This window comes from Bos taurus, chromosome 1 (genome assembly GCF_002263795.3).
Source record: "Bos taurus isolate L1 Dominette 01449 registration number 42190680 breed Hereford chromosome 1, ARS-UCD2.0, whole genome shotgun sequence".
Classification (NCBI taxonomy): Eukaryota; Metazoa; Chordata; class Mammalia; order Artiodactyla; family Bovidae; genus Bos; species Bos taurus.
In genome coordinates this window covers 143,150,738-143,210,042 of record NC_037328.1, presented here as the reverse complement: position 1 = coordinate 143,210,042, position 59,305 = coordinate 143,150,738, and the positions used below count along the sequence as shown (strand labels likewise).

General features: G+C 48.8%; 1 protein-coding gene and 1 long non-coding RNA gene across 6 annotated transcripts; one reads left to right on the top strand and one right to left on the bottom strand.

Annotated features, from left to right (window-relative positions):
* Window positions 1–5,332: 5,332 nt before the first annotated feature.
* Window positions 5,333–49,768, bottom strand: PKNOX1 (PBX/knotted 1 homeobox 1). Of its 5 annotated transcripts, none has more exons than XM_024990140.2 (13): window positions 49,630–49,707; window positions 34,224–34,301; window positions 28,919–28,987; window positions 27,876–27,982; window positions 25,616–25,743; window positions 23,430–23,601; window positions 21,578–21,748; window positions 17,941–18,040; window positions 16,854–16,951; window positions 15,409–15,537; window positions 11,403–11,479; window positions 9,161–9,333; window positions 5,333–8,435 (listed from the first exon to the last, which is right to left on the bottom strand). In XM_024990140.2, exons 4-13 carry the CDS (start codon window positions 27,924–27,926, stop codon window positions 8,224–8,226), a joined length of 1,311 nt encoding a protein of 436 aa, XP_024845908.1. In that variant the 5' UTR covers window positions 27,927–27,982; window positions 28,919–28,987; window positions 34,224–34,301; window positions 49,630–49,707; the 3' UTR covers window positions 5,333–8,223. The 5 variants fall into 5 exon arrangements, with proteins under 5 accessions (XP_024845908.1, XP_024845910.1, XP_059741170.1 ...); XM_024990142.2 differs by having other exon boundaries at window positions 34,229–34,301; XM_059885187.1 differs by lacking the exon at window positions 49,630–49,707 and adding an exon at window positions 34,529–44,628.
* Window positions 49,697–51,500, top strand: LOC132345932 (uncharacterized). Its single transcript, XR_009495523.1, has 2 exons — window positions 49,697–49,787; window positions 50,613–51,500. It is a non-coding gene; the product is annotated as an uncharacterized lncRNA (long non-coding RNA).
* Window positions 51,501–59,305: the final 7,805 nt, after the last annotated feature.

The following is a 59,305-nucleotide window of genomic DNA, read 5'->3' as shown; positions in this document are numbered from 1 at the left end:
GCAAAGGCAGTGTTTGGCCGGGTGCGCTCTTAACAGGCTGGGGGTGAGTTACCTAGTCTGGAGGGAGAGGGGGCGGGAGGCAGAGCCACCTTGTGGCACATCCCTCGTGGCACGTCCCTCGTGGCCTAGTCAGGCTCAAGACGGCACCGCAGGGTCAAAGGTAAGCTTCACACCCTGGATGAGGCAGGTGTCTGCTGGAGGAGCGAGGTCCCTGGCAAGACAGGTCATGGGCACCTCAGCCCTTTCGGTGCTTTTCTGGGGCCCAACACCAACATGGGGGAAGGCTAGTGGCTGGATCCAGAACCAGCATTAAAATTAATGTGACTCACTCTTCTCCTGGGTCCATGGTGCCTGCGACGGTGGAGGAGAGGAGGCCCCGTGAGGGCACAGCACGGCGGAGCACAGGGGGAGGCCACTCAGGGGGTCCCCCCGGCAGCACCAGGCAATGGGGGTGTCCATCTGCTCACACTGCCCACGTGCAGCAGCCACCCTGCCTCAGGGCGCAGCTCCCAGCGTCTGCAGTGTCACCCGCCCATGTGTGCTGGGAGGCGGATGCTGTGCCTGGAACCACTGCAGGTGGCCTGGGCTTCCTTACACATGGTGGCTGGGACCCAAGGGCGCATGTCCTGAGAGGCAGATTTCCAGGACGACGAAGGCCACGTTTGTTCTGACCTCGGACCCCAGCGACACAAGCGTTGCCTCCTGTCCTGACGTCAAGACGGCACCAGACCTCACCCGGTTCCCAGAGAGGGCGACCTGCTTGGAGGACGAAGTTCTAGAAGAGCATCAGGACCTGGAAATACCATTGTGTCCACTGGGAAACTCACCCGCTGAGACCCCCCAGCTGCAAAGAGTAACATCCCAGTGCAAAGAGCCAGGATCTAACGGCTTTCAGTCACTCGACAGTAAGGGGGAGATCATCAGATAGCCCCTTCAACACTGAATAAAAATGATTTCTAGCACAGTTTTTCCCCTTCTTGATTCTCACATTTAATTCCTGGCCTCTGGTGCAAAGAGCTCGCTGTGCGTGCCGCCCACCACCCTCAATTTGGACAAGGCCCCACCTCATCTGAGACTGGCTGGTCCTCGGGACCTACTCACTCCTAATGCCCTCCCTCCTGGGCATCCTTCCTGGGTGTGTGCCTTTGGAAAGGCACAATCCTTGAAAAATAGCATTTTCTACATTCCTCATTTACCTAAATGGGATGGTGAAATGGGTCTGGTTCTACTTCCTTTTTCTCCACTCAAACTGATCTTAAAATCTTGTTTTCAGTACATGTTTTGAGGCTCACTTCCATTTTGGATGTAGAAGCCATGAGAACACTACTCACAGCCTATCAACAAGGAAAAGTGGAGGATCTACAAGATCTTTAACTATTCTTGAACTCAGAGAGCTGAGGCTGCGAGGCGACCAGGTGACTGAATTCTGAAGAGGGACAAGCCCCTCCAAGGCAGGTGGGGGTAGGGCACAGACTCAGGAGGGGGCAGATACAAAGGAGGTAGCCCGGCCTTTGAGGACCACCCCCTGCATCATCTCACAGGCGTGCAGGATGGGACTGGAGAGACCCCTCAACCCCCAGGGTGAGCCGCCATGAAACCCCACCCACCACCCCTACCCTTCCCTCCTTTGAAGCAAAAACCTTAATTTAATGGGGGAGGAAACTGGCCCCCCACCCCAGGCAACCTGGGTGAAGACTGCTGCTTCTGGGTAGAAGTGTGTAACCTTTCGGCCCCAGGCCCCCACCCCGATACACGACAGGGGCTGCGGCAGACGCATGAGAGACCAGACCGCTGGCTAGGCTGACCCTGGAGACCCAGGACACAGGACTTGCTCAAGATCAGAACATCTTCCTCCACCCAGGGTCGGGGGACGAGAGCAGAGACACTGCCCACCCCAGGGTGGGGACAGGTGCACTGGGCCAACTGAAAGCTGGAAGCGGGGCAGGAACACGGAGGGAGACCTTCTGGCAGGAGGAATCTGAAGGCCATGAAAGCCATGCTGAAACTAAACCCCACACCCAGCTTGCCAGCTCAGCAGACGGACTCAGCCCCACACTGCCGGCCAACTGGACGGTGCGTCCACTTCCGGGGCCCAGGACTCTTGGCTTTGGTCTCTGTTGTTCTATAGAAAGCATCCGGCATTTGGTCAGGAGTCAGGAGATACAGCGAAGAGAAAACCACCCATCCTCAGAACCAGACCTGAGAGTATCTGCCTGCCACCCATTCTCCATCAACTGCACGGCTGCTCCACTCGGCAGGGACCCCAGGGTGCTTCTGTGACTCTCGCTGCCACAGACAGCACCCACGTGCATCGCCGTAGGTCCCGTGTGACCCTGTAGGAGCCTTCTGGTGAAGCCTGTAGGACCACAGAGTCCAGCTTCATCTCCTTGGGGACCGCTAGGTTCCATGACAACCGCCCCAGCAATGCTCCCACCCGCAGCAACCAGCAGTAGGGCCACCCACTAACAGCAGGGCCAGATAAACTGCCATCTCACGGGTCTCCAAGCATGTGTCTCTGATGAGGCCGAGGCCCAGAACATCTTCATGCACTTGTTGGCCGCGTGGCTTTTCTTTTCAGGGAGCTATTAAGATCCTCTGCCGTTTTCTCCTGATTTCCAACAATTCTCCCTTAACCCTAAATATGAATTCCTTGCCAGCTTTAGCATTAAAAAAGAGAGGGAGAAGGCTTCCTCCCCGATGGTCGCCTGTTCATAGTCAAGGCTCTCCTCCTGATGTGGCTGCATCTCCCAGGGCCTCCACCGATGACTCACACGTGTCTCATAGGTCTTCTTCACCCTGAGTAGCTATGATCAGGAGAAGGCAATGGCACCCCACTCCAGTACTCTTGCCTGGAAAATCCCATGGGAGGAGCTTGTTAGGCTACAGTCCATGGGGTCGCTAAGAGTCGGACACGACTGAGTGGCTTCACTTTCACTTTTCACTTTCATGCACTGGAGAAGGAAATGGCAACCCACTCCAGTGTTCTTGCCTGGAGAATCCCAGGGATGGCAGAGCCTGGTGGGCTGCTGTCTGCGGGGTTGCACAGAGTTGGACACGACTGAAGTGACTTAGCAGCAGCAGCTATGATCAGCTCCCACGTTACCTTCTGCTGGCTTCACACCCCCACTCCAGGACCCCTGCATCTGGCTTGGCCCTGGCCCCGCTGCCGTGACGCTGCTCTGATCAAAGCCGCCCTGGTTCCCATCCAGTGTCCTCCACACTCAGCTCCTCCTCTAAACTTTCCCCTCTGGCTTCACTTCCTGCAACATTTCCTCCAGCTCTATGGCTGTCCTCCTGCCAACAGAACTCTCTGGCTGGAAAACTCAGGTCCACACTCACAGAGCATACACTACTGAGGGCTTCACCTCTCATCTCTGACACGGACTGATCGTGGTGTTAATACTGGAAGGAAACTGAGTTAACGTGAAGCAAAATATGTTTAAAATATACCCGATTTTTTTCTACCAACCATTTTCTAAAGATGTGTAAGCAACTAAAGCCACTAATTTCATTAAAATGTTCCTTTTCAGAAATACTGCAATCAAAGAATTCCTGCTTTATCCCTATATATTAAACCCATCATTGGCTTTTACAGATTGCATTTTTTAAAAAAATGTCTCTTTTCTCCTCCATTTATTTAATTTTTTGGCTTCACCTGGTGTGGCCTGTGCGATTTTGGTTCCCTGACCAGGGATGGAGTCTGGACCCCGGGCAGTGAAAGCACTGAATCCTAACCACCGGACCCCCAGGGGTTCCGCCCAGGGCCCAGTTCTGGGTTGTTTCAACAGAGACATAAAAAGTGGGAGCACTTGTATGAGACAATGCCTCAATACCATTTGTATGTAAATTTTTCACCAAATCATTTAGTTAAGAAACACTAACTAGTTATTTTTAGACCAATTAGAGATGAGACAGACCTGGGCCCTGCTTTGCTGAGGCCGGCCCTGGGCCTGGGGGTCAGTGTGATGCTCAGAGTGGTCACTGGAGGCTGGCCGTAGGTTGAGACGCCTGTCCCCTAAGCCGGCATTCACTGTCATTAAGCAACAGCTCTACTGTTTAACGAATTTGAGTTTAAAAATGGTACAGAGATCTTAGGTCTTAGTGAAAATAAGAGGGTCTGTCCGTAAAATGGCAAAAATAATTTGTGCAAAGAATTTCTTCTTAGAGGGTATAGAGCACAGCATGTGGGCTAAACATAAGGTACATTATTTAGGACATCTGCATAATGCAACAGAATGCAAAACACTGAATATTTGGCCCAAGTACAGTTATTTTCAGGATTTGCCAGGTCATTGCTTTTTAAAAATGTTGTTTATTTTTGGCCATGCTGGGTCTTTGTTGCTGCGCTCGGGCTTTCTCTAGTAACAGCTGTGGTGCACAGGTTTCTCATTATAGTGGGTCCTGTTGCAGCATGGGCCCTGGGCACACGGGCTTAGCTGCTCCTCGCTATGCGCAATCTTCCTGAACCAGGGATCCATCCCAGATCCCCTGCATTGGCAGCCGGATCCTTAACCACTGGACCACTGGGGCAACCCCCAGATTGTTATTTACTCATTTTTCTTTTTAGAGAATATTATTAGTCAAGTATTACTTTGAGCTACACTAAATCTTGTAAACCAACTTCTTCTTGATATGAAGGAAGCACTTAGGGGCTGAAGGCTGGGCCAAGGTCTCACTGGGTAAAATTTCACGCCCACCCTCTCGCCTCTGACCTGAAGGAGTTGGAGACAGAACAGGGTGACTGTCTTCTGCCAAACCCATGAGAAGTGTGTCTTAAAACAACACACTTCACCACGGTCATTCCTCACTCCAGCCAAGTCCACAATTTTACATGCACTTAAAAACAATACTTTAGTCTGCAGACTTAAGCCTCTACGTACAAACGTTAGCCTCTACGTATAAACAGTTTGGCAGCTAAAACTCTCTGACAGTGGTTTAATGGACTCTTCAGCGCAACTGGAAATTTTCTGGCAGGAAATTTCACATTATGAACTACAAAAGGTAATACCTTACTGATGAATTATTTTCTTCTCATTACTATCAGAATAATTAGATTTACGGTGAACTACAATAAAAAACAAACTGAAGCTTTCCATTTTTTTTTTTCCTGGAAAACCAGTGACTACCTCAAGAAACTTAGAAAACATTCTTGAAGATGCAAATGGGCCTGAGTGCTCCAGGGTGGTGCAATCCTGATTTTTTAGAATCTGTGGGGGTCACGACAAACCCCAAGTGTCACCAGCAAACATGTCAACATCTGAATGTTGAATGTCCTTAAAATGGAAAAGCATCTGTGGTGACATGAGTTTTAGAAAATAAAACGTCCATGAAGCATGTTTCTGTTTTTAATTTTTTTGCTTTGATAAATCAGTTGCTTCACAAAAATCCCTTTCAAAGACAACAATCCAAGAAAACATTGTTACAGCATTCACATTTAAAGATTGTCAGTTCACAGACCAGACAGAACTAAATTAGGGGAGGGTGGCGGGGTTTTTTTTCTGTCCCTAACTACCAGAGGCGGGCCGTTCTCACTTTCCCGGGATGTCTGAGCTTGTCTAAAAGAAAAGGTGCTCCCCCACTTTATCGCCCCAGTCAGAGTCAGGTCAGGTCGTGGGCAGGTTATGTGGAGAAGACTCTGGGACTCGGGCCACAGTGGCTCCAGCATCAGGGCCCTGTGGTCTTTGAGCGAGCTGGGGCTGTGGCCCACCGTACATTGCACGCTGGACAAACACTTACACTGTTTTATTTCTGGAATCAAAACACGAAAGCTGCATTACTGCAGCAGCTGGAGTGTGGCTGGACATGGCCCAGCCATCTGCTACCCACTCAAGAGCTGAACAGCAGGTAACTCGACACGTTCAACCTGGGTTGCAAGACACAGTCAAAACCATCCTTCAGGGAAAAGAATTTAACAAGAGCAAATTCCTTTAAGATGAGAGCTCAGCAGGGTTGTGCTCTCACAGATGCTCTTAAAATCCCAGGGGCTGGAAAATGGGTCTTTATTAGGTGCCAGCTAACTACCAATGCCCCAGACAGTGGCTTATGAACCAAAACAGTCTGCCTGTTGGGTTAAGATCCCATTAGTTACTCATGGGAAGAGCTTGAAATGCCCCCTCTCGAATGATCTTTATCCTAGTCCTCTGAATGTAGCGACCAGGATGCAGACTCCAGCTGCAGGGAGCAGGGACTGCGACCCCAGGCACCGACTGCCAGACCCCAACATGGCCCTGATGTGGCCCCATGTCCACGCTGCTGCAGCCTGTGCAGCCCGAGCCCTGTACCCCGGCTCCAGGGAACAGGATTTCTGCTTGGGGAAACTGACCAGGAGTGACCACCAACCTGAACCTGAGGTCAGAGGGACAGAGGGAGGCGAGGGAGGGAGAAGGTGGCTGGCCAGCTTCCACAGGCTCTAGTCTTAAATCCTAACTTTGTTGGACTTAAAACAATTTTTCAAACTGCTGTAGTTTAAAAGATGTGACTTAAAATATATAAAATTGTTTAAAAGGAACACAATAGCTGCTTAAAAATGTTATTCTCTCCCCCAAAAGAGAGTCAAGTTTTTCTTTTAAATCTCCTGAAATATTTTAAAAGAAATTCCTCTGTATTTCTTGCTTCCTTCTAAGTTATCCAGGAAGTACTCTCCTATGACTAACTTTAATTATTAATAATTTGGGAAGAAAAAGTCAGTTCCAGAAAAAAAATCTGCACTTGCTCAGAGCACTTCTGGATAGCCTTGGTCCACAGCCAACTACTGTCGCTGCTTTTCAGGAGCTGATGACCATTAGACTGTCCTTCAGGGCTTCCGGTGTCCCACTGATGGTGACGCAGAGACGTCTTCTGTGAAACCAGGTCCTGCTTCCTCTCTGAGAAAAAGCCTCACTTGAAAGTAAACTGGCAGATGCAAATCCAAACCCAGAGAAACAAACCCAGACTGCTCTGTGGTCCATCTGGTCACCAGGAGCCGAAGTCCCACCGTTATCCAGATGTGATGTGATCAAGTCAGAGGAAGAACCACCGACCGAGTGATGACGAGCCGCTGGCACCCCACCCCCAGGCCCTGCCGGTTCCTGTCCATCCTGCAGTGGACATGCACTAATCGTGTAACAAAGCCAAGGGTCTGCTCTTTGCCTGCTCTGAGCCAACAGGATGGACACTTTATAGTAGTTTATGACACACGTTCTATGCATAACATACGCTGACCGAAAGCTCCTAAGACAACGCCCAGCTAACACGGCACATCACCACTCAACCGTGGTCAGACTTAAATCAGACGGAAACAGTCAGCAAAAGCTTTTAACTGACCACCGGCTACCACTTAACTTAGCTAAGCCCTACTTAGCAAATACCTTGAGACGCACGTTTAGATAAAGTGTAAATTGCAATCTGAGCAACATATTGACTAAAATTTGAAGATATCAAAATTTCATTAAATAGATGTTTCTTTTATAGTAGAAAATGTGAATTAATACCCTGGGAGAGCAGAGAACCAGAATACTAGCTAACTGGGGGCAGGTTCATCAAATTTGGCCAATTCAGAACATTCCAAATTGAGACAGTCAATAAGTGTGTACTGTTTCTCCTCTAGAATTTACCCTTGACATAGTCATAATCCAATTCATACGGAATTTATAAAAATAGCTTTTTATCCAATAATTCCAGCAAGGTAAAAATAGGAGTTTCTTTTCATATATAGCAAATGACACAGGCTCACGGAACATGAGAACGGAACCACATCTGAGTCGCCAAACATCCACCACAGGTCACACGCGGTTTATTGTGCTGTCACCCGCCTCGCACGGGCGGTCTCCAGGTGCAGAGGCTTCTTCCTAATCCCGGGGCTGACAAGTGAACCAGCCCCCTGAGGCCTGCCTTACCCACAGAACAAAATTAAAACTGCGTAATCGCTCAGAAAATGGAAGCACTAGTCCTTAACCTAATCAGGGGCTCGTTGGGGGGCGGAGGTGTTTGTCATTCATCACATTTTTAGCGTTAAACCTTTAAAGAATTTCCTTAAAAACTCACGCACACACGCACACACACACACGTGCACACACACGCACACACACCTGGAAAGAAGTCGCTGCACCGGCAAAGACGCCCTGGAAGCTTACTATGAAATACAAAAGTGCACTCTTCTATGCCTACATATAAAACATATTAGAAATAAAACTGTGTAAAATGTTTGCTGTGCAAACTATAAAAAGGGGCGCCGGCGGCCGGGCCCTACTGCAGGGAGTCGCTGTTCTCCAGGACCAGCCCGCCCAGGTGGCCGGGCGCCAGCGCCGCCCCGCCGTCCCCCGTGCTGTCCACGGAGTCGTCCTCGCTCTGCTCGGCCATCATCACCTGCTGCACCGCCAGCGTGGCCCCGTCCGATGACAGGGACTGCAGGCTGTCCACGTTCATGCTCACGGGCGCGGTGATGGTCACGACGGCCCCTGTGGCACAAAGCGGCGTCACCGTGCCATCGGGGTTCAGCCCGCTGGGCTGCGCAGCCTGGCTTCCCCTGGCTGTGTTTCTGGGACCATCCACAGGGATTTAAGGAATGTCCCTACTAGGATCGTCCCAGACCCTGCAAAGCTAAGCTCTCTGTTTAGAGAGGGTCTGAGGGTCAGGATGGTAAAGGGGACAGACGCCTGGGGTGGAAAGCAAGCGTCACACAGAGGAGAAGGGACCCAGGACACAGGGGAGAGGCCTCAGAGGACAGGCAGGGGTGGGGGGACTGAGGTCAGAGGATGGCAGGCCAGTCTGCGAGGGAAAGTGGACACCCGAGACACATGCTCCTGTGCTCCAGCCCAACAGCGGGGAGTGGGAACCACCAGGTACCCGTGAGCGGGACGCGGACTAGAGATGCTAGGCCGTGAAGGCTCTGCGCCAGGAAATCGCACAGCTGGATGAAGCCTGGGGGGACACAGGGTGAAATACCAGGCAGTGGGCGCATGACACACACACACACCCTGCACTGAAGCAGGAGGGGCAGAGAGAGACAGGAGCGGCCTTGGGCGTCTGGCCACGCACTCCGCTCTCCTGGGCACACCTGTACTGCTGACGGGCACCTGGACCAGCACTGTCCCCACGGTCAGACGCAGCAAGACTGCTGCTTGCCCCTGGTTTACCACCTCACCCGCACCAGCAGGACAGGGTCGCCCAGCCCGGTGCCCACCTTCAGACACAGTCAGCTCACTGGCAGCTGGCTGTGCTGCTCCCGAGGCAATGGAGTCAGGCCAAAACCTCTGGACGGGTCTGTTCTGAGCAGTCTTTTTCTTTGTTTTTGGAGTTTCTGAGCAACTAGAATCCAACATCGGCTGTAGGATTCGTCTTCTTGCGTTGATGAACCTGCGTGAAGGAAATACTCGTCAAAATGGCCTTTCCAAGGCCCTGTGGCCTCAATGACAGGCCAGGTGCTTCACAAACCACATGAATGTGACCACGTATTCCCTGCTGTAAGAAGTGCTTAAGAGTAACGCCAGGCATCTCATCTAAACTTCCAGAGAGTAGGGCTGTTTTTAGAGTAATTCACTTGAATAAAGACAGACTGCCCCACAGCGTCTTTTCTCCACTCTGATTTATCCACCTCTGTGAACTGGGTATCACGATGACACAGAGGATGCTGTTCAAACTGTGGATGTGACATGCCCTTCTCTAAGGAAGTGGCAGGGTAGAGCAGCAGAACCAGGCACCCTGCAGCCTCCGACCCGAGGCCCGCAGGTGGTGCATCTCTGAGCGCCCACCCAGTTAGGCCCTGAGTGTGGACAGATGTCCGGCTCTGAGGCTGTCTAATTGTGAAATACTAAGATTCAAAAAATCTCCAATTGCCCAAGGACATATTCTAATAATAGATATGAACAGGCAGACACTACAGAGCTCCGTTCAGAGACTCTCGCTGGTCCCTGCGGCTGAGTGTGAGCCGGACTGAAGGGTCACAACAGCCCCTCAGCACACCACAGACCCCAGCATGACCTGGGAGAGGAGCCTGCTGCCATCTCTACGTCTGTCCGTCCTTCTCCGTCAAAGCTTCTACAAGGCACAGGCGTGAGCTAATGATGGGTGTGTCCAAATTCACTCCAAAATACAATTTTTGCAAATATAAAAGGAAAGTCATAAAAGGTAAAAAATAGCCACTAGAAGACTTTAGAAATTTTAGAATTTATAAAAGACATGTATCAAATTGTTATTAATTTTAAAATGAAAAGCTGAGGTCAAACCTTCTAGAAAAGACAATTCTGCTAATAGCACAGAGGAGCAAGTTAGGAACAGCAGGGGCCCACAGGTGAAGAGGCTGACAAGCCGCCAACCATCAGCACATCCAGAGACATCGCTCTGTCCTCTGTCCGTCACCCATCCGTCAGTCACTGAACCAAAACACAGTTTCTAAATGGGATGCCATGAAGTGGAGACTATGACAGAGAAAGACTCAAAACTCACAGCAACGAAACACTCAAAGACTTTCAACTCTTGTTAACGCTCTGTTTAAAAGATCCAACAGGAAATAATCCAACACCATGACTTATAGTTGCCACTTAAGTCAAAAATAATAGCTCAAAGGCAAGATAGGAGAAGTACTTAGTACAGTGCCAAAGCGTACCTCCCGCATGTATAACTGCGCAAAATGGAACATTTTTATTGTTTACACTGGAATCTACCTGATCTTCAAATTTAAATTTTAACAGTTAAAATGAAAATACAGCAATGTTAATAAGTGGTAGAAGCTGTGTCTTCTTTTACGCATGCCAATGCTATTAAGCTGAAATCATTTCCTACGTCTGACTGATGAGTAAAATAGTAAAAAAAAGAGGCCAATGACTAAAAGCGCAATGCAAGCGCACGTTCAGAGCCCACCGCCACTTAGTGACGTCAGCGCCTCTAATTTAAGGGGACGCGGTCAGGATCCAAGTGTCCACAGTGACGCGTGACGCCAGAGCCACAACAGGGTGCTTCCTGTAGAAAGTACACGTTTCCTTCTCAGGACCCCTTAGGCCTGCTGGGACAGGGCCACTGTGGCCAGCCAGCTCGGGGGCTGCCTCCCCACATCACTGCTGAACAAAGGATACAGGGTCTCAAAAGCGGGGGGTGGGGGCTACCAGTGATCAGGTGAACTCACCTCGGCTGTTCATGGCCCATGGAAACTCGTCCACAAAACATCATGGTTTAAGGGGGGTGGGGGGAGGCCCTGGAGAAACGCGTTTCTGATTGAGCGAATACATCATAGTGAAAAGTCCTTGGGCATCGGTCACAAAACTTAGGTGAAAGTGTGTGCGATTTATGCTTAAGTGTCCTGCCGCCAATCCCAGACTCTGATAACAGAGGAATGCTTGTGTAATTCACCCAGACTGTACTATTCACTGGTGTCAGGATTTCCAGGTGTGCTGTTGACAGCAGAGTCTCAGAAAGTGGGCGCGTCTTACCAGTTGTTAACTTGGAGTAGTGTCAAGTTTGTCTGAGCAGCAATCTGTTTTTTCTCATCTTCTGTCGGGTATGGATGCTGAAAATAAAAAGGAGTGTCACCGTGAACTTTAGTTTTTAAAAAGGAATTCAAGACCATCCTGGTGAAACAGAAGCACACAAATAATTGTTAGTAAAAACTGGTATGAACAGTGCTTTTAGCTAAAACTTAACTTTAGTCTTATATTTGTTTCCAGAAATGCCTAAAACAGAATGAAGCCTTTTTCCCAGCTGCCCAAGAACACAGGGGCTGCACAGCTGGTAGAAGCCCAGGCAGAGCTGTCGTCCAGACGGGAGTCTGGCTCAAAGGCCGCGGGGAAGGTAAGAGATGAAGGTAAGAGCACTGGAAGTGGAGGGACTCCGGGGGCTCTGCCAGGTGCTGTTCTAAGCCCCCGATACAACCTACGGTTCTTCTATCAGCTTCACAGCTGTCATTTCAGAACCATAAACTGTATCCATTTAAAGCAGATAAATGGCTGTGTTTTGACCCACAGCACAACAGATAATGTGATCACCTGTGTACATCCTACATAGGAATCCACTGATTCTGCACACTCACAGACGAGGAACCCAAGCAGGGCAGGGCACACCCTCCCCATCCTGGGCTGGTGGAACAGGAGGCGGCAGAAGAGGCCCGGACAGATTGCCCCAGGCCATCACGTCCAGGTGACACGTTCTGTCACGGGAACTGTGAGCATGAAGTGGACCGGGATAAACTGCAGTCACCTAACAGCGTCTGCTAGGCTAAAGAGCGCTGTCGGCAGAGAGCTCAGCTCGGGGCTGGGGAAGGGGTGTCTGCTATTTCCTCTTTCTTTCATGGATGACTGAGATACGTCACTTAGAAAAAACAGAATTAAACCAGAAGTAAATACAGACACACCTAGGAAATACTGCAGGTTCAGTTCCACACTACCTCATTAAATCGAGCATTGCAATACAGTGGGCCACAAATTGTTCTGCTTCCAAAAATGTATATAAGTTGTGTTTACACTATACTGTAGTCCAGTAAGTGTGTAATAAGCATTTTTGTCCAAAAAAAAGTACACACCTTAATTAGAAGAAACTTTATTGCTAAAAATCACTAACCATCATCTGATTCGTCAGCGAGTCATGATCTTTTCACAACTGCTTAGTCACTTCAGTCATGTCCGACTCTGTGCGACCCCATAGACATCAGCCCACCAGGCTCCCTTGTCCCTGGGATTCTCCAGGCAAGAACACTGGAGTGGGTTGCCATTTCCTTCTCCAATGCATGAAAGTGAAAAAGTGAAAGTGAAGTCGCTCAGTTGTGTCCGACTCTTAGCGACCCCATGGACTGCAGCCTACCAGGCTCCTCCATCCATGGGATTTTCCAGGCAAGAGTATTGGAGTGGGGTGCCATTGCCTTTTCACAACAGTCACATCAAAAATGATTGAGCACAGACCATCATAACAAATATAATAATGATGAAAGAGTTTGAAGTAAATATTGCGAGAATGACCAAAACATGATCCAGAGACACAGAGTGACCACATGCTGTCAGGAACAGCACCAACAGATCTGATTCACACTGAGCTGCCACAAACCTTCAACTCGCAAAAATCACGACATCTGAGAAGTGTGATATGCTTGTATCAAAATTCACAGAAGCACCAAAGGAAGGTAATTTCTATCTACAGGAATAACATGTCCAGAGGTGACTATTGCCCGCATGGGGGACCACAGAGACACCTACTCTAAAACCTACATGCACTCAAGTCCCTCATTTTCCACCAACCAGGACCTCAGAGAGTGGACAGCGCCAACAAAGAAGGAGGTGGGAGTGTGTTTCAGTTCTTAAGTGAGCATCCTGTGTTGGAAAAGTAACTGTGTATCCTGGGGACAACAGAACAGCAGCAGATTCATCTCAGCAGCGCTCCATGCCTCACACTGACTGATAGTAACTCACTTTCATTCCACAGGAGCACACACGGAGCCAACTGAGAGCTTCTGGGAACAGAAATATCATTCTTGTCCTCTAAAAAGCTCATAAAATAAAAAGGTGACAGGAAGCAAGTACACAAACCAGGAAAAAAAAAAGTAACAACTTCTGCCTAGAGTGTGAGGAAAAACCACAAAGGGAGGATAATATTTACAGGCAATGAGGGAAAGAAGACATAGAAAATGTTTACACGGGAAAAAAATTGGCGTTTTAAAATGAACCTATGAGCAAGGTCTATTTTAGAAATGATTAATACATTAAAGGAAACAATAGGAAAAAACCCAATTCCATTCTGTGTGTAATAGTCCAATCACTACATTACAGACGTACTCACCAGCTCTAATAACCACAGTGTATTAGAAACACGTTCGATCTGCTTTCTCACCAGGTACCTAAGCTTCTGGTGCTTTGGGCCCTCATTCACCGTGTTAACTAGCTGCACAACCTTCCATCAAATCTATGGGTCCTGATTCACACACCACCTCATTCCCCATTATTATAATGAACATCACTGTGACACTCAGCCATGAAATCTCCATTTCCTTCAGACTCTTTCTAAGACCAACTTCCCCATGAGGCTGTACTGCAGCAAACAGCAGTGTTCTCCTTCCACACGAGTGCGTGAGCTGCGCCCTCCCACCGGGGCCCAGGGCGCAGAGCCTGACCCAGGCAGAGGAAAGAGGCTTAGCAGGGACCAGGGCCAAGCCCCAGGGGGACACAAGGCGACAATCCGGCGCTGGCCTTGGGGCTCTCAGTCAAGGGAGGACAAAGAAGACACCGAGGAACAACCTTGGCCTTAGCCCAGGCGGCGGGCACCTCTGGGGGGTGAGGCGGACTGTAGAGACCTGAGGGCACCAAGGCGCACTGGGCAGAGGCAAGGAGGCGGGGGCAGTGAGGATGAGGCTGCAGGGGTGATGACTGTCGTGATGCCGAGGGGCAGGTCTGGGCCCACCGGCTCAGCTCAGGAGCAGCCCCGGGCAGGACCGTGGAAGGAAAACCTCGTGGACGGAAATGCCTGGTGGAGAGGGGCTTCCTGCCAGCCTTCCTGGCCTCCCGCCCCTCTGGATGCCAGAGGCAGCCTCCGCATCTGCCCACAAGCCCCCCTGCCCCATTCCTCCACCTGGACAGGCTGTAACTTAGTGGGTGAGCACTTTCCTACCCCCACCCCCTTCCACCTACCCCCACCCCCAAAGGTCAGCCTGTCCTTCCCGACCCAGCAGCTAGACCACTGTCATCCCTGAAAACTACTCGGGGTCACCCCCTCTCCTGAGTCAGGGGTGTGAGGACTGCAGCTTGGGTGGGTCATGAGCGAGTCTTCCTGTGAAATCAACAGACCAAGCTCTGCTTCACAGTCAATAGCCCATCTGCCAATCACTCTGCCCACAAGCTCAACTCCCCACCTCCCTTTCAAATCCAACATACATAAAGTGTTGAAAGTGTTAATTGCTCAGTCGTGTCTGACTCTTTGTGACCCCCATGGACTGTAACTCTGCCCATGGAATTCTCCAGTCAGGAATACTGGAGTGGGTTGCCATTTTCTTCTCCAGCGGATCTTCCTAATCCAGGGATCGAACCTGGGTCTCCCACATTGCAGGCATTCTTTACAGTCTGAGCCACCAGGGAAGCCCATAACATACATAAAACATAACTATTTTGCAAGGTTTTGCCTGAGAGCACCATTTCTCTGCCCGCTTCTCTAATCAGCCTCCCCTCCCCCAGGTACGTTCCCCAGGCAGTTCTCTCAGGTTCAGGCACTGTTAATGTCGGCTGAACTCAGGGATTCCCTCTCACTAGTGGTATCCCTGGTTGATTTCCGTTTCCTGAAGCCTTTCCTCCAATTCTGGGTAGTCCCACTTCTGTCTCATGGTCTATGCACTATGGGCAGTCAGTAAAACACCGATTCTTACAACCTGGCCTACCAGCCCATGTAAGTCAATGTTTCCTAGACAATAAGCAGAAAGAAAGCATCTCGAAGCTGTGCTAACGGGGCAGTCACGTCTGTTCTCACCCCAATGTGCTGAAAGAGCCAGGACCGCATCACGTTGGTGGCGTGCTTTGGCAGGACCCCCCTCTTGTTCTTAGATGAGCCGTCATCTTGATGCAAGATGCTGAGATCTTGGTTTAACTGTAACTGAAGCTTTTAAACAATTAAAAATAACGTTAGACAGCATAGTTAATCCCAGCACACCCCACCAGGGCCCCCGTCAACTCTATTTACTCTTCTGTGAGAAACCCCACGGGGCTTATTTCTCTGCTCCTAGCCCTGATGCCCTGGAAGTGGCAGACACCTGGGACATGGCAGGGAGGGGACAAGGGCGGGGGAGGGCCTGTGGGGCTGGCCAGGACTAGGGCAGAGGGGGTTCGCTCGTCAGCCATGCTGCATGTTAGAAGGGGCTCCACTGACCCAACCCACACTCTGCACGTCTGCTCGGTAAACCAGAGGAAAATTCATATTCTCCCTTAATTGACAGCACGAATGAACCTCTACAAAACAAATAAGCACGTGATTTAAGAGTGCGCTTCCTCTAATTCTTCGCTATGATGCTAGGAAATGCTCTGCAAGCCAGCTCTATGTTCAGAGCCGCTGTAAATGGAAAGCTTCAGGGAAAGCAGGCTCGTGGCGGGGCGGTGGAGGAAGGGCTCTAGGGGCCTAGCCCCACCCTCCCCACTGCTGGGCCTGGGCAGCCACTCGTGTCGTGGGCCCGTGGGCCCAGCAGGCCCCTTGCCCAGGCCTTCTCATACCTGCTTCTGAGTTAGGAAAACGTTGACATGCCTAGGGCTGGGCCTCAAAGTGGCCAATAAGGATGTAGAAGACATCCGTGCAGGCCAAAGAGAACTAATGTAAACAATGGTCTGAAATAAGTACTGATAACAGAAACACTGCTTCTGATGTAAACCCAGCAAAGTGGAGGGCGGGGGGGGGGGGGGTGGCGGGAAACAACTGCGTGTGTGTCTAGAATAGAAAGGAGACTGGCCTTATTTCACCACAAAGGCACAGAGAGGGCGGGAGGACTTCAAGGTGGGCACACCACAGCATTTTAGCACCGTCACTACTGCAAGCCCAGCCCCACACCCTTAGCTAGAAGCCTGCAGTCTGCCGTGAACCTCCAGGGGTCTGGGGAGGATGCGTCTACACAGCCTCCAATCTCCAGCAGTGGAGACAGCTGCACAGCCCACGTGGTGGGGAGGGGTCCTGGGCGACCTTTTCCTCCTTAGGCTTCTCTGAACTTTGCAACAATAAGGCAGATGAAAAGTGAAAAAGACAGGCAACATGGACATTCAGATTAACTGGGAAGTACCTGAGGAAGCAGGTCTGGGACAGTGACCTTCACGCAGAGGGCAGAGCTTGAGCCCAGCTCCACCTGTGCCCCCACAATGGGAACACGTGCCCCACCCACCCCCTGCACTGTGAACACGCACTCACCCGCACCCCGCCCAGCCCTTTCCACGCACCTGGGAGTTCTGGATCCGGATGGTGCCAGGCGACAATGCCTGTGTCACCACTTGGCCTTGGGGAGTGACAACTGTGACAGGCTGATAGACTGTACCCCCTGGAAAGGACAAGAGAAGTTAAATCACCCCAAGCCTCAACAGTGAACACCATGCCTCAACGTACTCATGGAAGAATAAAGTCGTAGCTTACGGGCCTTGAAAATCATTTCAGACGGTCACCAGCACCTTGCTAGTGGACCTGTCACTTCCAGGGTGGGGCGGAGGGCAGCCAGGGCTCCTCATGAGACAGTGTGGGGGGTGGCTGGGGGAGGTGGGGAGTCCGTGAGCCCCTTCCTTGGCTTGCCTCTATTTCCTGGCACGTCTTAAAGGACTCAAGCAAAGGTCTGAGATCACATTTCTTTTTACTCTAGTTGTTTCTTTCATCCAGTGTGCTTTCATCTTCCTGGGGAGGTTTCCTTTTGTGCGATTATGTGGGGGGTTCAGCATCAATTTCACTCCCTCCTTCAGCGCGCTTGCCCTTTTCATGATGGTTCTGATATGCAACGTCTACTAAAAACCATCACAGGAAGGAGGACAGAGTCTACAGTTCCTTGGTGTATCAAGAACAGGTAATCCCAACATTAAGACTGCATTTTCACTCCTTGTCATCAATTAATAATACGACTTACGGAATTCCAGCTGAGATATTTCCTAAAAGATAAATCCTAAAAGATGATGCCATGAAAGTGTTGCACTCAATATGCCAGCAAATTTGGAAAACTCAGCAACTTAAGATTTTCCAGGTGCTGCTAGGAGAACAACTGAAAACTGTGCTATTTAAAAATTTCAGGTGGTTTTGCTATGTATTTTCAACTTCTACATAAAACCTTTCCTTCCCATATTTTTTGACAGGGAAACACAGTTTGCATAATATATTTGTTACTGAGAATTAACAAGAACCAGACATTCAAAGAGATAGAGATGCTGGTGGTCCTGTACTGGGAACTGGCATTAATTAGAAACCTTGGTTATGTGCTACTTCATTCTAATATGAAGGACTTTTTTCTGCAAAAGCTCAAGGAAAGTGTCTCTTTCTCTATCATCGTACCTGCCACTGTTGCCATGGTGACATTCCCCTGCTGCAAAGCGGATGCTGGCACCACGATTCCTTGGGGGCTAAGAGTGCCTGTGATGGCACTTTGAATCTGCTGCAAGTCAGAAACACACAGTGAAGAGGTTATCAGAAATCAGAAAACCCATGGTTAACACTTCACAGCAAGTGGCATAAAGGCATCATTAATAAGGGAAAGATGCTCGAGCAAAGAGCATCATCAGATGACAAGTCTTCACAAGGCAAGTGCTACATCCGTATCTGGAAACCAAGAGATGCAAAACTGACTGTTAAATATGATGATCAATACTGAGACAGGACTTTCAATTTAGCTTCCAAAGATTATCTTTCACCTCATCAGCATACTAAATACATCCTATGGCCCTGGAGATATAATTAGGAAGACAAAAATTACCTGATCTCATGACACACCTTTTCCATTCAACTTAGCTCAGAGTTTTCCAAGAATCAAAGCCTCCTGGACAAGATGAACTATTCAGAAGACGATGCCACAGGCTGGGGCTGTGGCAGGGGGTGGAGGGTGGGGGCGCACCCTGGGGCAGCAGAGTCTGTACCTGCCCTTCCCACTGCGCAGAACACATCAGAGCCCCCAGGGTTCAGGTGTGTGGGGTGCTGGGTCTGCACCTGGCCGACTGCAAGAGCCATGCAAATATCTGTAACACCACACTGGAGGATCTACTCATCTGAAGTCAGATCCAAATGGGCTAATTTATCCATTTTCTGTGATGGCTTCCCTGGGAGTTGACAGAGGACAGGCTCTTTGCACCTGGCTTCCAGCACTGGTTTGGCACAGAGAAGGCACCCAGACATTTGAGGGGTTGAACAGCCTATGTGGATATCCTTCAGAGATAATTCCTCTGTGTGCCATCGCATCGATTTGAACATAAAAGCTCTGGTCAGTCTACATCAAGTTTGCTACATAAATATAAAGCCATCTAAGTCAGTCATCTAAGCTCCCACATCAGGAACATAGAAAAAGAGGAGCCAAATGAGACCAAAGCAAGCAGAAGGAAGGAAACAATAAAGATGAAAACAGAAACAATGAAATTGAAAATAGAAAAACAGACAAAGCAGAGATAAGAGCTGGTTCTTTGCAAAGATCAATACACTGACAAATCCCTAGTAAGACTGACAGAAAAAAAAAAGAGAGAGACAGAAAAAACAAATTACCAATATTGGGAATGAAACAGGGCCTAAAAAGACCCTAAAGACATCAAAAGATGAAAAAGGAATACTACTGTAAACAACTCAACACACATAAATTTGACATCTGCAAAGTGCAAAGTGCAGCATGAAACAGATAATCTGAATAGCCCTATAACTAATGAAACTGAATTAGTAATTTTAAAACTCCCCAAAAAGAAATCTCCAGGTCTAGGTAGTGTCACTGGAGAATTCTGTCAAGCATTTAAAGAAGAATTAACACCAGTTCTACATCTCTTCCAGAAAACAGAAGAGGAGGGAATACTCTCCAATTCATTTGATACCAAAGTTAGCCAGACTGTACCAAAAAAGATAACTAAAACTAAGATCATGGCTTCCTGTCCCATCACTTAATGGCAAATAGAAGGGGGAAAAATGGAAGCAGTGACAGACTTTTCCTGGGCTCCAAAATCACTGCAGATGGTGACCACAGCCACAAAATTAAAAGACACTTGCTCTGTCTAGTCAAAGCTATGGTTTTTCCAGTAGTCATATATGGATGTGAGAGTTGGACCATAAAGAAACCTGAACACTGAAGAATTGAAGCTTTTGAACTGTGGTGTTGGAGAGGACTCTTGAGAGTCCCTTGGACGGCAAGGAGATCAAACCAGTCAATCTTAAAGGAAATCAACGCTGAACACTCACTGGAAGGTCTGATACTAAAGCTGAAGCTTCAACACTTTGGCCACCTGATGGGAAGAGTCAACTAACTAGAAAGGACCCTGATGTTGGGAAATACTGAGGGTAGGAGGAGAAGGGGGCGACAGAGGCTGGGGTGGTTGGATGGCATCATCGATTCAATGGACATGAGTCTGAGCAAACCCCAGGAGATAGTGAAGAACAGGGAAGCCTGGAATACTGCAGTCCATGGGGTTGAAAAGAGTCAGACACGACTTAACAATTGAACAACAACAATTATAAAATTTATAAGGAAAGGCAAAGGAACTAGAATACCAAAAATAATTTTGAGAAAGAATAAACTAGGAGAAATCGACCTACCCAGTTTTGAGACACATATAGCAGCAGGAATCAAGACTAGACAGTCTAGATACACACAACAGAGAACACAGAAATGGGCCCTACTAATATACCCGACTAAGTTTTGACAATAATGCACAGGTAATTCCATGGAGTAAGTACAGCCTTTTCAACAAATGGCGCTGGAGTGAATGGACAAACATCAGCATAAAAACAGACCTCAAAATGGGTCACAGGTTTAAATGTAAAATATAAAATTTTTAGTAAAAAAAAAGTAAGAGAAAAAAATCTTTGGAATCTAGGGTTAGACAAAGAGTTTTTAGACTTGGCACTGAAAGTGTGACTCATAAAAGGAGATTCAATAAATAGGACTTTATCAAAATTTAAAAGGCTTGCTCTGCAAAAGACCCTATTAAAAGGATGCAAGATAAGCTACAGACTTGGAGAAAATATTGGCAAACAATATATCTAATGAAGGACTTGGATCTAGAACGTTCAAAGGTGAACAATTTTTAAAAAATCCAGTTGGAAAATAGGCAAAAGACGTGAGTAGACATTCTACCAAAGAGGATACACAGATGGAAATCAGCATATGAAAAGATGGCTGTTGTCTCCCTGATGGTTAATGCGAAAGACAACCACAATGAAATGTTAGCACACCCTTTCAGTGGCTAAATACAACAGTGCCTCAACGTGGATGAACTCTAGAGGACATTATGGTAAGTAAAATACACAGAAGGAAACACGCGTCATGACTGCCCCCACACAAGGCACCTAGATCATTCAAGTTCCTGGAGACATAAAGCAGGATGGAGGGGCCAGGGGCTGCAGGCGGGGAGGGCGAGGGGTCAGCTTCATGGGGACGGGGCTTCAGGCTGGGCAGGGACGGCGAGGAGTCAGTTTCACGGGGACGGGGCTTCAGGCTGGGAGGGGACGGGGCTTCAGGCTGGGAGGGGAGGGTGAGGGGTCAGTTTCACGGGGACGGGGCTTCAGGCTGGGAAGATGGCACGTTCTGGAGATGATGGTGAGGATGGCTGCAGAACCCTGTGAGGCTGCTTAACGCCCGAGCTGTGCACTCTAAAATGGTCAAGGTGGTCAATTCTGTGTTGTGTGCTTTACCACAATTTAATACATTCATTTACAAAAAGAGAAACAAAGAAATGACTGGTGCTCCACCTTGGGCTCTGGGGTAGGACGCAGTCAGGCCCACTTGGTTCACGGCGTGGAGCCCAGGCGGGAGGTCTCTCTGGCCTGAGGGGCCGTGTGTGTTCCCAGCACAGGCCATGTTTGGAGACCTGGGGGCTCCTCAGAGCAGGACAGCCAAGTACAGCCCCCACCCACCCCGATCTTGACAGGGCTAGTGGCCTTGGATACGCTTCACCCCTGCCAACACCGCAGTGCCCCAACAGGCGTGCAGCCCTGACGTAAATACCTGGGACTGGACGGGGGAGTATGGGCTGCCGGGTTCCCCACTCAGGAGAGTCTCGCTGTTCATCTTCGTTTTTAGACAAGCAATATAGCGACTGCAGAAATCTTTGCAGAGTTCATTAACCTTTTCCAGCTCAAGAAGATGAATACGCAGAACCTGGATGGCTTTTACCATCTAGAGGCAAGAAAATCGAAACTTTCAGACAAGAACCAGGGAGCACGAGGGTAAGCGGCCATCATCACCACACAAGTCTCCTGTACAGACACGGCCGCCTGGGCTGCCAGGACCAGGAAGAGGAAGACATCAGAGCTGCCCCGCGGCTTGGTGTCAGGCTCAGCGTGGTGGGGGAGACAGCAGGCGCAGGCTGGGAGCTGCCGGGCTCAACCTCGGTCCCCTTGGTGACTCACCCTCAGTCTGCTCCTGTTCCTTCATCTGTAAACGAGGAGGAACCTGTGCCCACCTCCCAGGCGCTTCTTAATTTTGAAGAAGTTCAACTTACCAACTCTGCTTGCAATGGATTCTGCTTTTGGTGTCAAGTCTAAGAACTCTCTGCCTGGCCCTAGATTAGCCCCAGATCCTAAAGATTCTCTCTTACAGTTTTCCTAAAAAAATCTTCAGTATTATACAAAGGCACTAAATTTGGGAGTAATTCGCCTCCCAGTAGTACATAACGTGGACACTAGTGATGAAGCAGTACCACAAACACCACTTCCTGTGAACCCACAACCTAAAACTCAGCTCCATCCCCGTGACCTTGGTGGCAGCGGTTCAGGCATCTCCGAGGAACGAGCCAGCCAGCCAGCTGATGCCAAGAGTGACCATGTGCCAGCCCTGCTGGACCTGTGTGGGGCATCCAGCAGGAGGGCCCCGGTCCCTGCCAGCCTGGCCCACACTGGCACTCCTGCTCCCTCCTCACTGATGGCAGCACATGGAGGGCCAGAGGCAGGGAGCGCACATGGCCTTCATCCCCAGAGGGCGGGTGCTGTTGGTTCCAAGATGAGGACTCAGACTCAAAGTCAGACACCTCATCTAGAAAATCTATCTAGCTGTAAGGGTGAATACATACTGAGAAGTTAAAAACAACACCTAAGACCAGTGCAGTTTATCCAGCGAAGTTTTCCAAAAGGCCTTCCGTGCTGATGAGGGCCTTCGGGCTGTGGTCTGAGAGCTGGCTGACTCCAGGGAGGATCTAGTGGAGGAACACGTCCCAGACACAGGCTGCCAGAGCTGCCAGCGCTGGAGGGCACCGCTCCCCTGGGGCACCGCAGAGATGTCACCCCAAGGAACTCTCCGCGGCCTTCAGAAAGCACAGAGAACCCAGAGCTTGGGAGCACTGCACCTGGGAGGAAGGCGCCCTCATGAGCCAGGCTGGCTCGGACAGAAAGGCCAAGGAGGCCATGAGGGGCGCCAGAGGCTCTGTTAAGCCGGCCCCTGCTCTGTGCTCATGCCCTGGCCCGCTCAGCCCCAGGTCTTCACACAGTCTCACCCACCACCAGTGCTGGCCTCCAGAGCAAAGCCAGGCTCCACAATGAGGGAAGAGCTGAGAGCTGAAGCTGGGCTCAGACACACTGCCTGGGAAGCAAGGCAGGGGGCATGACGATCCCAGAGGACCTTCCCAAACACTCGGGAGGGACTGAACTCCTGGCCCACTCAAGTCACAGGCTCAAGCCATCTGGCTGCATTACTACAGAAGGGGTCACCGGAGAATGCTCAAGACCTGGCTGATCTCAAGAAATAGAAAATTCCCCTCTTCAGCAAAACCAAAAACAATCCAAAGTTCTAATTAGAAATGTACATTTTATTGAACAGGTTAAATTTAGAAGAAATAAAAATGAAAACCGCAAATTTCACTTACTAAATTGTCAGTTTCTGGATCTTCACAGAAGAAGGGCTTTCCCTCCTTCTCCTGCTTCCTCACAAAGTTCTCAATGTCCACATCGAAACTGGCAGAAGTCGTGCCTTCTGAGCCCTGTGTAGACTGTTCACATTTTTCAAACAACAAAGCTAATAATGGAAACAGTGGATGCCTGGGGGAAAAATGTTAAAATATGTGTTCTACATTATCATGAAAACACTTTAGTATGTATATACGCACTGTTTTATATAAGAGCTCTGCTGAGATATAACTCACATGCCACACAATTCACCCACTTACAGTTTATAACTCAGTGGATTTTCATATATTCACAGAGTTGTGCAACCACCACCATAGGCAATTTTATAATATGTTCACCCCCCCAAGGAAACCCTGTAGCTGTTTGTAGTCACTCTCCCTTCTCCACCAAACCCCAGCCCCAGGTCAGCACTAATCCGCTGTCTTACAGATTTGCCAGTTCTAGACACTTTATACAAATGGAGTCATGTATTATGCGACCTTCAGTGTCTGACTTCTTTCACTTAGCATGATGTTCTCAAGGCTTGTCAGTGTTGCAATATTATCGGTCAGTACCTCGTTGTTTTTTCTGGCCACATAATATTCCACTGTATGGTTAACACCAGTTGCTAACTCCAGAGTTTACATTAGATCCATATTCCATTTTGAGTAGATTTTTGTGTCGGATGTGAGCTTAGGGCAAGGGTCTTCTCTCTGCTCGTCGCGTCCAGCTGCTCCAGCGCCATTTGTTGGAGAGTCTACCTCTCCTCCACTGAGAAAATCAAGTAGACAGATTCTTCCAACTTCATTCTTCTTTCTCAAAATTGTTTCAGCAGGTCTAGTTCTTTGACTTCCATATAAAATTTACAATCAACTTGTCTATATGTATAAATACATCTTGCTAAGATTTTCATTGGAACTGCTGCAGAGCTAAAGATCAATTTTAGGACATCTTTACTATGTTGAATCTTCCAACCCATGAACACGGCATGCCCTTTTATTAAGGATTTCTCTGATTGCTTGCATGGGCGTTTACAGTTTTCAGCACAAAGTTTCTGCATGTGTTTTGTCAGATTTACACCAAAAATTTTTTGGAGCTCTCGTAACGGTATTATCTTTTAAACTTCAGTTTTCAATTGTACACTATTGGTATAAAAATAGGACTGGTTTCTATGTGTTGCTGTTGCAACCTGTGACCTTATTAAACTCAATTGTTTCATTCTGGAAGTTCTTTGGTAAATTTGGGGATTTTTTTTGGGGGGTGGGATTTTCTATACATAGACAATCACGTCATTTGTGCATAAAGCCAATTTAATTTCTGCCTTTCTAACTGGATATGTCTTTTCTTTGTCTTGCCTCACTGAACTGGCTAAACTTCTGTCACAGAGATGAACAGGAGTCAGGGTGGACACCTCTGCCTTGTCCCCAGACTTGGGGAAAACATTCCATCTTCCACCATTAAGTACGATGTGAGCTATAGGTTTTTTTGTAGTTTCCCTACATCAGGTTAAGAAAGCTCCCCTCTGTGACTGCTGCACTGATGGGTTTTAGTTATAACTGGCTGTTGACTTCCATCAAATGCTTCTGGGCATCACTTGATATGATCATGTCATATGGCTCACTGGTTGATGTCTGAATGATGAACCAGTCTTGCTTCCTGGGATAAACTCCACCTGGTCACTAATATTCTTCTCTTTCCATGCTGCTTGATTTTGTTAATATTTTACTAATGATTTTTATGCCAAAGTTCATGAAGCATACTGACTGGTCTTCACTTTTCTTTTTCTGTATTGTCTTTGTCTGGCTTTGGTAGCAGAGTTGATTCTCCATTCATAAGGTGAGCTCAGAAGCACCCCGTCTTCTGTTTACTGGGAGAAACTGGGTAGATTTGCTGTTTTTCCTTCTTTGTGGCAGAAATCTCTAGTACAACCAGCTGGGCTTAAAGACTGCTTTTTGTAAGGTTGACTAAAATGTAGACTTATATTCCAAAACTTTTTTTTAAAAAGTATATTAGCAATAACATGGTAACCTGAGAAAACTTTCACCCCAGCATTATTACATTCCAGCCCACTGCTCTGCCCATCCAACAGCTCACTTTCGGTTTAACAGGCCTCCATCCTCATCACTCCTCTGAATGAACACCCACACACTTCACATCTCACCGCTACCTATAAATGGCCTGCTTGTCTGCATCCATCGGCGTCTGGGACCCCACTGGGGGAGGGCTCACTCCTTCCACATCTGGTTCAGAGCAGTTGGGGTCTTGCTCCGTTTTTAACTCTGTGACTACCTGCATCTGTGAGAGGAGGGAGAGTATTTTTGTTACTAAAAACAAAGGAACTTGCTGCTAAGTATTCTATTCTCAAAGCAGTGGAATGGCAAACTGCCAGGTGGTTATATAACTGGCAGCAGTAGGTAAGCAATATCACCAGCAAAGCTCCTTCGAATGTACTAATAATATGCTTTTAAATGGCTAAAAAAAAAATAAAAGGTCAGATTTCCAAACCATTTATAAATTGAGAGGACTGATGTGTGAAACACTTATTATTTTCAAAACCTCTGAAGGGAACCAGTGCACATGAGATCTGACCCGTCCACCTCTCCTTGCTGTAACATCCTCACAGTGGGTAATGCTGTGGGTGGAGAAGGATAAACAAACAGTCCACGCTCTCTTATCTTGTCACAAAAACAACTCAAGCCCAAGACACTCCATATGTGTCAGGGCTGGAATTCTCCCTTACCAGGCCTTAAACTCAGGAATACACAAGGTATAAAACTTTAAGGAAAGTCACTGCATCTAGAAAGCAAAGACTAGCTGTGTTTAAAGAAACAGTTTTAAACATAAGAGGAAGTCTTAAAGCTATTATCATTGAAATTGCTTTGGCTGGCTGTGCTATTTGGAACTTAGATGAAGAATATTTAAATCCCTAAACATAAAAGAAATCAATTTACAAATAAAACAAAATCACTCCATTAACTTCTCTTATCCCTGAGCAGATCGGTAACCTGGCTTCTTCAGGGCAGGGGTGTCTGGGATCTACCTGCCCCGCCCCCAGCTGCTACCCCTTGCCCCTCAAGGAGGTAGACTCTTGGTGGAGCCTGGGTGGGGGGCTCATCCTCAGTCGATAGAAGAACCTGAGTCCTGCCAGGAGGGCAGCCTGGCGCTCGGGGCCACAGCCCTGCAGCCTGGCTTGGGCTTTGTTCTCGTCTCTCCGACAGAACAGAGCCAGCAGGTCACTCCATGATGCCTCTGGATGAAACGGCATACTTGGGAATAGTTTCTCTCTTAAAAAATAAACCAAAACCGAAAGCAACTGACTAAAAAAGCCCAAACACAGTATTTCTGGAGAGAAGTCTGACAGGATTATTTTTTAAAAAGCTTAAGATTTATTTCAGGATTTTTAAAAATGATTGTGAAAAAAGAGCAATCTAACTGCTCGCCCTCAGAGGGCTGTCTAAGTAGACGTGGTCGGTCTATATTGTAGAAAATCAAATGCTTACTGGAAGGAACACTCACAACGGTTTTCCACATCCTGGGAGGTGCGGAGCTATTACAAGCACGGGCCCAGCCCTCCCTGGACTCACTGCCTCAGGGCGGGGGTCAGCTGCAGGGCAGCAGAGGTGAGAACACGTGAAGGTCCAGGGTCCCCAGGGCACAGAGCCCCAAGAAGCCGCCACAGGGACACCATTAGATGTGCCTCTGAGAAACAAGATCGCTTGGAAACAGCAGAGGACTTCTGGTGAAGACAGCAGCCTGAAACAGAATTCCCTATCTCTGAGAAGTAAAAACACTTAATTTAAAAAGTCAACAAAGTTGCTGCAATGGGAAACATCCCAAGAATGGCACAAAACTGTCCATCAAGGAAAGATCTAACTTGGAAAGGGAGGGGCACAGCCTCCAAATCTCACCACATGGGGAGTGACAGGTGGGTGGGGTGCCCCAGGCTTGGGTGCTCCCTAAACCCTCAAGCAGGGAGCCGGGTATCGTGACTGCCTCCTGCAGGGATAGGAAAAGTACAGACAGAACCCGTGTGTCATCAGATGAGTCCCCTCCACCGCCCACGTCCGGGGACAGAAACCAAGCAGGTGGTCCAGCTCCACTCGGACCAGCAAGCGGGCAACACAGGAGTCTGCGATCCTCACCACAACCAGCTTTTCTGTAAAACCGACATTTACTAACATTAAAAAGGTAAATTCCCAAGAAACTCTGATTTAGGGGACTCACAATTACTGAATCTTGGTGTTATTTAGGAAACAACTTGAACAATTCTACAGCTAATCCTTCAGGGCACCAAGATGAATAAATGCATCGAGCGTTTAACATTGAACCTGCCCGCAGGGAGACGTGTGTGAACACACAGGCACTGCTGGTGCTCCAGCGCCAGGTCGGTGGGCTGCTCAGGGTGTGGGGCTGGGTGCAGCACTCACTTGTTGCCCATCTGGATAGCTGTCTATGCTCAGTGTCTGTGTCGCCATCATGGTGAATGAATTCCTTATAAAACATCAGATCGTCTTGAGTCAAACGCAAATGGTGTCTGGGAAAACAAAAGCAGAGAAGCATCAGCCACTAAGTCAGAGCGTTGCTGTCCCCTTACTCCATAGCGCCCATATACCTTTTAAAATACGTTATTTCCACACGGAAAGTAAAAACCGCCCTTCACTATGGTCTAAGACAAACACTACGCAGCACTCCGCACCTGCCTGGTATCACACCTTAGCACCTGCCTGGCCGGCTGCGTCAGCTCATTGGCAGGCATTTGGGTCTCTTCCTCACTCACCGAGCAACAGCTAGTAAAGTCTACACGTGCAGGACACTGTCCTGGGCCCTGGGGCTTTCCCAGGACCACAAACAGGAGGGACACCAGGCAGCACACGGAGACTTGGGCAGGGTAACATGACAGAGGGCGAGCGTACAGCTGGCGGGTCCCCGGGCCGTGTGACACAGCCTGCCAGGAGGCCAGTCTTAGGCAGGAAAGACACAGGAGGGCTTGGAGGGGCGGCGCCAGGCACCGGCTCACATCCACATGCAGTGCAGAGGTGGACACTGTCATCCACCTGTCAGTGCACACTCAGGTAAAGGAGATGAGGGAACCAGGTGGGGACAGAGGATGACGGGGGCAGGGGCAGCTGCCCATGCCACCCACAGGTAGTAGGACAGTGGTGCTGTGTGCAGAGGGACAGCAGGGCGGGGGGGGGGTGTGTGGCAGTGCGCCGTGGGGCACAGAGCAGGTCACACTGGCTCACGGTCCAGGTGAACACGGTGGTCTTCCTGGGGGGCAGGAAGTCCTGGGAAGGTGAGCAGGAGGGCACAGGCTTCAGCTCAGGACAGGCCCTCTGATGGTGTGCAGGGCAGACTGAATGACTGTGGTGCCAAGGAGGGCGGGGGTGTATGCACAAGAGCCTCGGGAGCACAGGCTGTGCAGAGGGTCTGGCTGGGTGTGGGAAGGGTCAGGACAGTTGACGGTTCTCACCTGAGCAACCGGCCAAGCAGAGCCGCATGTCCCGAGGTGGAGCCGACCGTGGGGAGCAGGTTCTATGACCTGGGGGGAGAGAGCAAGAGACAAGACATTGCAAGCTTGAGACGCTTCTCAACATCCACAGGGGAACCTGAACAAGTGAGGCTGGGCCACAGGGACAAGCCCGGTAGCCATCATGGCGTGGCCAGCACATGCAGAGGTCGGACGTGTCCTCTAGGAGGGCCCAGGTCCTACCCCAGGCCTGCACACAAGGCCTTACTTAGACACAGGGTCTTCACAGATGTCATCGTGTTAGGGGTCTCGAGAGGGGTGTTCTGAAAATGGGGGAGTGGAGAGGCTCTAAGGGGCAGCCAGGTGAACCCCTGTGAATTGGAGGCAGAGACTGGGGTGACTGCGACAAGCCAAGGACTCCTGGAGCCAGCCGGTCCTCAGGGGATGGAGCCGGGAGGGGCCTGAGCCACTCACTGACTGGTGTCCCCCTGACACAGCTTCTGGGCAGGTCTGCCATGCTCCCTACAGCAGACCCGGACGAAACACAGCAGAGGCCCCAGAGAGTTCCAGGCACTACCAAGGCCACAGCCACGTCGGTCTCGGCGGGAAGCCAATTCTCCAAGGTCTCTTTCAATGACCCACCAGCGGGGTGGAACACACTGCAGCCAAGCCCACTGCTGCCTGATCCAGGTCGTGGGGGTCACGCTTCCACTCTTTCAACTTCGGGGGCTTTCAGAATGCCCGCAATGAATACCAGGGACAAGTCAAAATTTTATCAACAGAATATATAGATGTGTAGTCCTTCTCACTACCAAATCTGGTTAAACCTTCAATATGGGACCTAATTGGGTACAACTGTTCTAAAAGAGAATTTTGAAATTTGTGTCAAGAGTTTTGAAAATACGTGCACTGTCTACAATGGAAGAAACTGGAAGAAGTGGGGGGTGGGGGTGGGCGAAGCAACTCCATGTGACCAACATTTCATTGAGTAAAGATGGGGAAAGACACAGATGTATAGAACAGTCTTTTGGACTCTGTGGGAGAAGGCGAGGGTGGGATGATCTGAGAGAATAGCATTGAAACATGTATATTATCATATGTGAAACAGATCGCCAGTCCAGGTTCGATTCATGAGCCAGGGTGCTCAGGGTTAGTACACTGGGATGACCCAGAGTGATGGGATGCGGAGGGAAGTGGGAGGGGGGTTCAGGATGGAGAACACATGTACACCCATGGCTGATTCATGTCAATGTATGGCAAAAACCACCACAACATTGTAAAGTAATTAGCCTCCAATTAAAAAAAAAAAATAGGGGTAAAGAGTGCCAAGGTGACCGACACTGCCACAGGACACCCAGAAAGCCAGGAAGACCAGCCAGCAGGTGGCGCTGTCCGCGCGAAAGGGCAGTCCAGGTCCAGGCCAGCCCGCGGCACTGAGGCGGCAGCAGCAGAACGATCCTCCACCTGGGCAGTAACACTGACTGGCACCTGCGGGCGGGCAGCGGAATTCACGGGGTTCACGCCAGCAGAGCTGCTTGGGCATGGGAGGAAGGGCCTGCTCTGGTCAAGGCCTCTGCCAAGCTGCTCAGCTACAGGCCCTCCCAGATCACAGATAGGCCCTCCCCTATTGCACAGAAAAGTAAGTTACTATTATGTTCAAACTCAAACAACAGTGTCTTCACTTCTTTTTGGAAAATATCATACTCCATTTATAGTTACTTAAAAATATTGGCTATATTCCCTGTGCTGTGCAAGATATCCTTGAATCTTACTTTATTAAAAAAAAATATTCATCTATTGCTTATTTGGCTGTGCCAGGCCTCAGTTGCAGGATTCGGGATCTTTAGTAGTGGCACACGAACTCTTAGTTGCAGCACGTGGGATCTTGTTCCCAGGCCAGGGATTAAACCTGGGCTCCCTGCATCAGGAGAGCAGAGTCTTAGCGAAGACAGGGAAGTCCCTATCTTGCCCATTTTACACCTAGCAGTTTGTGTCTCTTAATCCCCTACCTCTGTTTGCCTTTCCCCTCTCCCTGCTGGTAACTACTAGTTTGATCTCTGTATCTGTGAATCTGCTTCTCTTTTGTTATATTCACTAGTTTATTTCTTAGATTCCACATATAAGGGAACCATGCAGTATTTGCCTCTTATTTCACTAAGCATAATACCCCCCATGTCCACCCATATTGTCTCAAAAGGCAAGTTTTCAATCTTTATGGCTGAGTAATATTCCATTGTATACATGTACCACTTCTTTACCTACTCATCTGCTGAAGGATGCTTAGACTGCTTCCACATCTTCGCTACTGTAAATAGTGCTGCTATGAACATCTGAATCAGTGTTTTCGTTTTCTTCAGATACATGCCCAGGAGTGGGATCGCTGGATCACACGGTAGCTCTATTTCAGTTTTCTAAGGAACCTCCATACTGTTCTCCACTGTGGCTGCACCAATCTATATTCCTACCAATAGTGCCCACAGGTCCCCTTTCTTCCGAGTGTCCTCACTACTTACTGTCATGTGAGGCTCCAACTCATTTGAAAAGGCCCTGATGCTGGGAAAGATTGAGGGCAGGAGGAGAAGGGGATGACAGAGGATGAGATGGTTGGATGGCATCACCGACTCAATGGACATGGGTTTGGGTGGACTCCGGGAGTTGGTGATGGACAGGGAGGCCTGGCGTGCTGCGGTTCATGGGGTCGCAAAGAATCAGACACGACTGAGCGACTGAACTGAACTGAACTGAGGCTCCAACATACAAGTTGGAGAACCACCAGCCCAACAGACATACAACACCCTGGTGTTCAAGGGCAATATGACATGGGCTTTGTTTATTTTATTCTACAAGTTCCATCCAGTTAAAAAAGGACACAGTAATGAAAACTGTCACTTTGATACCCTTTCAAGAGTCCAGCCAGACTAATACAAATGAAGAAAATGCAACTTTCCAAACTTCATGTACAGAAATCTTAAAACTAATTTAAAAAATACAACATTTAAAATAATACATCCTTTTTCAGCTGGCAATTATTAAATCTAAAAGAGCGGTGCGTTACTTTGCTAGCAAAGATGAAGTGAAACCTGCTGCTCTGAAGGAGTCCCAGGTCCCACTAACAGCAATTTGTCAGAAAGCAATTTGACCATATGTATTTGAAGGGCATGCTCAATCACTAACTCATGACCGACTCTTTGTGACCCAATGGACTGTAGCCCACTAGGCTCTTCTGTCCATGAAATTTCCCAGTAAGACTACTGGATGGGCTGCATGGGTTGCCATTTCCTTCTCCAGGGGATCTTCCAGAACCAGGGACTGAACCCATGTCTCCTGTACTGGCAGGCAGATTCTTTACCACTGAGCCACCAGGGAAGCCCCAACCACATGTATGCATACTAAATCACTTTAGTCATGTCCGACTGTTTGCAACACTATAGACTGTAGCCCGCTATGGTCACCTATCAAAAAAAGTTACAATCTTCTCAAAGTCAGCTAAGAAGACAGCATTAGTGTTGTGACCTTGAAGGCAGACAAAAATATGAAATGTGAGCCAAATCTGACAGGCATTTTAACATTTCTGAGCATTCTAGTCCAGGACAACTGACAAATCAGGGAAGAACCAGAGGTAGACAGCCTGGCCGAGTCCCACCAGGTGGACAAGACCTTCCTGCTCAGAGCAGATGGGAAGGTCTGAGCTGGCTCAGTCCACAGGGACTGGAAGAAGAGGTGCGGCATGTGGGTCAAAGGAGGCCCTGGCTTGGCAGCACCCCAGCTCCCCACATTCCAGCCCACATGATAACCCCCAGATGACAACCCTGACACGCCTGAGATGACCTCCCTATTGCCTCAGTGGTGTCTCTAAGCCCTCAGGGAGATTTAGATTTTGATATTATTGTGTTTAGCTTCACAGAATAATCTGTGTATTTGCCACTTAAGTTGTTGGCAGTATTTAAGAAAACTTGGCAACTTTATCTTAGACATCAGCTTTGGTTCCAATTTAAAAGGTGTACTGAGTTCCTGAGTTTACACATTTCTTTTTTAGGTAAAAGGTATGAGAAAGTTACTAAGATTGCAAACATTTCTTCCCTTATGCAAGTTTACTGACTGCCAGGGACGATTCTAGGTCCCAAGGGTACAGCAGTAAACAAAATCAAGTTCCCCATCCCATGGAAGCCACTTCCTGGCAGAAGGCTTGGGAAGTGTGGTAACTTGAGACTTGCCACATGTGTGATTTTGGGTGACTACATCTACTAGAGAAAGTTTGATTTAGTCAGATAGTTAAGATGCTTAAAATGAAAAAGGTCTCTACTAAAAACTAGGTTTTCAAGCTGCATAAGGAGATTAAAGTTGTATATGCGTGCATGGTACATGTGAAAACGGTACATGCAGTCTGACCATCTTGATTTGACCAAAGGCTGTCTTGTAGGTGAAAGATCAAAACTGACTAAACTGATAAGAGAATAATAAAAATTGTACATAAAAGCATAGAGAAAAAAACAGGCCTGTAGCCTCAATAAACACTGATTTTATTTTTTTATTTTTAAAAATAATTTTGTTTATTGGCTGTGACGTGTCTTCACTGCTGTGCAGGCTTTTCTCTAGTTGGAGCGAGTGGGGGCTACTCTCCAGCTGCGGTGTGCAGGCTTCGTGTTGCGGTGGCTCCTCCTGTTGCGGAGCACGGGCTCTGCAGTGCTTGGGCTTCAGCAGCTGCCATCCTAGAGCACAGGCCCAGCAGCTGCAGCACACGGCTTAGCTGTTCCAAGGTATGTGGGTATCTTCCCGGATCAGGCACTGAATCTGTGTCTCCTGCATTGGCAGGTGGATTCTTTACCACTGAGCCCCCAGGGAAGTCCATAAATGCTGATTTTAAAATACCGTCAAATAAACTCTTCTATGCTCTAAACTTCATTTCAAAGGGCATTAAAAACTCTTGGAAATGTATCCCATTGTTCATTGCAGCACTATTTACAATAGCTAGAACATGGAAGCAACCTAGATATCCATTGACAGAGGAATGGATAAAGAAGTTGTGGTACATATACACAATGGAATATTACTCAGCCATAAAAAGGAACACAAATGTCAGTTCTAATGAGGTGGATGAACCTAGAGCCTATTATACAGAGTGAAGTAAGTCAGAAAGAGAAAGATAAATACTGTATTCTAACACAGGCATACGGAATCTAGAAAAACGGTAGTGAAGAATTTATTTACAGGGCAGCAGTGGAGAAACAGACATAGAGAATAGACTTATGGACATGGGGAGAGGGGAGGAGAGGGCGAGATGTATGGAAAGCGTAACATGGAAACTTACATTACCATGTGCAAAATAGATAGCCAACGGGAATTTGCTGTATGGCTCAGGAAATTCAAACAGGGGCTCTGTATCAATCTAGAGGGGAGGGAGATGGGAGGGAGGTTAAAGAGGAAGGGATCATATGTATACCTATGGCTCATTCATGTTGAGGTTTGACAGGAAACAACAAAATTCTGTAAAAGCAATTATCCTTCAATTTAAAAATAAATACATTAAAAAAAAAACAACTCATGGCAAAAAAGCCAGATGGAAATGATGTGTTTTATCCACATTAATAAAAAATGGAAACAGAACCTACACACCAGCCACAGGGCAGTGGGAGAATCCACAGTGGTCCCGACCATCAATCATGGACACGAAGGTTAATCATGGCAATAGGCTCATGGTGCTGTCAGGAGGAAAGGCAGGGCACCGAGTCTGCTGGGCACATGGCTGGGCCTGATGCAGCCCACAAACACCTACTGAAAGTCTTCTCTGAGCCAAGCTCTGTTTTCAACCCTGGGGATGGGGCAGCAAACCAGACACGGTCCCTGCTGTCAAGAGACAACTTCACAACCATGTTGAAAAAGTGTCCAGGATTAATTTGGGAAGAAGAGACATCTGTGAGCACCGTGAGCATGTGGTTCTCTCCCACATCCTTTATTAACTGATGTTCTTCTCTGTGGAGGTCTTCTGTACTCCTGGTTAATTAATCCTGAAACATTTTACTGTTTTTCTTGCTACTATCAAAAGTATCTCGTTGTCACTATACTTTCTGGTGGACTGCTGGGTAAGAAATGCCCCCAGTCTGCAGGCTAACCTCATGCCTACCAACATTTCTAATGGTTTACGAAAAGTCTACTGGTTTTTCTCAGCACATGCAGATAAAATCCCAATAAACATTTCTGTTTTTTTCTTCTTTAGAGAAACTAAAAAAATGTCAAGCTATCCTGCAAGGCCATAGTAACAACAAAGAAGAGGTGATGGCCCAAGAGCAGGTAAACAGGCCGGCGGGGCAGCAGAAACGAGACATCAGACCTGCCAGGGCAGGAAGGAGAAGTACCAAAGATGCAAAGAGCTTTGGAATCTTGATGTGTTTACGAAAATCTCTCTGAACTCAATCACTGCCTGCAAAGTGCGAGTGACCCCGGGGTTCTGGTGCTGCTCCCCAAAGGCACTGTGGTGGTCAACCATGTGCTCCCACTCAGCCTCGGGCATGTGGACTCTAGGGGACCTGGGCTGGCAGAGCAGAAGCCCCTCAAGGTCAGAGCTCCGTGTCGCCCTCCTGTTTACGTAACCCACACAACACAGAGACTCACTGAGCACTGGCCCCAGGAGGGAGCGTCTCCATTGTACCGCCAGCACCACAATGGGGCCTCGTGAGGGTAGGAGGGAAGACAAGGCAGGCAGCCCCTTCCTAGGGTCTACTTGAGTCCAGACCCACACAAGCACTTTAGAACACATCCCCAAACTCTGACATGCCTTCCTCCTAAGAAGAGGGTCTTTGTCCCCGCCTCTTAAAGCTGACCCTAGTGACTCACTGGGAACCAGGCATGAGACAGCATCCAAAGCGAGGCTGTGTGAGTCCAGGCCTGCAGCAGCTCTCACCATTCTCACTGGGTCACTCAATCCTAGAGCCCTGAGCGTCCCCCCAACCCCTGCCAAGTAAGAAGTATGACTAACCAGAACCCCACCTCCCCCGCCATGAGGAAGCCCAGGCCACAGGGAATGTCCACACAGAGGTCCACAGCCCAGCTCATGCCCCTACTGACAGCCAGCACCAAGTTTCTGATTTGAGAAAATCCCTCCCCAAGACTCCAGCCCTCAGACACCAAGCCACTCCCGGGCCTCCTGGTCCTCCCAGCTGAGGACCCCAACCTGTAGGGCAGAGACAGGTCACTCCCACCACACCCTTTCCAAACTCCTGGCCACAGACCCAGGAGAAAAACGAACAGGTCATCCTGTGCCCGCACCAGTAGGGACCAGGACACTTGGCATTCTCTGCATCCCTGCCTGGCCTCCTCCTGCTCATGAGGCTGAGTGCCTCTGAAAGAGTCTGGCTGCCAGGCCCGGCCTTTCCCTCTACATGCTATTTCTAAGAGCACAATAGACTTTGTTTTGTGAAAATCAGTAAACAGAAACCTCAATGAAACAGAGTCAGGAGGCCAGCAGTGGTAGTCTCATGTCCTGACAGTAGGGACAGCCAGACAAGAAAGGGACAGACTCTTCTCCCCACTTCCCCAGAGTTCAGCCAATGAGGCAGTGTCCCAACCCAGCAATGCAAAGCCACTAGAGGAACCCTGGATTCCTCCAGTGGACTCTCTCAACTCCAGCTCGCCCAACCTCCCCTTCTCCTTTTAAAATGAGTTCTCCTCTCCTGGCCAGCCAGGGACTTGCCCGGGCTCCATGTGGTTGCAGACCTGAAATTGCAATTCTTTGTTGATCCAGAATAAACCCAGTTTTGCTGGCAAGATAACTGGCAGTCTATCTGTGTTAGAGCAAGTGTTTCTAAGATAACTATAGAACTCCCAAGGAAATCAAGAGAGTATTTGACAATCTGACAATTTTGATGCCTACAAATATCAATTTCATCAATTCAATCTATGAATTACTGTGTCATTCAAAATGGGAAATGCTAAGAGAATGGATGAAGAAGGTACACAGCACGACCTTCAGTTATGTGATGCTCAATGCTGCACAAATGTAACTCTGCACACACTAGTGAGTCTGAAGAAAGTGTGACCTGGTTCCAAGTGGCATCTCTCAGCAGCAGTCAAGGTGTGCAGTCATACACTTCCAGAATAACCCACCACACATTCCTGAAGAGGAAAGAGACTCTTCCTGCTCATCAACACCTATAGGAAATACATACTGGAGCCATGTTAACAGCACATGAAGGACTCTTGACACTACCTGTGAGCATCTAAGTTAAAACACTGGGCCACAAAGACCCTGGGGCTTCCCAGATGGCTCCTAGGTGGCGAGGAATTTGCTTGCCAATGCCAGAGATATGGGTTCGATCCCTGAGTTGGGAGGACCCCCTGGAGGAGGAAATGGCAACCCACTCCAGTATTCTTGCTTGGGAAATCCCATGAACAGAGGAGCCTTGTGGGCTCTAGTCCAGGGGATCACAAAGAGTCAGACACGACTGAGGGACTAAACAACAACATGCCCCACCGCCATCACAATGTCTGGTACACAGGAGGTGCACAATAAGTTTGTGTAGTGAATGGTTGCTCCATTTAACACAGGAATTATCTGTTTCATGAAAGTTTGCTGTAATTCACCCCAGTGCCTCTTTAAAAAAAACTTTTGTATTTAAATTTTATTTATGCACTGGCTGGCTCTTTGTTGCTATGCATGCACTTTGGTTGTGGTGAGCAGGGGCTACTTTCCAGTTATGGTGGGCAGGCTTCTTCTTGTGGAGCACAGGGTCTAGGGTGCAGACTTAGTAGCTATGGCGCATGGGCTCAGTGGTTTTGCCACATGTGGGACCTTCCCAGACCAGGGACGATCCTGAGTGCCCTGCATTGGCAGGCAGATTCTTAACCACTGGACCACCAAAGACTCCAAAAAGATAAATCTTGACTTCCTTCTCCATCTCATCTAAAGTTACTGGTCTGTGCAAGTTTTCTACCTCCAAGGTCAATTCTGGTCATTTATGCCTTCTTTATAAACGACTCACATCAGATACTTGGTCTTTTTATCATCTGCTCTGGAGAAGGAAATGGCACCCCACTCCAGTACTCTTGCTTGGAAAATCCCTACCAGGAACCTGGTAGGCTACAGTCCATGGGGTCGCAAAGAGTTGGACACAACTGAGCAACTTCACTTCAAATTTACCACCATCAAATTGTACATGCATGTTATTATTTGTAAAATTTTCATATCCATAGCCACATCCCTTTTAAAATACTGTGTTCTCATTTCCTCATAATCAGATTCGCAAAAAGCAAAAATAGATTTGCCTTAACTTTATTTTCCTGGTTTCTTGAGTTGAAAGCTGAATTTATTTCTTTTTCTTGTTCTCTAATAAATGGGTAAGTCTACACACTTTGTTCCTCCTGAGAGCTGGTTTCGCTTCATCCCGTGGGTAGTGTTCGGCAGTCTTCTTTCATTCACAGAATGAACGCTGAGCTCTTCAACCAGCATTATAAAGAACGGGGCCCTAGCGTTTTCCAGTGGATATTTTAGCTGTCTTTTCACTCTTAGGTTCTGTCCAGGTTGCACTGTGGTCTGAGAATCTGGTCTATAGAATTGACTTTTCGAAACTTGGGATTTTTCTTTGTGGCCTAATATGTGGCTGGTTTTTGTTCAATGTTCTGTGTAATTGAGAATCTATACTTTAGGTTTGTTGGGCACAAATTTCTGCACATCCATCAGTTCTAGCGTTTGAATCCTTTCTATCAGTGGTTCTCTACTGGGGGTGATTCTGGCCCCCAAGAGACGTTTGGCAACTTCAATTAACATTCTGCTTATCACAGTGGGTAGCGGCTGGGGACGCTGCTCACCCTACCACAGTGCATGGGACAGCGCCCACAAAGGTGCCAGTGGCACTGAGTTAAGAAGCCCTCCACACCTTCTCTTCTCTCTGGTCTAACCTGCTTTGTGGCTTGCTCAATGGCACCCCACTCCAGTACTCTTGCCTGGAAAATCCCATGGATGGAGGAGCCTGGTAGGCTGCAGTCCATGGGGTCGCTAAGAGTCGGACATGACTGAGGGACTTCACTTTCACTTTTTCACTTTCATGCATTGGAGAAGGAAATGGCAACCCACTCCAGTGTTCTTGCCTGGAGAATCCCAGGGGCAGGAGAGCCTGGTGGGTTGACGTCTATGGGGTCACACAGAGTCGGACACGACTGAAGCGACTTAGCAGCAGCAGAGGGCCCCTCTGTCAACTTCTCCCACTTGGATCAACCTTCCAATTTTTCTACATTTTGATACATTGTTGATACATTGCTACATTACTGATACATTAGCTTATGATAGAAAGAACTGCTCTTCTCATGCTTTTGCCCTGAGTTCAGTTGACACTGGTATTGCTAAACCTTTCTTTCTGTAGGGCTGACAACAGTTTTCTATCCCTTGTTTCCCACCTTCTTGTTTTAGCTTTAGATAAAACAAGGTCGCTTGTTTAGGTCACTCACATACCGCATCAGCTAGATTTCATTTTTCTACTAAATCTGGAGTTTTTATCACTTGGGAGAGCTAACCCTTTTACATTATTTGGTGTCCCTGGGCTTGTTCATGCCATCTTACATTGTTTGCTTTTTAACACACCAAGCAAACCTCATTCTCCTCTTTTTTCTGAATTCCTTTTTTTGAGATGACGAAACTCTTCTTTGCTCCACTCTCCCCTCAGGTACCTGGGAGTCACATATTCTACCTTCAGTCTCCTACTGGTTACCTCACACCACCTCAACACTAACACCTACATCCCAATCTGCTTCTAGAACAAGCCTTGCTCCATCGACAAAACGTCAACCTGCATTATCATTTCACACTTGAATCTGTGCTCCTTAGCAGCAGGGACTCAGCGCTGGCAGTGAGCACACAGCAATCTGCGAAGGCAAATGTGTCTAGGACCATTTCAGGATATTTTTTTAAACCTTTAAAATGAATTTCAGGGCATTTAAAGGTTACACTTATAATCTGGGGTTTATCTGACTATAATGCTAGTAAAGTAATGCTCAAAATTCTCCAAGCCAGGCTTCAGCAATAGGTGAAACGTGAACTTCCAAATGTTCAAGCTGGTTTTAGAAAAGGCAGAGGAACCACAGATCAACTTGCCAACATCTGCTGAATCATGGAAAAAGCAAGAGAGTTCCAGAAAAACATCTATTTCTGCTTTATTGACTATGCCAAAGCCTTTGACTGTGTGGATCACAATAAACTGCGGAAAATTCTGAAAGAGATGGGAATACCAGACCACCTGATCTGCCTCTTGAGAAACCTATATGCAGGTCAGGAAGTAACAGTTAGAACTGGACATGGAACAACGGACTGGTTCCAAATAGGAAAAGGAGTACGTCAAGGCTGTATATTGTTACCCTGCTTATTTAACTTATATGCAGAGTACATCATGAGAAACACTGGGCTGGAAGAAGCACAAACTGGAATCAAGATTGCCAGGAGAAATATCAATAACCTCAGATACGCAGATGACACCACCCTTATGGCAGAAAGTGAAGAGGAACTAAAAAGCCTCTTGATCAAAGTGAAAGTGGAGAGTGAAAAAGTTGGCTTAAAGCTCAACATTCAGAAAACGAAGATCATGGCATCTGGTCCCATCACTTCATGGGAAATAGATGGGGAAACAGTGTCAGACTTTATTTTTTTGGGCTCCAAAATCACTGCAGATGGTGACTGCAGCCATGAAATTAAAAGACACTTACTCCTTGGAAGAAAAGTTATGACCAACCTAGATAGCATATTGAAAAGCAGAGACAGTACTTTGCCAATAAAGGTCTGTGTAGTCAAAGCTATGGTTTTTCCAGTGGTCATGTATGGATGTGAGAGTTGGACTGTGAAGAAAGCTGAGCGCCAAAGAATTGATGCTTTTGAACTGTGGTGTTGGAGAAGACTCTTGAGAGTCCCTTGGACTGCAAGGAGATCCACCCAGTCCATTCTGAAGGAGATCAGCCCTGGGATTTCTTTGGAAGGAATGATGCTAAAGCTGAAACTCTAGTACTTTGGCCACCTCATGCAGAGTTGACTCACTGGAAAAGACTCTGATGCTGGGAGGGATTGGGGGCAGGAGGAGAAGGGGACAAGGGGACGACAGAGGATGAGATGGCTGGATGGCATCACTGACTCGATGGACGTGAGTCTGAGTGAACTCCGGGAGTTGGTGATGGACAGGGAGGCCTGGCGTGCTGCGATTCATGGGGTCACAAAGAGTCAGACACAACTGAGTGACTGAACTGAACTGAATGCTTCATTCTCATGAATGACATGTATGTAACCTGTCTAATATCATTTATACCCATGCACACGTATATTTGATATTCAATTTGTTCAGCAACACAGAGCTAACAACATTGTCTCCTTCTAATGGGGGACCAAGTCAAACTTAGCAAAGCATCTTACAGTAAGTAGTTTTGAACAGTGGGTTATTCTGACTTGTCTAGACAAGAATTCAGATTATTTTAATAACATTCTAGCTAAAAGGAGAAAATATTTAAATGTTTTGTCTGCACTATAATCATCACCTTCAATATTATTTATTTTATGAGAAAATGACATTAGAAAAGCATTCCTTTAAGTTTTGATGGCAGAAATACTGGGAATATTCCATAATATGTATTTCACTCCATGTATCAAATTCAACAGTTGATTTCTCCACTTGGAATTCACGTAGAAAATCTTTAAAACAAAAAAAACAGGAAAAATAACATACATAAAGATGGAGAGATTTTTAAAGTTTAAAATAGTTACAGGTTATAGTCTTGGGATATACCGGAAAGTGAAAGTGTTAGTCGCTTAGCTGTGTCTGACTCTTTGCAACCCCATGGACTGTAGCCCGGCAGGCTCCTCTGTACACAGAATTCTCCAAGCAAGAATACTGGAGTGGGTAGCCATTCTCTTCTCCAGGGATGTCCCCAACCCAGGGATCCAACCTGGGTCCTTCTTTACCAGATTCTTTACCATCTGAGCCACCAAGAAAGTCCCAGGATATACTGGACTAACATTAAAATTGAAACTGAGTAATAGGGACTTCCCAGGTGGTCCAGTGGTTAAGAATCCGCCTTGCAATGCAGGGGATGCAGGTCCAATCACTGGTCAGGGAACTAATACCCACATGCCCCGGAGCAACTTAAGCCCTGTTCCTCAACTAGAGAGTCTGTGCAACAAAGATCCCCCATGCTACAACTAAGACCCAATGCAACCAAATAAATAAACTTAAAAAAAAATGAGAAATAAACATCTAAATAAACAATAGGTAAAGTAAGTATGTCCTCAGGCAAGTTAACTAAACATTAAGTCCCCCGCCAGGGGACCTTCCTGGTGGTCCAGTGATTAAGACTTCGAACTTTCACTGCAGGGGCATGGGGTTTGATCTCTGGTCTGGGAACTAAGATCCCACGTGCCACGCAGCATGGCCAAAAAATAAAAAAATAAACATTATCAAGTCAAAAGGGTCCATAAGAAAGCAAATCTCAGAAAAGTACTCAAAAAGAGTTGAGAATTATTCCATCTCCTGTTTTCATTCCTTTCACATAAGAATCACCCAAAGAGATATGAAGATCAAGGGAAAAAAAAAAAAAAGATTCTAGAAAGAAAAAAAGAGGCCATGAATGAGGCTCCGGTCCTTTCCCCAGCCTGGGTTCCAGGCACTCAGGAGCTTAGCTGGCCTGCTCTCCAGCCAGGAGCTCCGGAGCTGGCAATGTAGAGGCCTCTGGCATCTAGGGTCTCAGAACAGGGGGTTCTGGGCAAGGCAGGGGCACGCATGAGAGAGAATTCGACACTCTACACTGACTCCATTGGAGAGCATGGATTTTTGGTGCTCAGATGACAGAGAAAAATCAAAGAGCAAGGAGGCATTGGGAACTACCCACTGGAACAGAAGTTTCTAGATTTAGGCTTCCAGCATTTATTCCCATGGATCCCTTTAGAATCTAAGAGTTAAGAGCTATTTACATAGGCTGTGTTGATACCCATCACACTACATACTGGTCATCACAACTGGACATGGAACAACAGACTGGTTCCAAATAGGAAAAGGAGTTATGTCAAGGCTGTATATTATCACCCTGCTTATTTAACTTATATGCAAAGTACATCATGAAAAATACTGGACTGGAAGAAACACAAGCTGGAATCAAGATTGCTGGGAGAAATATCAATAACCTCAGATATGCAGATAACACCACCCTTATGGTAGAAAGTGAAGAGGAACTAAAAAGCCTCTTGATGAAAGTGAAAGGGGAGAGTGAAAAAGTTGGCTTAAAGCTCAATATTCAGAAAATGAAGATCATGGCATCTGGTCCCATCACTTCATGGGAAATAGATGGGGAAACAGTGGAAACAGTGTCAGACTTTATTTTTGGGGGCTCTAAAATCACTGCAGATGGTGACTGCAGCCATGAAATTAAAAGACACTTACTCCTTGGAAGAAAAGTTATGACCAACCTAGATAGCATATTGAAAAGCACAGACAGTACTTTACCAACAAAGGTCTGTATAATCAAGGCTATGGTTTTTCCAGTGGTCATGTATGGATGTGAGAGTTGGACTGTGAAGAAGGCTGAGCACCAAAGAATTGATGCTTTTGAACTGTGGTGTTGGAGAAGACTCTTGAGAGTCCCTTGGACTGCAAGGAGATCCACCCAGTCCATTCTGAAGGAGATCAGCCCTGGGATTTCTTTGGAAGGAATGATGCTAAAGCTGAAACTCCAGTACTTTGGCCACCTCATGCGAAGAGTTGACTCATTGGAAAAGACTCTGATGCTGGGAGGGATTGGGGGCAGGAGGAGAAGGGGACGACAGAGGATGAGATGGCTGGATGGCATCACTGACTCAATGGACGTGAGTCTGAGTGAACTCCGGGAGTTGGTGATGGACAGGGAGGCCTGGCGTGCTGCGATTCATGGGGTTGCAAAGAGTCGGACACAACTGAGCAACTGAACTGAACTGAGAGAAAATACCCTCCCCTTCCCCTTTTATTAGTCATATTTCCCCAGCAGTTACACTGTTTGATCCAGCTAGATCCAGACCTACTGGTTTCAGGGGAGCTGCTGAGTCGGCCAGCACTCCTCCTGAAGAGGGCCCTCTGGTCACCGTGTGCGGCTTTGCCGCCACACACAGCGTGTACCACGTCTTCTTTTCCTCTGCAGTATACCAAGGATGGTTCCAGGACTGCACAAAAAGGGCCACAAACCCCAGCTACAACGTGCTCTAACTCAGCCTCAGTGACGCAGTCTCTTGCATTTTTCATTTAATCCACACACATGCTGAGGTGTCCAGCAGCTCCCTCCCTTCCTGGTTGCCAGGCCCACCCAACAGAGGCTCAGGTCTCCCAGCAGGGAGGGTCCTCAAGCCACTCTCGGAAATTGCTCTATGAGCAGGATCAATTCCATCCACACAGAAATGCAGGAAATTCTGGGGTAATTTCAGTTTTAGTGGCTGTGAGAACTGGTAATGAAGCCAGAAGACGATGGAAAGACAGTACAAACTACACCTTTAGACTGGGGGTGGGGGGATGCGGAATTGATGATCCTCCTCTAAACCAAACTGGTGCATTAATAAAGCTGAGACAGCTGTTAAGGACCCCAAGAAAACTGTCAAAATTCTATATTCAAAACAAGAGACCTTTTCCAATGCCCTTGGAGGACAGCAGCTGTAGGTCACTACAGCGCCATCAGTCTTCATTCCTGTATGGGAAGGGCTGTGACTGTGGCCAGAGAACCAGCCACCTGCCCCCCTCCCACCCCGCCGGGCGCCCCCTCCTCCCTCGCCTTCCATCTGCCTTCATGTCCCTCTCCGTGAGATGGTCAGTCAAGAACTCATTCTGAGGAGAAATGTTTGTCAAGAGATCACTTTATTTTTCAAGCAAGGTTTTGAGAGGCACCACTTGAAGTTTAACATAATATTCGAATAAAATCACAGATGTTAAATCCTGTCAAAACAAAATCTAGCCCCCAAAAGCCAACCACATATGTTCAAGAGAGACACAGCAAAATTCCAACAACAAAGGAGTTTAATGGTTTCAGAATCCGTTTCAGTAAATTCTGAGCTGGAAGGCCTGTCACAGGTGGTAGAATTTAAACTCAAATCACAGCCTTGTTTTTAAAACCATGACTACCACTCTCATCATTAAAAACTGACATTTAAAACTTTCATGATATACTTGCTATTAATGGTCAATGAGTATGTTTTAGGTTCAATAGGAACCCCAACCCTTCAAGGCAAGGGTTATATCATGGTACCATCTTTCTCCCAAGGGCACCATCTGAGCTCAGCGACAGAACACTGTGGACCTGGGCCTGGCAGCCTCGTCCCTGCCCTGATCCGGCTGGCGTTCAGCCTGGCAGGCCAGAGGATGATCAAATAAACACAGGAAACAACAAGACCCACGTGCTTGAAAGGCTCCATCTACACCAGCAGGGACAGCCACACACACGAAACCAGAATCACAGAACTGTATTAAGACCATAGATAAATGCTGAAAATGTGAAACACGTCAATTATGTAAAACATCAAACTACACATAACACTGACTAAAAATACAACTTAAAATAGCTGCACTGATGAATATGTAAAAACTTACGCCTATCCCATTAAACTTGGGTTCCACACAAGGTGGTTTGGAAAATGCTGTTCCAGGGCATTACTTCTCAACCAGGGGGAATTTTTGTCCCCCAGCAAATGCTTGGCACTATCTGAAGACATTTTTGGTTGTTACACTTGTTGGTGGGGGTCCCGCTGGCATCTGCTAAAATCCTACAATGCACAAGACAAGAAGTACCCAGCCCCAAAAGTCAACAGGGGCCCAGCTTTGAACCCCTGCCCCAGAGGATCACAGGGGTGTTTCATTTATACAGCAATAAACTGTTATTTTATTTTTAAAAAGATACTTCGTATAAACACATAACTGAATTTATAATAACACAAAATTAAATTCCTGATTTTTTAAAGCAAAAAAAAATTAAAAACCTTGATAAAATGTCTCAGCTATAGTATAGCATATACTGAGGGCTTGCCAAGCTCTCATGAAGGTACTTTCTGCAAATCCAACGAGACTGTTGAGGAAACTGCAATCACAGTTCCTACCACCTACAGTCCCTTCCAAGTGACCCACCCCACTGCAGTGGCTGTGAGCTGGCAAAAGCCCACCCCTCCTTGGGGAGAGCTTGGGGACCAGGTGGGCACCTGGGGGACATGGTGGAGGCCGAGACAATCGTCACCCTGTCTCTGGGGTGGGCAGGGTGTGTGAGGAGAACAGAAGAGGATAAAGCAGGCAGAGTTGAGGAGCAGAGTGTGCAGGAACAGCAGACGGTCGAGATCAACAAGGGAAGAGCAAGCCGGGAAGGTCAAGGCCGGGGTGGCAGCCAGATCCCGCCAGGCCCCAAGCTGCAACTCCATCCACCCCCAGGCCCAGCACTACCTGGGTCACTGGACTCCACTAGGTTCCTTTCTCCCTTATTCCTGCGTGACCTGCCGGTGAAGTCAGCCTGCGGCCTGCCACCCCAGGGCCTGAGTAAGGCAGCCGGCGTTAAAGATGCAAACACCAGAGGCATTTCCCACCACATGCCCTGCGACCTCTCCCCAACAAGGCTGGAGGCTGCGCCAAATGACAGACACCTGTGGGGTGGCAGGGTCACCCTGAGTAGAATAATCCCCAGACAGGAGTGCATGACCCCACACTGGGCAGACCACCCTGAGGGGAAGGGAGGGCTGGGGGGCTGCTGGCTGGACCTGTCCTGATGAGTGCATCCTAACACTGAAGAGAAGGCTCAAGACAATGGGAACTGAAAACGTTCACCAATGCACAGGCCCTCAGTCCCAAAACCTGACTGATCAGCGCTTTTCAAGATTCTAGAAGAGCTGGAGGACTTTCCCCCAAGGAAGCTGAAATGGAATGAAGCAGCCACTCTGTCCCTTCCGCAGGTCCCCAGAAGTGACCTTCAGAGCCACAGAGCTTCCACATCCAGAGTCTGAAGCCACCTCGTCACACAAAGAGTTGGCTGGGCCAGCATCCGGCACAGTCTGCAAACCTCCCAGAAACAGTGAGTAGACCAGTGAGGCTGACACACCAAGACGAGGACAGTTGCCAGCCAAGGGCACCCAGCAGCAGGGTACTCTGACCATTCGCTGGCCAGGTGTGCAACAGAGCCAGAGGGGCCTTATTTGACAGTCTCTACAGCCAGGTCTTTCCAACCAAATGCCCCTGCCTCCCAGTCCCTGAATGTTGATTCCAACAATTTCTCAATTGAACCCTTTCAACACTATACTCCACCTTCCTAAACAACTTGTACAAGACAGAACTGTAACCCATCCCACGTATGAGTCATCACTACTGGTGTCAGACAGTTACTCCAATGACTCACCCTGCTGTGACCCCAGACAGTTCAGCTCTGGTTCCCTGAGTTGTGCTGTTTCTACTTCCTCATCGTCCTTGCCCTCAGCACAAGCACTATGAGGAAGAAAAAGGGGGGTACATACATATTCCTAGTAAAGGATGCATGGGAGCAAATTGACTGCTAGTGCAGAGGCTCTTAGTCTCTGTGAACCTGAATGAGAAAAAAATCACATCTTTATAACGTCTGGCTGAAATTTAGCACTCATTCAATTCCACAGGTAGTCACAAAATCCTGGAATTTGCACAGCACCTGTGACTTCTTCACCAACAGAAACCACAGATATTTTCACAAAACATTAGCACTGTACAAAAATCCCAAACTGACGCTTATACTCATCAATACTCAAAAAGAATTAGATTTGGTGTTCCATCTGTTACTACGTGAGCTAATAAAAAGCAGGTCAGGAAATTCATCACAAGTTTAGTTCAATATTTTTGATAACTGTATTTCAGTATAATAGGTTCTCTTCCTGATCCTATTTTATTTTTTTAAAAACGTTTGTGCCAGGAGGAGGAGGAGACCAGAGATCTGGGGAGGGCAGGAAAGGCCCCCTGGGGCGCATGATGAGCGACTGAACTGAACTGAGAGGTTTCAAAGTGTTCTTCTGAACAGTTTCAATTAGTTGCAACAAAAGTGGAAGAGTTACGCTAGAATGTTACTATTTGCCCAGTACCTTTCATTGATCCTAAGTGGTACTTTGCTAAAGTTACCACACTGAAACAGACATGTAAATATCTGTGCCCTAGAGGACAGCGTTAACACCCAGTATCGCTAGTGTCCGCACTTAGATTGTTAGCACGGGATGTTCACCTTTCCAGTCTTAACCTCATACGATATTTCACCAACTCTAATCCCCACTTGTAAATCTCTGAAGTAGGAAGGGTCCTTCGGAAAGCCCTATGTCCTACAACTCTATTCCACAACCGTGCTGAACGAAACGCACGACTCTGTCCACGCTGGGAAAGTGAAGGAAAAAACCGATGAAAGGCAAATTGGAGTCAGTGGGCCACCTTCCAAATCCACGTACACCTAGATTTGAGAGCATCACCAGCAACTGTACTGGCAGAATTTTCACATTTCACTTCGCTTTTTCCACACAGTATTCAGAAAACACTGCATAAAACATTATGCAAGTACATAAGCCCTTTCTTAATATGTCAGGAGAAATCATCCAAGTATATCCAATGAAAGCTGAGGGTTTCATTTAGCATAAAGCGGGAAGTATCCCTACCAGTAGCTTCTACTGAAAACTAAGTCTTAGGATCAAAATTGTTAATCACAACCTCCTCACAAACGGCAAATCTACCCTGGATGGTGCAGGTCTGCGATCAAAGTTACCGAATGCACATTCGCGTCAGTACAGGTACTCCCCTCCCCCTCCCCAGCATCCGCCTTCCGCCCTCACCCCGGGACTCTGACCCGGGCAGCACGCACTAAGACGGATTCAGGAGTCATGCATCACAAAGGAAAGCCTAACGGGCCCAGCCTCTGAACCACTAAGGACGCCGCGTCCCAGCAGCCTCTGCGCTGAAATAAAGCAGACTCCTCTTTCCCTGCCTCTCCTGAGGTGACTCACGACCTCTCCCTCAAGGAATGTGGGAGCCAGCGGGCGGCCGGGCCGGGCCCCACACCGCCGTCCTCTAGTTCTAGTCGGCTGTTTACCACCCGCGACGCCTGTGTCACTCGTTCCAGACACCGCGCACCCCGGGCTCCCTAACAACCCGGGACCCGCCGGCCACCGCCCGGCCTCTGGGACCCCGGAAGCCCGAGGAGCGCGACGCCCCCGCCTCACGGCCGCCGAGCACCCCCGCCGCCGCCTCGCGAACGTCCGCCCCGCGCGCCCCCGCGCGGCCCCGCCCCCGCGCCCCGGACGCCGGCCCCGCCCCCGCCCCGCCCCCGCGCGCCCCCTCAGCCCGGCCCCCGCCCCCGCCGCGCGCCCCCGCGCCCCCCGCCCCGCCCGCGCAGGGGCGCGCGCCGCGCTCCGAGAGGGACGGTTAGGAGCGCGCGCTTCGCCGCGGGCCCCGCGCGGCAGCGGCGGCGGAGCCTTCCAGAAATTTCCGCGTCCCTAAGCCCACACCGAAAAACAAGCAGGGCGCGCCCCCGCGCCGGCCCGGCCCTCAGCGCCCCTCCCCGCGGCCGCTGCTCCCCTCCCCCACCCGCGCCCCCTCCCCGCCCCCTGCCCCGGGCGGCAGGTCCGGCGCGGCCCTCCCGGGCGGCGGCGGCCCGCGGAGACCCGGCTGGCGGCGGCGGGGCGGCGGCCGCGGCGCCGGCGGGCCGGCGTGATTGATAGGGACGGGGCGGCGGAGCGGCGGCGGCGGCGGAGCGGTTGAGTGACAGCTTACCTGGGTGCCAATCTTCATCACACTGACAAGCGGCTGCAGCAATCGGGACCCGCAGTGCCGCGCCCGCGTCCAACCGTCACGCCGACGCTGGGCCACGCGACACAGTCTCGCTCAATGGGAGGAGGGCGACGCCGACGCGCGCCGCATCAATATTCACAGTGGGGGCGGGGCCTGAGGGTCCCGGGCCCCGCCCCGTCCTTGCGCTGCGGCGGCTGGAGGCGGGGCCTGGGCGCCGGGGGCGGAGAGTGAGCCGGGGGCGGGCGGCGGCCGGCCCCGCCTCCGCCTAGCAGTCGGGACCCGCCCCCAGACGCTGCGCCGCGGCGCGAAGAGCGTCCCGCCCCGCCGGCCGCGAGCCCCGCCTCACTAGTATGCAGCTGAGGGCGTGGCCTACTACCGTCACGCCCCCTCCGCTCTTTCCTCAGAGACCGGGGGAAGTGTGTGGAGCGGGCTTGGGTGGGCGAAACCACCCGCGACGGTCAGGCGGGGAGGGCGGGCTGTACCATCCGCGGGAGGAGTCCTGAATGCGCGCCCGGGAGATGCAGGGCAGGCCAGCCCCGGGCTGTCCTCGGAGGCCGGGCCGTGCGGGCGTCTGGCGCCCAGGCCCCTACTCTGCGCGGCGCCCCCTTGGTGTGCAGGTCCGAGGCAGTCCCCTGATTTCTTCCCGGAGGTTGCACACGTGCGCCCCGAGAGCGGCGGCAGTGGCCAGCCACCAGCCTGACCCCCGGCGCTCTCAGCCGCGGTCTGGGCTCTAGCCACCGCTGCAGGCTCGCCTCTGGTACCGCGCTCTGCCGTCAGGCACCTGTCCCCCGGTGGCCCACGCAGGCCCCATCTGCCAGTGAAGTGGCACCCCTTAGGAAGACGCGGAAAGTATGCTGTATCTCAAGGTGGACTTTCAGACACGCTGCTGCAGCAGGCCCGCGGGTCCCAGCAAGGCCTTTCCTACCGCAGAGGCATGGGGCCCGAACGGCTGTCCATTTCTACAGAAACGTTCCTCGGTGGGATCTCTGTCTGGAGAAGGGCTCGCGTACTGCCCCGGGACCCAGGACTGGAACTCGTGGAGGATGCCTGGTGATTCAGGAGGGAGTCAGTCAGGAGCCACCAGGAAGGACCTCCCTGCTAAGTCTTCAGGACTCCACCACTCTTCGTGGTCCTGCAGAAATGCTCCGTTTTCCAGAGAGAAGGCTGTGATAGCAGCACCTGGGCTAGGGTGCAGTGAGCCACTGACCAGTGGAGAGTTGGAGGGAAGGGACCCCCACAATTCAGTGGTGCAGACCAGCTACCTGTGTTTGCAGGGCCCAGTGCAAAGTCGGAATGAACGGTCCCTTGTTCAAGAGTCGCTAAGAATTTTAAGGCAGGGACAGGAGGTTATACCCGGCTGGGGCCCCAACTGATGGCACTGCTCACAGGCACCATGAAGCAGCCCTGGCCTGGCTGGCCTCACCCTCTCCCCACCTGGGACTGAAGCTTTCACCCGGTTCCCATCAAGTGTGTGAGGCGGCAGAGGTCTCTGTCCAGGAGAACCCGGGAGTGTGCTGTCCCCTGATGACCTGAAACAAGTCCCAAGGCAGTTGAGACCCAGGCCCTGCACCCCTGTCTGGCCTCTGCGCCTGGCCTCCTCTACCCGGGCCCCCCATGATCTGCCTGCCCTTCCTTTCCTTCTCTTCACGGGGCCAGCTCCAGAGGAGAAAGGGCTGGAAGCATCGTCAGTGACACTGGCCCAGAGGCTCACACATCTGGGAGCCCTCTTTAGGAAAAGTAAATGAAAATGAGGTAGAAGTGGGGCCTTTGCTTTCCTCTGCCTCCACCCATGGCCTCCCCCCAGTGGTGGCACGAGGGTGGTTTATGAACAATAAAGAAAGGTTTGTGTACAACGGGTGCGTCTGCCTACTTTCTTCCCAATTTCTTTGTTAAAGACTTGCTGCTATTTCCCCAAGGACCACATTTAGGTGTAAGAAGTAAAAAGCCACGTATAATTGTTCATAGAACTACCTGGATGACAGCAGGTGCTGTGAAGCCAGGAGGGGAGGAGGGAAGGTGGGAGCAGGCAGGCAAGTGAAGGAGCTTTGCAAGACCAGTGGGGAAGGGTAGAAAGAACTCTGCTGAGGTGCCAGTGGGACAGACAGAGCCCCGCTCCGTGCAGCCCTATCTCAAGCTGGAGAAGGTGGGGAAGAATGTAGAGGAAAGGTGAGCCTTGAACCTTGCCTGGCCGAGTGTGTGAGACAGTGCGCAAAGCCTGTGGCAGCCAGGATGGGGTGCAAGATGCTGTACTCGCAGGGGAGATTGCAAGGTGAAAGCTGGAGGAGGTGCGGGGAGGCAGGATTGGGGCCATCTTTAGAGGATGGCTGGGATCTGGGGTTTTGGTAAGAAAAATGAGTGAGAAAAAAACCCTACAAATAGGGGTGAATCTCTCGGCTTGTCAAGGCAGCCAGCATGGCAGAGAATAAGCCACTTCGGTTTGCACAGGTGAACAGGAGGTCACCAGCAATGAGTCAGACCACATTACTGCTATGCTCAACCCCTGCAAGAGTTCCCCATCTCATTTAGAGCAAAAGCAAAGTCCATGCAGTGCCTGTGAGGTCTCTACCATCCCTCTCCCCTCCACACCTCTGACCTCAGCTCCTGCCACCCTTCCCCTCACCTGCTCTGTTCCAGCCAGCCTCCTAGCTACTCCTAGCTCACTCCAAGTGTGATTCAGCCTCAGGGCCTTTGCACTGCTGATTTCCTGTGCTTAAAGTCCTCTTCTCAAAGGTATCTCCATGGCTCTCTCTCACTCCATGAAGTCTTTCTCAACTTCACTTTCTCAAAAGAGGTTTAAAATTGTAAACTCCCAACCCATTCCCTACCCTGCTTCCTCCTCCTATGGTACTTCTGTAGATGCGTGTAGCTTGCAATGTAGCTGTATAACCACGTAACTTATTTACATGTAACATATGATACAACTGTATAACCATGTAGCTTACTTACATGTAATGTACAATGCAACCACTTAACCATGGAACTTTTACTGTGTCCATCCTCCAATACCCCTGCCCCCTGTACACACACATAAATAATAGAATCGAAACTCCAGAAGACCAAGAATTTTACTCTGTTTTGTTCACTGATGTATGCCAAGCACCCATGCTAGTACCTGGCAAATAATTGTTGAATGCACGAACCAGTGCTTCTAACACATGGTGTATTGGCTATCTATTGCTTTGTAACAAGTTATCCCAAACTCAGTGTCTGAAAACAACATACATTATCTCACAGTCTCTGTGGGTTGGAAATCTGAGCATAACTTGGCTGGGTTCTCTGCCTCAGGGTGGGTCATGAGGGGCCTCCAGGGCTGTGGTCTCACTTGATGGCTTGACTGGGGAAGGATCCATTTCCAACCTCACATGTTTGTGGGCAGATGGACTGAGGGCCTCAGGTCCTTGCTGGTTCTTGGCTGGAGGCCTGTTCAGTTTCTTTGCCACATGGACCTCTCCAGAGAGGAGATGGAGAGAAAAACCAGCAGCTTGCTTCATCAAAGCCAGCAAGGAACAGAGTCAGCGTGGAAGACAGAAGTTGCAGTGTTGTATAAAGTAATCCCAGAAGCATCTTCCAAGCACCCTTGTCTATTCTGTTGGTTAGAAGCATGTCTCAGGTCCTGCCAAAATACAAGGGGAGGGGGAACCAGGAAGACACAAACAGCAGGGAGAGAGAAACCCCCAGGACCATCTTAGAGCCTGCCCACATGACATTTGTTTTTCTGTGTAAAAGAGACACTGATGTCTCTTTTACAAGAGACCTGGGCTTGCAGTCTACAGTCCTGAGTGTGGACAAGTGGCTTTGCCACTTGTCACGTGAATGTGGATGAGATCCAGTTCCCTACTTTCTATGGGGATGGTCATGAATCTCTCAGGGATTTCTGCAGAGGAGGCAGTGAGCTGTGTAGGAAGGCCTCCAGCATATATGCGGATGTCCATGGTTCTTCAGGCTTGAGCCCCCGTTTTCTCCAGAAGACAGTTCAACAATGAAGTCCCTAAAAGATGAGGGCAGGAGACACTGCCCTCACCTGTGACACAGCCTCCTTGAGGACCCCAGCCCAATGCAGCAGGAAAATGGCAGCCATGGCAGTGTTAAAGCATGATGTTGGCCCAAGACAGAATCATGACTCTCAGGCAGACATGCAATCAATGGGTGGCAAACAGCTTCCTGAGCTCATTGATTGATTGAGGGAACAGTAAGATGTCACAGCCTGTTCAAAGGAAAATGCGAAGAACAAACACTTCAATAGGCTGGAATATTGGCATGAACTCACAATTTGTGCAAAACTGGCTTTGAGGGGAAGGATTTGAGAGCCATGGGGTAAGGGTTGTCCCTTCATCACATAGTCGGCAACGGAGGGACATCTGCATCGTCACCCATTCCTGACAACTTAGACTATAGAGTAGCTCAAAGACAATGAAAAACTAGAATCAGAAAACCCAGAAGGTTGAGCTCTAAAGAGAGCAGTTTCCCACTGGAGATGCCCAGCAAATGTTTCGCTTGTTCCAGGTCTCCTTATACTAGTAATACCCTAGTGTATTACTTTCCTGGGGCCGCTGTAACAAAGTGCCACAGACTGCGTGTGAGTGCCTGTGCTTAAATAATTTCATATATGTTTGTATTTACTGGCTGTGCGGGGTCTCTGTTGCTGCTTGGGCTTTTCTCTAGTTGGGGTGAGCAGGGACTACTCTCTGGTTGTAGTACACGGGCTTCTCATTGGGGTGGCTTCTTTCATTGCTGAGCACGGGCACATGGGCTTCAGTAGTTGCAACACATGGGCTTAGTTGCCCCACAGCACATGGAATCTTCCCAGACCAGATGGAGCCAGTGTTTCCTGCGTTGGCAGGTGGTTTCTTTACCACCCAGCCACCAGGGAAGCTCCAGACTGCATGCTTAAACAACAGAGTTATTCTCTCAAGTCTGGAGGCCAGGGGTCCAAGATCAAGGTGTGGACAGAGCTGGTTCCTTCTGAGGCTGGAAGGGAAAACGTGTCCCAGACTCTCCCTGAGTTTCTGCTGGTTTACTGGCCACCTTCAGTGTTCCTTGGCTTGTAGAAGTATCACCCAGATTTCTGCCTTTGTGGTGTTTTCACTGTGCACCTCTATAGGCCCAGTCTCTTCCCCTTTTGTAATGATCCGGCTTACTTGGGTAACTCTCTGTCAATAACTTAAAATCTGATCATCAGGAAAATGCTTACTGAGGAAGCATTCTGGGGGTGGGGGTGGGGTTGGGGGAGCGGTGGGAACACCGTGGTGGACCTTGTCTCCCAGGCTTGCATGCTGGCCAGGCATGCTCCCCTGAGATGAAGCTGAGACTATGAAACATGAGTCAAAATATTTTTGGTTGTTGTTCAGTCACTAAATCATTGCCAACTCTGTGTGACCCCATACGCTGCAGCACACCAGGCTTCCCTGTCCTTCACTATGTCATGGAGTTTGCTCAAATTAGTGTACATTGAATCAGTGATGCTACCTAACCTTTTCATCCTCTGCCACCCTCTTCTCCTTTTGCCTTCAATCTTTCCCAGCATCAGGGTCTTTTCCAATGTGTCAGCTCTTTGCGTCAGGTGGCCAAAGTATTGGAGCTTCAGCATCAATCCTTCCAATGAATATTCAGGGTTGATTTCCTTTAGGACTGACTGGTTTGATCTCCTTGCTGCCTAAGAGACTCTCAAGAGTCTTCTCTAGTACCATGATTCAAAAGTATCAATTCAGTGCTCAGCTTTCTTTATAAGCCAACTCTCACATCTGTACATGACTACTGGAGAAAACATAGCTTTGACTATACGAACTTTTATCAACAAAGCAATATCTCTCCTTTTTAATATGCTATCTAGGTTTGTCATAGCTTTCCTTCCAAGGAGCAAGTGTCTTTTAATTTCATGGCTGCAGTCACTGTCCATAGTGATTTTAAAGCCTAAGAAAATAAAATCTGTCATATATATATATATACATATATATATACACACACACACACACACACACACACATATATATCAGCTGCTACTACAAAAAGCCGACTTTCTCCCAGTTTTATCCTGACCTTTTATTAACCAAGTTTTTACATTAAGTCTTCTTTATATAAATAAGTTCCCTGATACAAACTCATGTTTTTAGGCTGTGAAACCAATTTTCTTCTTACATTTTCAGGCACCCAGAGTCTTAACTGTAATGCTGGATCTTCACCTAGATTTTTGCTATGTAAACTATATTGTTCAGTTAAAAAAAAAGAAAGAAAGAAAGAACACGAGGACGGCAGTAGCGGTTCCCAGCTTTTCCCTGTGTGCACAGCCTTTGACAACTTTGCCAGTGAAAGAGCTTTGTCCCGGCCATGCCCCAGAACAGCTGTGCCCGTGGCACAAAGCTTTGCCTGCGGCTCCTATTTCACAGCAATCATGTCTCCCTGGTCTCGTCGCGGTCACACCACGACGACTGCCCACCTCTCAGACCGACCACAAGTTTCGGAAACTGGCTGCTCCCGATGAAAGCTGGCTGGTGACCTTTACAGCGGGACCCCATCAGACCTCCTTGGGCCACTCGGCTGCCAGTGACACAGTGACGTGGCCGCTTGTTGGCAACCAGCAACTTTCCAAACCCAGCTGCTGCCTCAGCTTCCTTTGCGATCGGGCCAGTTTCTAAATTAGGTTCACAGTCAAGAGGCATGGTCTGTGATGTCATGCATGTGAAAATCTGTTTCTCCTTGAAGTACAAAAGTAATACCAACAAAAGCTTTTGCAGGGCTGAGCTCACTTTGTTCTAGTCTTGGCCACCAGTGTCGGGGGTCCAGGGAGGTGGATGGACAAAACCCACCTCTGCCCAAAGCATCCAGCCAGGCTGTGCACCCATTTCTTGGTCTGAGAAATGGAACCAATAAGCAAAATTCAACCTCTTTTTGTTGTTTGCTATAAAGAGTGACCCAATTTAAACATTACTCAAAGGTCCCTGGCTTATCCACTGAGCTCAGTATCTTCAGCATTCCTCCATGTTGTAGATCGTAACAGGAGTTCCTTCTTTTTTTAAGGTGGACTAGTATTTCATAGTCAGAATAGAGCACATCTTGTTTACCCACTCACCTGTCAATGACACTTGGACTGTGTCCACCCTGTGGCTACTGTGAATAGTGCTGGTGTGAACACAGTGTACAGATACTTGTTTCACAAGTGGAATTGCTGGATCATATAGTAATTTTATTTTTAATTGCTTGAGGTATCGCCGTACCATTTTCTACAGTGGCCATGTAATTTGACATTCCCATTAACAAGGCCCAAGGACTGCAATTTCTCTACATCTTTGCCAAAAGTTATTATTTTCTGGTTTTTGATAGTGGCCATTCTCATTGGTGTGAGGTGCTAGCAATGATTTTTAAGACTCCTTTGCTTTCAAATTTCTTTTGCTGTCTTTCCCTCCCCTCCTACCTTCTGAAATACAGTGGCATGCTTCATATTTCTGCAAATCTTTTTAACGTCTAGCTTAACAGAAGATAGCTGGATTCTCGTGTCTGCTTCTGTGTTCAGTCTGTTGTAATGTGATGTTTCAGTTGATGTCTGTGAAGATAGTCTGGCCTTGCGGAGATGAGTAGCAAGATAATGGAGGAGGGTTTACATGGATTCTCCACCTGGGATGAGGACGTTTCTTTCAGGTTCATTGCCACGTGGACTCCAGCACCACAGCAATGAACCTTTCTTAGTGTTAGACCAAACCCCACCGGTGTCTCTGGCTGGTTGGATGGATCTGTTTCTCACACATGATTTTGTAACATGGCCATTTAGTCATTTGGAAAATATTAATTCCCTGAGTTATGCACTTATTCCAAATGTTGACCCATTTCAGTGTGTCTGTGCTCACTCATTCAGTCGTGTCTGACTCTTTGCAGCCCCATGGACTGTAGCCTACCAGGCTTCTCTGTCCATGGAATTTTCCAGGCAAGAATACTGGAGTGGGTTGCCATTTCCACCTGCAGGGGATCTTCCCTACCCAGGGATCAAACCTGCATCTCTTGCTGCTCCTGCATTAGCAGGCAGATTCTTTACCACTAAGCCACCTGGGACGCTCGACCCATTTCACTAGACAATATAAAAATCAGAGTTGTAGAGAATGTAAATTGATGCAGACACTATGGGTAACAGAAAAGAGATTCCTCAAAAAATAAAAATAGAACTACCATGCTGCTGCTGCTGCTGAGTCACTTCAGTCGTGTCCGACTCTGTGCGACCCCATAGACGGCAGCCCAACAGGCTCCCCCATCCCTGGGATTCTCCAGGCAAGAACACTGGAGTGGGTTGCCATTTCCATCTCCAATGAAAGTGAAAAGTGAAAGTGAAGTCGCTCAGTCGTGTCCGACCCTCAGCGACCCCATGGACTGCAGCCCACCAGGCCCCTCCATCCATGGGATTTTCCAGGCAAGGGTGCTGGAGTGGGGTGCCACTGCCTTCTCTGTAGAACTACCATATGATCCAGCTATTCCATTTCTGGGTAGTTATCCAAACACTATAAAAACACTAATTCAAAAGATATATGCATTCGGTGTTCACAGCAGCATTATTTACAAGAGCCAAGACATGCAAACAACCCAGGTGTCCCTCAGTAGATGAGTGGATAAACAAGGTGATTTATATAAGGGACGTTCGTAGTGACACTGTCCTTCCTTTATGGTGAGAGTGTGGCAATGAGCTGCCCAGGGACAAACAAGCGGGGGCTGCTGCCAGGTCTTCACCGGGGGCCCAGAAAAATGCAAGGAACATCTTAGTATTATCAGATAAGTACTTTTATGTATCATTTATTTTTCAATTGAAGTATACAATGTTGCGTTAGTTGCAAGTGTACAGCAAAGTGATTCAGTTATAAATATATATGTACATATGTTTTTTTTTTTTCAGATTTTTTCCATTATAGGTTACTTACAATTCCCTGTGCTATACAGTGGGTCCTTGTCGTTTACCTCTTTTATGTATAGTAGTGTGTATCTGTTAATCCCAGACTGCTAATTTTTAAAAGGAGTGTTGACCATGCTGATCCCTGAATGGGTCTGGACACCCTGAATGGGTCTGGACACCCTCGCTTTGAGAAAAGCTGGTTAGGCATGTGTGTCCCACGGGAGAATGCTGTTCTTGGAATGGTTTCTAGTTAGTTACCTGCCAGATCTCTCCAATATTGTCCTCTCCTTTCCATCTTTTCCCTGCTTATTGTCCTGTAGCTGGAAGCCAGCACAGTGCGAGGTCCCAAGCGGGTGTTCAGTGGTCCGTGTGACCCTTCCCCTTTTTCTTTGGAGCAGAACCCTCATTTCACACACTCCCCCTGGCCGTCTCACTCCACAGGAACCGTGCAAATACCATCTGTGCCAATCACTGCAAATCGCTCGGTTCTGTAATCCCGTAAGAGATCCTTTGCGAGGAGGTAGCCAAGCAGTGGACATGTGACAACAGCAGCAGGAGGGAGCAGCCAGCACGTGCGCCCGGGTGTCCAGGAACAGGATTCAAGTCGTACAAAGCACATTCTCACACCGGGTGAAACTTACCACGAGTCAGTAACAGAGGTGACAGGAACCTTCCCACCACCACCCCAGTATTTGGACCCTGTATCACACGCCCTTGGGGCAGAGTACACAGAACACAATGTTTGCCCTTCTGATTATCCGCAGGCATCCAGGTCACGGTCTTGAGCGCAGG

What these genes read in the sequence shown, in the direction of transcription:
- PKNOX1 (NM_001046350.1), bottom strand. Translation starts at nt 27,926, where the DNA reads ATGATGGCGACACAGACACTGAGCATAGACAGCTATCCAGATGGGCAA. An exon ending in ACTCCCCCGTCCAGTCCCAG is followed by an intron (nt 18,041 to 21,577) that starts GTATTTACGTCA and finishes TCTGACTTGCAG; the next exon opens with CAGATTCAAAGTGCCATCAC. An exon ending in CTACTCCAAGTTAACAACTG is followed by an intron (nt 9,334 to 11,402) that starts GTAAGACGCGCC and finishes TCCTTCACGCAG; the next exon opens with GTTCATCAACGCAAGAAGAC.